Source organism: Schistocerca nitens, chromosome 10 (assembly GCF_023898315.1).
Source record: "Schistocerca nitens isolate TAMUIC-IGC-003100 chromosome 10, iqSchNite1.1, whole genome shotgun sequence".
In the NCBI taxonomy this organism is placed as follows: domain Eukaryota; kingdom Metazoa; phylum Arthropoda; class Insecta; order Orthoptera; family Acrididae; genus Schistocerca; species Schistocerca nitens.
Window position 1 is genome coordinate 140,657,274 of NC_064623.1, and position 72,089 is coordinate 140,729,362.

General features: G+C 45.4%; 1 pseudogene; it reads right to left on the bottom strand.

Annotated features, from left to right (window-relative positions):
* Positions 1-24,250: 24,250 nt before the first annotated feature.
* LOC126210753 (5S ribosomal RNA) lies at positions 24,251-24,368 on the bottom strand (annotated as a pseudogene).
* Between the last annotated feature and the right edge of the window lie 47,721 nt (positions 24,369-72,089).

Below are 72,089 nucleotides of genomic sequence, written 5' to 3' on the forward strand. Positions count from 1 at the left end.
TGGATGCACGCAGGTCTTTATACGGGAAGCTCCCGCATTGTTTGAGTTCAACCTCGCCTTTCTTCTTTCACGTTAGCATAAAGACACCATTTCTCGTCACCTGTAACGATACCAGATAGGAACGGTCGGTGTTGCTCACGAGCCAACTGACGACGAGCAAGGAGAGAGCCGGCCAGAGTGGTTCAAATGGTTCACATGGCTCTGAGCACTATGGGACTCAACTGCTGTGGTTATCAGTCCCCTAGAACTTAGAACTACTTAAACCTAACTAACCTAAGGACATCACACAACACCCAGCCATCACAAGGCAGAGAAAATCCCTGACCCCGCCGGGAATCGAACCCGGGAACCCGGGCGTGGGAAGCGAGAACGCTACCGCACGACCACGAGCTGCGGGCCATCTCGGGGAAGCAATTCGTTGTACACCATACCGTCGCTGTTGCACCAGATGCATAGCATTATCTTACGTGGATGCACGCAGGTCTTTATACGGGAAGCTCCCGCATTGTTTGAGTTCAACCTCGCCTTTCTTCTTTCACGTTAGCATAAAGACACCATTTCTCGTCACCTGTAACGATACCAGATAGGAACGGTCGGTGTTGCTCACGAGCCAACTGACGACGAGCAAGGAGAGAGCCGGCCAGAGTGGTTCAAATGGTTCACATGGCTCTGAGCACTATGGGACTCAACTGCTGTGGTTATCAGTCCCCTAGAACTTAGAACTACTTAAACCTAACTAACCTAAGGACATCACACAACACCCAGCCATCACAAGGCAGAGAAAATCCCTGACCCCGCCGGGAATCGAACCCGGGAACCCGGGCGTGGGAAGCGAGAACGCTACCGCACGACCACGAGCTGCGGGCCATCTCGGGGAAGCAATTCGTTGTACACCATACCGTCGCTGTTGCACCAGATGCATAGCATTATCTTACGTGGATGCACGCAGGTCTTTATACGGGAAGCTCCCGCATTGTTTGAGTTCAACCTCGCCTTTCTTCTTTCACGTTAGCATAAAGACACCATTTCTCGTCACCTGTAACGATACCAGATAGGAACGGTCGGTGTTGCTCACGAGCCAACTGACGACGAGCAAGGAGAGAGCCGGCCAGAGTGGTTCAAATGGTTCACATGGCTCTGAGCACTATGGGACTCAACTGCTGTGGTTATCAGTCCCCTAGAACTTAGAACTACTTAAACCTAACTAACCTAAGGACATCACACAACACCCAGCCATCACAAGGCAGAGAAAATCCCTGACCCCGCCGGGAATCGAACCCGGGAACCCGGGCGTGGGAAGCGAGAACGCTACCGCACGACCACGAGCTGCGGGCCATCTCGGGGAAGCAATTCGTTGTACACCATACCGTCGCTGTTGCACCAGATGCATAGCATTATCTTACGTGGATGCACGCAGGTCTTTATACGGGAAGCTCCCGCATTGTTTGAGTTCAACCTCGCCTTTCTTCTTTCACGTTAGCATAAAGACACCATTTCTCGTCACCTGTAACGATACCAGATAGGAACGGTCGGTGTTGCTCACGAGCCAACTGACGACGAGCAAGGAGAGAGCCGGCCAGAGTGGTTCAAATGGTTCACATGGCTCTGAGCACTATGGGACTCAACTGCTGTGGTTATCAGTCCCCTAGAACTTAGAACTACTTAAACCTAACTAACCTAAGGACATCACACAACACCCAGCCATCACGAGGCAGAGAAAATCCCTGACCCCGCCGGGAATCGAACCCGGGAACCCGGGCGTGGGAAGCGAGAACGCTACCGCACGACCACGAGCTGCGGGCCATCTCGGGGAAGCAATTCGTTGTACACCATACCGTCGCTGTTGCACCAGATGCATAGCATTATCTTACGTGGATGCACGCAGGTCTTTATACGGGGAGCTCCCGTATTGTTTGAGTTCAACCTCGCCTTTCTTCTTTCACGTTATCATAAAGACACCATTTCTCGTCACCTGTAACGATACCAGATAGGAACGGTCGGTGTTGCTCACGAGCCAACTGACGACGAGCAAGGAGAGAGCCGGCCAGAGTGGTTCAAATGGTTCACATGGCTCTGAGCACTATGGGACTCAACTGCTGTGGTTATCAGTCCCCTAGAACTTAGAACTACTTAAACCTAACTAACCTAAGGACATCACACAACACCCAGCCATCACAAGGCAGAGAAAATCCCTGACCCCGCCGGGAATCGAACCCGGGAACCCGGGCGTGGGAAGCGAGAACGCTACCGCACGACCACGAGCTGCGGGCCATCTCGGGGAAGCAATTCGTTGTACACCATACCGTCGCTGTTGCACCAGATGCATAGCATTATCTTACGTGGATGCACGCAGGTCTTTATACGGGAAGCTCCCGCATTGTTTGAGTTCAACCTCGCCTTTCTTCTTTCACGTTAGCATAAAGACACCATTTCTCGTCACCTGTAACGATACCAGATAGGAACGGTCGGTGTTGCTCACGAGCCAACTGACGACGAGCAAGGAGAGAGCCGGCCAGAGTGGTTCAAATGGTTCACATGGCTCTGAGCACTATGGGACTCAACTGCTGTGGTTATCAGTCCCCTAGAACTTAGAACTACTTAAACCTAACTAACCTAAGGACATCACACAACACCCAGCCATCACGAGGCAGAGAAAATCCCTGACCCCGCCGGGAATCGAACCCGGGAACCCGGGCGTGGGAAGCGAGAACGCTACCGCACGACCACGAGCTGCGGGCCATCTCGGGGAAGCAATTCGTTGTACACCATACCGTCGCTGTTGCACCAGATGCATAGCATTATCTTACGTGGATGCACGCAGGTCTTTATACGGGGAGCTCCCGTATTGTTTGAGTTCAACCTCGCCTTTCTTCTTTCACGTTATCATAAAGACACCATTTCTCGTCACCTGTAACGATACCAGATAGGAACGGTCGGTGTTGCTCACGAGCCAACTGACGACGAGCAAGGAGAGAGCCGGCCAGAGTGGTTCAAATGGTTCAAATGGCTCTGAGCACTATGAGACTCAACTGCTGTGGTTATCAGTCCCCTAGAACTTAGAACTACTTAAACCTAACTAACCTAAGGACATCACACACATCCATGCCCGAGGCAGGATTCGAACCAGCGACCGTAGCAGTCGCACGGTTCCGGACTGCGCGCCTAGAACCGCGAGACCACCGCCCGGACAGAGTGGCCGAGCGGTTCTAGGCGCTACAGTCTGGAACCGCGGGACCACAACGGTCTCAGGTTCGAATCCTGCCACGGGCATGGATGTGTGTGTTGTCCTTAGGTTAGTTAGGTTTAAGTAGTTCTAAGGTCTAGGGGACTGATGACCTCAGCAGTTCAGTCCCATAGTGCTCAGAGCCATTTGAACCATTTGAACGAAGCAGAGATGCGCATATGGCCAATAGCTGATTTTTGTATTTTGGCATAGAGCATGCAGAACACATACACCCGATATCTGAACCTTCCCCATTGCTTGCAAATGTCGAATGATGGTGGAATAATCACAATTCATATCATTTGCCAGTCTCGAGTACACTGACGTGGATCGTTGTGGGTTAATGCGATTAAACGATCTTCATCAAAACCCTAAGGGCTTCCTGAACGTGGAGTCACTAGTGTCAAAGCGATCCTCCTCAAACGAGAAAACCATTGCCTCGCCGTGTTCTGTCCAATGACATTATCCGCAAACACGGTGCAAATGTTTCTGGCTGCCCCCGCTCCCTCCCCCCCCCCCCCCCCCCCCCTACTGAACTGAAGCAGGAGGAAACGTCGGAAATGTTGCAATTCCTCTACTTTTTACGCAATTTTCAAGCGTCCACAGCTCCACTCACTATCTCTAATTGATAAAATGACAACATGTTAACTCAGATAGCAAGAGTGCACTGCAAATAAAAAAATTACAGTCGATAAATAAACCCAAAGCGACCGGAATACCAACATCCAAAACAAAAACGCTATGACCTTACGGACGAAGCTAACACAAAAGGCCACACTCGCAGGGGATCTTGTAAACTCGAACCTTACGAACCATCAATGCATCTTAGAAGGAACCCAAAAGTGCTACCGTCTTCGGTGGAGTGCGAAAAGTCACTTTGTGCTCCGTGAGGATCCGACCTGTTTTTGACGACTGGCTTCCCACACGTTGCAGGAAAGCCATTTACGAAGACGATCAGCACGAATGGTGACAGACTTGTCTGCCACGTGACAGACTGATAATGATGTTGAGTGATATCGAGCGGCTGGTAACACGTGAACAAAGTCGACTGACACTTCGCGAAATCGCAAACATGGCGACAGGCGTCGCTGACGTGACGCCTAGCCTGGTCGGCGTCACCCCGTCCCCTGGCGGATGGCGGGTCGTATCGATTAACGGGAACCCACCCCTCAGGGGCCGCCAGGGGGTGTGTTGTTGACGGCCCACCCCCGTGGTGGGTTGACCAATGGCGTGGTGTCGGAGCGACCGCGCACATGATGTGTGTGTGTGTGTGTGTGTGTGTGTGTGTGTGGTGTGGTGTGTCTGTGTTTTACAGAAAGAGAGAGATCGAGCATAGGGGTGACTGGACGCTGCTCATAGCGTCCACCCTGTATAACATGGCGTCACGATGTCAGCGGCGGGTAAATCACCTTTCCTTTAAGGGTATCAAGCGCCTCAATTTCATCTTTTGAACCATTATAAAGCACTAATGTATCATCTACATATCGCTTGTACTATATGATTTTGTTTGCGATATCAGGGGTATTTTTCAGGAATTGCATCTCAATGTGTTTCACGAAAATGTCTGCAACTGTCCCAGCCAAACAATTGCCCATTGCTAAGCCATCTTTCTGACAATAGATTTTAGTATTAAAAGAGAAATAATTATCTAAAGTGCATTCAAGCAGTTCTATAAGTTCGATTATTTTTTCATTAGTCATAGTTTTGTACTGTACTAAGTTATTCCTAATTTTACATCTTTGATTTAACTGACACTGTAATAGTATTAACGTTGCCCATAGAGGGCACAGCTATTACATATCGCAGTTTACTGTTTTTATCTAAAATATAAATAAGTTCTACACATACTATCTTTTAATCAGACAGTTTAAATGAATCAATTTTATGTTATTAGTGTATTTCGTATTTTATACTTTAACGATAGCGTCATATTATGAACGCTGATTGGCAGTTGTGAAGTAGTGTGAGAGGAAGTATGCGGAGCCTCTGCATATTTAAGCTCATGCTCAGCACTCATAACCATCAGTTCAAAAATGGTTCAAATGGCTCTGAGCACTATGGGACTCAACTACTGTGGTCATCAGTCCCCTAGAACTTAGAACTACTTAAACCTAACTAACCTAAGGACATCACACACATCCATGCCCGAGGCAGGATTCGAACCTGCGACCGTAGCGGTCGCACGTTTCCTGACTGCGCGCCTAGAATCGCGAGACCATAACCATCAGTTGACTTCGTAGCAGCTGAGGAGAGCTCCGCCTACCATCCTCCAAGGAAGCCATGGGTATAATAAGTTTTATTTTATCTTGTTAAAATTTTGTCGTCATTAGACTCTTTTCATTTTATTTTAAGATTGGTTTCTAGTATTTTCTGAAATTAATTCACCGGTCTGAAGATGGTTATATAAATATAACCGAAACCGGTCACCTATGTTATTGAGACATAAGTGTTGTGATCGAGACTGAACTTTAGTTTGAATATAAAGTACAACTACTCACCGAAGTCCGGTGTGGGCTGCAATTATCGTATGGCAGCGAACTTGGTACATCTGCTAATGCGTTAATAAGTTCCAATTTTGGCCACCAGGTGCAAATCTGGAGCTGTGCATTTTTTGAAAAGCGAAACGAGAGTGGACTATACGGCTAGCGAGTAGAGAGACAGTGCGCTGTTAGAGAAATTGTTTTATGTGAACGGTAGGAATTACAATGATAGTACCGCCGACTGAAAGCTCTGAGGAGAAGCCTGATGTCGTTAGATGGTTTCAAGAAGATGATAATGAAATTCGAAGACACGAGCGAGAGTCCAGGCTGAAACGTGTCTGAAGACGCCTCGGTGAGCGGTGGGACACCACCCCCACCTGTCGCACACCATACAGATCGACAACCACAAGTGATTGTCTGGGATGCCAATTCTTTTCATAGCAGGACCCCTTGGGCTGTCGGATGGTATCCTTACAGCACAGCGGTACGAAGACAATATCATACGCCCCGTTTTGTTGCCCTTCACGGCAAGCAATCCTGGGCTTACATTTCACCAAGATAATGCCCGCCCGCAAAATGCGAGAGTTTCTACTGCTTGTCTGCATGCTTGTAAAATGCTGCCTTGCCCAGCAAGATCATCGAATAAGAACACCTTTCTCTTATATGACAAAAATTTCACAGGTTTTCCGTTTCCCCACGAGTAGTCCATGAAGCTTTTGATGCTATTGATGTTCAGACACGGGGTTCAAACCGCAATGTGATGAATACTGCGTCGAATATGTTGCTCAAAATGTCGTCTGTTTACATCAGCGAACAGCCTCGAGAGTTTGATACGTTCATCCATGTGTTTCAGGAAGAAACCCAGCAGCTCCACCCAAAGGGCAACCAGCACCTACAGAGTGATTTTCGGTGTCTTGTAATGAAAACTTACCCTTCCTGGTAACTTACCCTTCCTGGCCCTCCATGAACCATGGACCTTGCCGTTGGTGGGGAGGCTTCCGTGCCTCAGCGATACAGATGGCCGTACCGTAGGTGCAACCACAACGGAGGGGTATCTGTTGAGAGGCCAGACAAACATGTGGTTCCTGAAGAGGGGCAGCAGCCTTTTCAGTAGTTGCAGGGGCAAAAGTGTGGATGATTGACTGATCTGGCCTTGTAACATTAACCAAAACGGCCTTGCTGTGCTGGTACTGCGAACGGCTGAAAGCAAGGGGAAACTACAGCCGTAATTTTTCCCGAGGACATGCAGCTTTACTGTATGATTAAATGATGATGGCGTCCTCTTGGGTAAAATATTCCGGAGGTAAAATAGTCCTCCATTCGGATCTCCGGGCGGGGACTACTCAAGAGGACGTCGTTATCAGGAGAAAGAAAACTGGCGTTCTACGGATCGGAGCGCGGAATGTCAGATCCCTTAATCGGGCAGGTAGGTTAAAAAATTTAAAAAGGGAAATGGATAGGTTAAAGTTAGATATAGTGGGAATTAGTGAAGTTCGGTGGCAGGAGGAACAAGACTTTTGGTCAGGTGAATACAGGGTTATAAATACAAAATCAAATAGGGGTAATGCAGGAGTAGGTTTAATAATGAATAAAAAAATAGTAGTGCGGGTTAGCTACTACATACAGCATAGTGAACGAATTATTGTGGCCAAGATAGACACAAAGCCCATGCCTACTACAGTAGTACAAGTTTATATGCCAACTAGCTCTGCAGATGATGAAGAAATAGATGAAATGTATGACGAGATAAAAGAAATTATTCAGGTAGTGAAGGGAGACGAAAATTTAATAGTCATGGGTGACTGGAATTCGTCAGTAGGAAAAGGGAGAGAAGGAAACATAGTAGGTGAATATGGATTGGGGGGAAGAAATGAAAGAGGAAGCCGCCTTGTAGAATTTTGCACAGAGCATGACTTAATCATAGCTAACACTTGGTTCAAGAATCATAAAAGAAGGTTGTATACCTGGAAGAATCCTGGAGATACTAAAAGGTATCAGATAGATTATATAAAGATAAGACAGAGATTTAGGAACCAGGTTTTAAATTGTAAGACATTTCCAGGGGCAGATGTGGACTCTGACCACAATCTATTGGTTATGAACTGCAGATTGAAACTGAAGAAACTGCAAAAAGGTGGGAATTTAAGGAGATGGGACCTGGATAAACTGAAAGAACCAGAGGTTGTACAGAGTTTCAGGGAGAGCATAAGGGAAGAATTGACAGGAATGGGGGAAAGAAATACAGTAGAAGAAGAATGGGTAGCTCTGAGGGATGAAGTAGTGAAGGCAGCAGACGATCAAGTAGGTAAAAAGACGAGGGCTCATAGAAATCCTTGGGTAACAGAAGAAATATTGAATTTAATTGATGAAAGGAGAAAATATAAAAATGCAGCAAATGAAGCAGGCAAAAAGGAATACAAACGTCTCAAAAATGAGATTGACAGGAAGTGCAAAATGGCTAAGCAGGGATGGCTAGAGGACAAATGTAAGGATGTAGAGGCTTGTCTCACTAAGGGTAAGATAGATACTGCCTACAGGAAAATTAAAGAGACCTTTGGAGAGAAGAGAACCACTTGTATGAATATCAAGAGCTCCGATGGCAACCCAGTTCTAAGCAAAGAAGGGAAGGCAGAAAGGTGGAAGGAGTATATAGAGGGTTTATACAAGGGCGATGTACTTAAGTACAGTATTATGGAAATGGAAGAGGATGTAGATGAAGACGAAATGGGAGATAAGATACTGCGTGAAGAGTTTGACAGAGCACTGAAAGACCTGAGTCGAAACAAGGCCCCGGGAGTAGACAACATTCCATTAGAACTACTGATGGCCTTGGGAGTGCCAGTCATGACAAAACTCTACCATCTGGTGAGCAAGATGTATGAGACAGGCGAAATACCCTCAGACTTCAAGAAGAATATAATAATTCCAATCCCAAAGAAAGCAGGTGTTGACAGATGTGAAAATTACCGAACTATCAGTTTAATAAGTCATGGCTCCAAAATACTAACGCGAATTCTTTACAGACGAATGGAAAAACTGGCAGAAGCGGACCTCGGGGAAGATCAGTTTGGATTCCGTAGAAATTTTGGAACACGTGAGGCAATACTAATCTTACGACTTATCTTAGAAGAAAGATTAAGAAAAGGCAAACCTACGTTTCTAGCATTTGTAGACTTAGAGAAAGCTTTTGACAATGTTAACTGGAATACTCTCTTTCAAATTCTGAAGGTGGCAGGGGTAAATACAGGGAGCGAAAGGCTATTTACAATTTGTACAGAAACCAGATGGCAGTTATAAGAGTCGAGGGGCATGAAAGGGAAGCAGTGGTTGGGAAAGGAGTGAGACAGGGTTGTAGCCTCTCCCCGATGTTATTCAATCTGTATATTGAGCAAGCAGTAAAGGAAACAAAAGAAAAATTTGGAGTAGGTATTAAAATTAATGGAGAAGAAGTAAAAACTTTGAGGTTCGCCGATGACGTTGTAATTCTGTCAGAGACAGCAAAGGACTTGGAAGAGCAGTTGAACGGAATGGACAGTGTCTTGAAAGGAGGATATAAGATGAACATCAACAAAAGCAAAACGAGGATAATGGAATGTAGTCAAATTAAATCGGGTGATGCTGAGGGAATTAAATTAGGAAATGAGACACTTAAAGTAGTAAAGGAGTTTTGCTATTTAGGGAGTAAAATAACTGATGATGGTCGAAGTAGAGAGGATATAAAATGTAGACTGGCAATGGCAAGGAAATCGTTTCTGAAGAAGAGAAATTTGTTAACGTCGAGTATAGATTTAAGTGTCAGGAAGTCGTTTCTGAAAGTATTTGTATGGAGTGTAGCCATGTATGGAAGTGAAACATGGACGATAACTAGTTTGGACAAGAAGAGAATAGAAGCTTTCGAAATGTGGTGCTAAAGAAGAATGCTGAAGATAAGGTTGGTAGATCACGTAACTAATGAGGAGGTATTGAATAGGATTGGGGAGAAGAGAAGTTTGTGGCACAACTGGACTAGAAGAAGGGATCGGTTGGTAGGACATGTTTTGAGGCATCAAGGGATCACAAATTTAGCATTGGAGGTCAGAGTGGAGGGTAAAAATCGTAGAGGGAGACCAAGAGATGAATACACTAAGCAGATTCAGAAGGATGTAGGTTGCAGTAGGTACTGGGAGATGAAGAAGCTTACACAGGATAGAGTAGCATGGAGAGCTGCATCAAACCAGTCTCAGGACTGAAGACCACAACAACAACAAACCCTTCCTGGCAGTAAGCATAATTGTGGTGCATATCAGATTCCTATTTCAATATGTTGCATACGAAGCAGTCAAACAACTGTGAACGTTGGCCTAAGGAAAGTCCAGCGTCAAACCATCCGTGGACCGCTTAGCTGGGAAATGGTGGAACTGTGACATTGTGTTACATAAAGAAGTACACATTTGAGTGACGTCTGTTCTGTAGAACATGTCCGACAGAACAGACGCCACTGAAGTGTTTACATTTCTCTACGAGCACGACGATTGGTTGACATTTGTTTCAGTGCAGATACACTAGCATCGTCGGAACTCCTACTTGAATCAATAATTTGCGTGAAGGATGTTAATGGGCATTGCAGTGCACGGTAAGCTGAGAATTTTGGTCGGACGGAAAGTGTGTCAGGAAGACCGAGGCGGTTAAGGCAACCGTTCTAGAGAAGCGGAGCGGCTGGGTTCCAGTCCCGGTCCAGCACAACTGTTCAAACTTTCGCCGTTGCCTTACCACGGTACCCTGTGTGGCTGGAAGTCACAGATTCCACAGATATCCTGCTCCTCTCCTTCCCCATTCTCTATCGCACATAAACATAAAACGTGTTGCTTTTTATCCCCTCTAACAATTCCAAAATTTGCATACGTAGTTCTTTTAGACTGTGTGTATCGTTTTTTTTAGACGGGCAGCATATGTTTTATTTGTCAATTCGTTTCTCCTTTTTTTCGTACTGGCAGTCTCTGGACCGCGCTGTTTCAGCTGGACTCTCTATTTTCCTTGGACATCAGCTTTAACTTTAGCCCATTATTCTCGCATTCGTTTACTATGCTCTTTCTTCCTTCCTCGTATTAGTCTACATCTTACCACGTTTTCAGTTTTACTTTTCTTATAATCTGACGCGCTCTTGGAGGTCATTCTTGAGCGGAATGCGTTTGTGAATATCCTACATTGGTACACTCACATCTTGCAAATCTTTTTCTACCTCTGAAAACGATGCCGCCTTGGTGAGGATGAACTAAACACTCCATCAATCAGCGTAGTAGGACTCACACGGGCAGTATGGTCATAGAAAATAATCCTCCTGCTGCGAATTGTATCTGAGATGTTTTCTACATGTGTGTAGAGTTCGTGGTTGTGCCGTCTTCTGAATTCACCATTTTCTTTGACTCGCCCTCGGACATTCGTCTGACTTCTCTATCAGATCGTTTCTATTCATAGCGAGACATTCTGGCGTATGTAGCTCCTCCGGCAATCACGCGGTAATGCCGTATTTTGCCATTAAGTATGCTGATCGCTTCTTGTAGACACTTTTGTTAAGCTGATATGCTTCTTAAATTTTTCTCATCCATGATATAAATGCTTGTCTCTCGGATATGTTTCGCTCTGTGCACTCTCACAGATATTTAAACTCTTCGCCCGTTTGCTATCTCCTTCCGCTGTCTCTGGGCAGTGACATGTCGTTTGTGAAGCATTCAGTTTTCACGAAGGGAGCTGGAGTCCTGTCGTTGCTGACTGTGGCTTTAGTTCATTGATTTGTCCTGCAGTTACTAACAACTCTACCACAACAAAGGTCAAAAATTAATTATGATAGTAGTGTTGCTCACGCTGCTAAATATTGCATTTTCGGGCAACAACAAAGTTATATTGCGTGGCTGGTGTCATTAGGGCACAGTTAATAAAGTCATTTCTTGAAATAATGGATAACTAGGCACTCATCTTTTCGTGTTTCCCAAGCTGGTCTCGTTGTGAACTCATGGCTCATCTGTCGAAAATCTAGGAAGTGATGATTCCAAGCTCAGATGCAAAGAGGCTTAGGTGTTATTCTGCGATATTCAAAAGTTTTATAGATGTGTTTCATAAACCGTTCTTGAAGATTAAACTTTTGCAAGTTAGAACAATGGTGATGTAAAAAAGTAATCAGCACTCCGAATTTAAGTTACACTTCTTTTTTATTACTTTTGTTGCAATATCACGTAACTCGTTACAAAACATCACTTCACAATATAAAACATACCTAAAAATATCTTCCTCACTGTTAAAGTTCACATTTCATAAACTGACTACAATTTGCGTCTTTTTAACATGACGACCAAAGCTTCACTCTCTAATAACCGCTTACGCGCCCAAAAAACAGAGTTACAAGTACGTCATAGGTCATAGTGACAAAAGAAAGAATACACATAAGAATAATATCATTGCAATATATACATATCGATGTATCGAAGTACCTCTACATTAATTAAATCAAATCTGAATGTTGTCACAGAAATATGTTAACTATTTTACAGAAACACAGTAGAATATTGCCGGTATCGAGAGGTTGAGATGAGGTGCCGTAATGGTTACGTAATTCAAGTACCATTACAAGTTGTATATATAGAATCAGGAAAAATTGCGAGATCAGGCAGTCTAACATTTATCATTTTACAATCAAGCCTGACTCCGTTTTCAGCAGCTTTGTCACTCATTCCCTTTCGTTACTCGCGGATTGGGACTCGCCATAGAGATAGCATCAAACTCAGGGCTTCAGATATCATATGAGAAGACTCGTTCGATGGAAAATTTACGTAAGAATGTCAGAGATCCCACAAAAAATGAAATACGGTACAATTTCACGGTGTCTTCTGTTATGTTCTGCCTACTCGTCGAACATGGGGTGACTAGGAAACCCGCTTTCTCGGATCGCTAGACAACAATTCGAGCAAATTGTATTAATGAATTTTTGTCACAGTAATACTTAACTTTGATAATTTACAATGATGAGTCGCAAGCAATTGGCGACAGACAAAATAAGAAATCTCATCATTATGGACAATGCCTAATACAAGTGAAATTATACAGTTCGTAAGTCGCTGCTGTAGAGCTCGTAGAACGTGCTGTCGGCTGACGTCTTCCTCACAGCCGTCTGTGCTCTGACGTTCCTGGCCGGCGTTCCGGCGCTTGACTTTACGGCAGAACACCTTCTTTTAAGTATCACGGAGAAATTAGAGTACCATCTGGACTGGAATCGGCAGTAAAGCCAATTCACAATGAGCAAACTCCAGAATACGGGCCGGACGGAGTGTTTCATAAACCGTTCTTGAAGATTAAACTTTTGCAAGTTAGAACAATCGTGATGTAAAACAGTAATCACCACTCCGAATTTAAGTTACACTTCTTTTTTATTACTTTTGTTGCAATATCACATAACTCGTTCCAAAACATCACTTCACAATATAAAACATACCTAAAAATATCTTCCTCACTGTTAAAGTTCACATTTCATAAACTGACTACAATTTGCGTCTTTTTAACATGACGACCAAAGCTTCACTCTCTAATAACAGCTTACGCGCCCAAAAAACAGAGTTACAAGTACGTCATAGGTCATAGTGACAAAAGAAAGAATACACATAAGAATAATATCATTGCAATATATACATATCGATGTATCGAAGTACCTCTACATTAATGAAATCAATTCTGAATGTTGTCCCATAGTGCTCAGAGCCATTTTGAACCAGAAAACGTAGAGAATAACACGGAATCACAACAGTGAACGAGTGATATCTTGTAATGCGAAATTTCGGCATGACAAGACAGTTGTCTTACCTGAAGCACTATATACATCACAAACTACATCTCTAGAAGATCATTCAGAAATGACGATACTGTAAAAGAAGAGCAAAAAATTCGAAGAAGATATGTGGTCCCAGTAATAGAAGTGGCATATGGGTTAAAAGAAAAACTGCAGACCTACATACGGCAATAGACAAGTTTACTGACGCAGTACGCAGAATACGCTTCAAGTTCTATGGTAACATCTGCCGAATGGAAAACACTAGCGTAACAAAAAAAATTCTTAATGATAAATTAAAAGGAGGTAAATTATTTTACTGGAAGAAGTTAAGCAAGAGTTATGAGAAATGAATCCCATATAAGATACCGTTAGGGGACGAAAATCTACATGAAAACACTGAAAAACAGTGGAGAGAGCGCAGCAAGAAGTAATACAGCGAGCTCGTGGAGAGATTTGGGGAAGAGCCGGCCGGAGTGGCCATGCGGTTCTAGGCGCTACAGTCTGGAGCCGAGCGACCGCTACGGTTGCAGGTTCGAATCCTGCCTCGGGCATGGATGTGTGCGATGTCCTTAGGTTAGTTAGGTTTAATTAGTTCTAATTCTAGGCGACTGATGACCTGAGAAGTTAAGTCGCATAGTGCTCAGAGCCATTTGAACCATTTTTAGATTTGGGGAAGAGAAGAAGAAAATAAAGCTGTCATACCAAGCTAACTAGTTTAACGCGCTCTGTAACTGGTCGTAACGAAGTAATAATAATAATAAATAGCGTGACGAATGTCGGTATCAGACGCACTGCGTACTTCTCCGTTTGTAGCGAAACAGGGGGGCTGGAGTGGTGGCGCATCGGCAGGCTGCGCGCCCCGCTGAAGAATTTCCCACGTCCGACGTCCGGGGCTGGTAATGCCCCAGGTGTGCGAGCAGCCAGAGGAGAGGGAAGTTTGCGGCCTGAGTGATGGCACGCCTGCTCTGGCGAGACGTAATGAAGAGCCTGTCCCCACCTGCTCCCCATGTGAGCGCCGCACGCAGACACACATCTCCCCCGGCCTCCCGCGCACTTTCTCTGCTATTATTTACACAACCTCTCGAGAGGCAATCATTTCATACCGTGCAGCCGCTACATCTGCAACCGCATCTGCACTACGAGGCCGAGGTGAAATCCCTCAACCACACAGATAAAGACTTGAGGCCCCTGTAAATGACGAAACTTGTATGTCAAATTTATTTTTTGCTTTCCACAGGCTCGTCAAACAAGCGGGAGGACATAAGGACTAAATTCATCAAACTTAATTTCACTTTTGAAGCAGGTTCTTGCGTTTATCGCGTTGAAAACCATCTGTTAGAAAGGTCTTTCATATTATACATCACTACCTAAACAGTCAGAGAGTTATCTTAGAAGCTAGATTAAGGAAAGGCAAACCTACGTTTCTAGCATTTGTAGACTTACAGAAAGCTTTTGACAATGTTGACTGGAATACTCTCTTTGAAATTCTGAAGGTGGCAGGGGTAAAATACAGGGAGCGAAAAGCTATGTACAATTTGCACAGAAACCAGTGGGCAGTTATAAGAGTCGAGGGGCATGAAAGGGAAGCAGTGGTTGGGAAGGGAGTGAGACAGGGTTGTACCCTATCCCCGATGTTATTCAATCTGTATATTGAGCAAGCAGTAAAGGAAACAAAAGAAACATTCGGAGTAGGTATTCAAATCCATGGAGAAGAAATAAAAATTTTGAGGTTAGCCGATGACATTGTAATTCTGTCAGAGACAGCAAAGGACTTGGAAGAGCAGTTGAACGGAATGGATAGTGTCTTGAAAGGAGGATATAAGATGAACATCAACAAAAGCAAAACGAGGATAGTGGAATGTAGTCGAATTAAGTCGGGTGATGCTGAGGGAATTAGATCAGGAAATGAGACACTTAAAGTGGTAAAGGAGTTTTGCTATTTGGGGAGCAAAATAACTAATGATGGTCGATGTAGAGAGGATATAAAATGTACACTGGCAGTGGCAAGGAAAGCGTTTCTGAAGAAGAGGAATTTGTTAACATCGAATATAGATTTAAGTGTCAGGAAGTCGTTTCTGAAAGTATTTGTATGGAGTGTAGCCATGTATGGAAGTGAAACGTGGACGATAAATAGTTTCGACAAGAAGAGAATAGAATAATTCTAAATGTGGTGCTACAGAAGAATGCTGAAGATTAGATGGGTAGATCACATAACTAATGAGGAAGTGTTGAATAGGATTGGGGAGCCGGCCGCGGTGGTCTCGCGGTTCTAGGCGCGCAGTCCGGAACCGTGCGACTGCTACGGTCGCAGGTTCGAATCCTGCCTCGGGCATGGATTTGTGTGATGTCCTTAGGTTAGTTACGTTTAAGTAGTTCTAAGTTCTAGGGGACGAATGACCACAGCAGTTGAGACCCATAGTGCTCAGAGCCATTTGAACCATTTATTTAGGATTGGGGAGAAGAGAAGTTTGTGGCACAACTCGACTAGAAGAAGGGATTGGTTGGTAGGGCATGTTCTGAGGCATCAATGGATCACCAGTTTAGTATTTGAGGGCATCGTGGAGGGTAAAAAACGTAGACTGAGACCAAGAGATGAATACACTAAGCAGATTCAGAAGGATGTAGGTTGCAGTAGGTACTGGGAGATGAAGAAGCTCGCACAGGATAGAGTAGCATGGAGAGCTGCATCAAACCAGTCTGAGGACTGAACACCACAACAACAACAACCTAAATAGTTAGCTATTAAAGTTAACTAATGTACTGATGTAACTTAACTTGAAAGAGAAGAAAAGGAGTTATTAGCATCCGAATTAGAAAATGAATTGACATCATTTAGCTCCATTATGATGGACGTAGAGGAATTGTGGGCAAAGTTTAAACGCATTGTAAATCCCGCTGTGGAGAAGTGTGTGGCGCTTAATGGATTAAGGAGGGGAAAGATCCATCTTGGTTGAATAATTAAATTCGGAGAACGATGAGGAAACAGTCAGTCATGCACACTATGTTCAAAAAACAACCCGCAAATGACGTGAGGCAAAAGAAGGAATTTCGTGCGTGCATAGAGAGATCGATGTGCGGAGCTTACAACTACCATCCTCATGCCTCAGCAAAAGGTCTTCCCGAGAAAATTCTGCTCCGACGTAAAATTATTAAACAGGCCTAATGCTTCGATCCAGTCACTCGTTGAACACACTTGCGTAGCACTAGAAAGCAACTAAAGGAAGGCCACAGTTTTAAATTTCGCCTTTAAGAAATCGTTCAAGCAGGGTAGTCGTACAAACACACCGTCATTTGCCCGTCGTACTGACTCCAATATGGAGGGCACAGTAATAGGCATCCGTGGGAAAGAGAAGCAACTGAAAGAGTTGAAAACAAATAACTTGCCAGCTCCGGATGGAATCTCAATTCGGTTTTACAAAGAGTACTCTACGGCACTGGCTACTTAATTAGCTTCTATTTATCGTGAATCTATTGCCCAGCGCAAAGTCCCAAGCGACTGGAAAACTCCCGTACATAATAAGGATGAAAGCGCGGACTCGTCTCTTTCCATATCCTTCTCCCCCTCTGTCTGTCCTCTTACCTCCTTCCTCTCTCTCTTCCCAGTTTCTCCTCTTCTGTCCATTTCCCTCCCCCTTTCTCTGTCCATCAATTCCTCCACCCCATCTGTATCCATCTCCTCCTTCTCCCTGTCCATTTTCTCCTATTCTGTCCATTTTCTTCTCCCTGTCTGTCCATCTATCCCTCCCCCTTCACTCTCCTATGTATCAACGTCACCCCAACAGGCGGTTTCTGGTTCTTAGCCCTACAATATTTCTTTGCAGACAGTAAATAATATGAGCACCAAGGTTGATTGAAATCGATACAGGGCTTTAGGAGGAGCATTCTAGCTGTGGCTTTGCCCTTGTATGCATGTGTCGTGTGTATACAACATACATTTAAAACATTTCACACATATTTATAAGCACATTTAAAATGCATCTCCTGCGAATTTCGCCATGTAGTTTCGTTTTCATGCATGTCAGTTATTATGACCGTAGATCTACTAAACTATGTGCCGCACCATGATACATTTTTGCAAGTACATTGCGTGGTATTTGTAAACAGTCCCTGCAAAATGTGCTGCAAAAAGAGTTACTGGTAAAGAAGTCATAAAGTAAAATGTCATGTGTGGTGACGCAGTTTTACTGCACGAACAACGAAACTGTAATAAGCGATAAACCTTTTTCCTTTCCATCATTTTTGGGGGGTGTAGCGAGAAAAGTTTCGTAAAGGTTTGAAACTATGTGTAATGTGTGTTGCAATACACGAGTGCTTTAAATGTCACATACTGGATGAATATAGCCTGGATGATTTGTGCGCCGCGAACTACACTCCTTTTTCACCTCCGCCCTTTTGAGAGGTATTTACTCCAACAGTGGTTGTTTACAGACAGTATGTGATACCTGTACCAAGTTCGGCTGAAATCGATCCAGTGGTTTAGAAGGAAATGTGGAATATGCATAGATACATACATGCACACATACGGTTTTATAATGTTTGTGGATTACATTAATAACAGTCACATCGCGTTGAAGTTCATTTATGGATCAAATATTTCTACAACAGGAGAAATATTGTCATAGCACTAGTAGGTGATACCAGCACTGTATTCAGGTTAACGTGAGACCGTAGTAAGCTGCCTCAGCACTAAAGAGAAATGGCTGCCAGCTCAGGCGACGCATCACTTGCATTTTCAGCGGTTTCGTGCCCGGGTTCCCGGGTTCGATTCCCGGCGGCGTCAGGGATTTTCTCTGCCTCGTGATGACTGGGTGCTGTGTGCTGTCCTTAGGTTAGTTAGGTTTAAGTAGTTCTAAGTTCTAGGGGACTGATGACCATATATGTTAAGTCCCGTAGTGCACAGAGCCATTTGAGCCTTTTTTTTTTCAGCGGTTTATGACAGTGTATTGCCCCCACCTGCGGCTCATCTCTTTCCTTCCAACGCCACCTGGCGACCTTCTGCTTTGCGCTGGGCAGTGCTTATAGCGATTCGGTTCACCAGTGTGTTGTGTGGCCACGTGCTGCCCGTGGACCCCGATCTGAATAACTGGTCCATACCACCACGCGCCACTGCTGACCTTGCTCTACATGCATACGTAATAGACAGTATGTTTGGGTTCCACCTGAGTGCAACCCCAATAACTGGTCCACTTAGTGAGGTGTGAGCTCATCTGCCTGCGACGCCAGTCGGATTGTGTAGCCCGCTCTTTGCTCCGACCTCTGACTCCAATCTGAATAACTGGTCCATCGAAACAGGTGCCACTCTGACAGCCTGTCCCTGCTCGCGCTCTTAACAGAATTGGGGATCCGCAAGCGAGCACAACGCCAGTAACTGGTCCAGCGAGCCGGGTGCCGACCCATCTCACTGCTTCGGCGCTCCAGTTGTGTGCCCGGACTTGCGGCCACCGACCTCTGACCCCGATCTGAAAAACAGGTCCACTCTCTCTCTGTCTCTCTCTATCTCTCTATCTCTCTGTCTGACCGCTTTGTGCTGCTCGCCTGGGTTTGGGTTCCTCCGACGGAAGCATTTTATTTTGCTGATGACAGAAAACACTGCGGGGCTGCGGAAAGACGCTCCTGACTGAGCACGAGAAACGAATATATTTCCCCCATTTTGTGCTGCGAAATGAGCATTTCTTAGGTCGTTCCTTTCTTGCCCCTGGTGCAGGGTGCCGTGTATCGCACATGAAATGAATTGTAGAGTGCTGCTTATATAAAACGAATTTTATAGGTTAATAAAGTTTTGACAATTTATTTCCATACTCCGACAAATTTAGAAACATCTTAAGATGTGATTAAAGTTTCAGAAAAATTGAATGATCTATTCAAGAAGAATAGCTTCACAAATTGAGCGAATCTATGGCGCTCTGGTCCACTTCTGGCCGTTGAACAAGCACCGTAAGAGGTATGCAGTAGCACTTTACAGGATCGTTTAGATACGTTTTCTTCTAACCTGCCGACGTATCTTAAACAATCACGTTCCTTTTTAAGAGCAAGAAATCCACAGCAAACACTTGAAGACATGATGAATTTCAGGAAGACATAATAACGAGAAGTTTTGTTCACTACACTTCGAAACAAACTAGTTTTTGAACGCGAAAAACAGTAAACCAGTGTGGAATACAATACATACATTATTTAACGTATCAAATAAGAAACATAATTGATCTTAAGAGAAAACTACGACACAGGAGTGCTAAAGGAAACGATAAAGCCGGCCGGGATGCCGAGTGGTTCTAGGCGCTACAGTCAGGAACCGCGCGACCGCTCCCGTCGCGGGTTCGAATCCTGCCTCGGGCATGGATGTGTGTGATCTCCTTAGGTTTAAGTAATTCTAAGGTCTAGGGGACTGATTGATGACCTCAGAAGTTAAGTCCCATAGTGCTCAGAGCCATTTGAAGCTTTTTTTATTTTTTTATTTTTATTTATTTATTTATTTATTTATTTTTTGAAACCGTAAAAACAATATAGCTGTTTCCCGACCAAGAAAAACTAATTCCACAGTTATTACAGAGGGACAGGTGTCAAAAGTTTTCAAAACAGTTGTCTTGCGAAGGAAAAGTAACCATATTACACAAATATTCGTGAATTGGAAAAGACTAGTGAAGTGCAAGAATGGGCTTCGTCAAAAATTTTTACTTATGAAAGGAAGTGCCAGTCCTAAAAACAGTCAGCAAAAGAAATGTATGCTTCTTCTGATGAAACGCTGTGTTTGCATTTATTGCTCTCAGTGAGATTATTTGCAGTAATATGCAATTTACGCAGCGGAAGACATTCTAGCTTATTTCACATCATTGAGATTTTTTACATGTATTTTACGATTACCCGTGTCTCTTGCCATCGTACTAACGCTTGGGGCGCAAAAATATAGCAATTGCTTCGTAAATTGAGTAGAAAAGGAATTAAAATCGCACAGTAAACTTACTGCACGCACACCATCTGATCAAAAGTATCCGGACACTCTAATGCAACGCGGAATTGATCACAAGACGTCAGAGAACTGGACCAGCCAGTATAAAAAGAGACCGGGAGTTTTGTTTCGTTTAAAAGATGGGGGAAGGGATCAAACTGCTAGGCCATCGGACCCTAGGCAGGGAGTATTAAGTTGTCAGTAGAATAGCAGTGACAGCAGAATGGTTCGGTGAGGACAGCCAAGTGACTGGTCATTGAATGTAACCTGTGTAAGAACACCATCGGCGAGATTTCAACCCTTCTAATGCTGCCCAAGTCGACTGTTGGTGATGAAATTGTGAAGCGTACACGGAAAGGAGCAACCATAGCTAAACAGAGACCAGCAACGCCTCACGTACGGTCGGGTGGAGACCGTCGAGAATGATTGTATAATATCTCATAAAATCAGCGGAAGGAATAACTCGTGATTTGCAAACTGCTACCAATAGTACAGCTGGCACAGTGACTGTGCGTAGGGAGTTATGAAGATTTGGCTACAATGGTCGATCACCTCCTCGTAAGCCATATACTTCTGTTGTCGGTGCTAATGAACGACTGTGATGAAGCTTTCTGGCAGATTAAAACTGTGTGCCCGACCGCGATTCGAACTCGGAACTTTTGCCTTTCGCGGGCAAGTGCTCTACCAACCGAGCTACCCAAGCACGACTCGGAGTCCGTCCTCACAGCTTTACTTCCGCCAATACCTCGTCTCCTGCCTTCCAGGCTGCACTGAAACGCTCCTGCGAAACTTGCAGAGCTAGCATTCCTGGAGCGCTCGCCCGCGAAAGGCAAGGTCCCGAGTTCGAGTCTCGGCCCGGCACGAATCTGCCAGGAAGTTTCATATCAGTGCACAGTCCGCTGCAAAGTGAGCACTGGAGATGGTGTAAAGAGCTGCGCGACTAGACAGTGGTTGACTGGAAACAAGTGGTCTGGAGTAATGAATCGCGCTCTTTCCTGCGGCAATACGATGAAAGGGTTTGAGTTTGGCGAATTCTTGGAGAATGTTACCTACCATTATGAGTAGTACCAATAGTGAAGAACGGAAAGTGCGTTTTTCGTGGTTGCGATGTGGTTCCCTTATTACGCTTAATGGAACGACAAACGCGAAATGCTGTTATTATACACTCCTGGAAATTGAAATAAGAACACCGTGAATTCACTGTCCCAGGAAGAGGAAACTTTATTGACACATTCCTGGGGTCAGATACATCACATGATCACACTGACAGAACCACAGGCACATAGACACAGGCAACAGAGCATGCACAATGTCGACACTAGTACAGTGTATATCCACCTTTCGCAGCAATGCAGGCTGCTGTTCTCCCATGGAGACGATCGTAGAGATGCTGGATGTAGTCCTGTGGAACGGCTTGCCATGCCATTTCCACCTGGCGCCTCAGTTGGACCAGCGTTCGTGCTGGACGTGCAGACCGCGTGAGACGACGCTTCATCCAGTCCCAAACATGCTCAATGGGGGACAGATCCGGAGATCTTGCTGGCCAGGGTAGTTGACTTACACCTTCTAGAGCACGTTGGGTGGCACGGGATACATGCGGACGTGCATTGTCCTGTTGGAACAGCAAGTTCCCCTGCCGGTCTAGGAATGGTAGAACGATGGGTTCGATGACGGTTTGGATGTACCGTGCACTATTCAGTGTCCCCTCGACGATCACCAGTGGTGTACGGCCAGTGTAGGAGATCGCTCCCCACACCATGATGCCGGGTGTTGGCCCTGTGTGCCTCGGTCGTATGCAGTCCTGATTGTGGCGCTCACCTGCACGGCGCCAAACACGCATACGACCATCATTGGCACCAAGGCAGAAGCGACTCTCATCGCTGAAGACGACACGTCTCCATTCGTCCCTCCATTCACGCCTGTCGCGACACCACTGGAGGCGGGCTGCACGATGTTGGGGCGTGAGCGGAAGACGGCCTAACGGTGTGCGGGACCGTAGCCCAGCTTCATGGAGACGGTTGCGAATGGTCCTCGCCGATACCCCAGGAGCAACAGTGTCCCTAATTTGCTGGGAAGTGGCGGTGCGGTCCCCTACGGCACTGCGTAGGATCCTACGGTCTTGGCGTGCATCCGTGCGTCGCTGCGGTCCGGTCCCAGGTCGACGGGCACGTGCACCTTCCGCCGACCACTGGCGACAACATCGATGTACTGTGGAGACCTCACGCCCCACGTGTTGAGCAATTCGGCGGTACGTCCACCCGGCCTCCCGCATGCCCACTATACGCCCTCGCTCAAAGTCCGTCAACTGCACATACGGTTCACGTCCACGCTGTCGCTTCATGCTACCAGTGTTAAAGACTGCGATGGAGCTCCGTATGCCACGGCAAACTGGCTGACACTGACGGCGGCAGTGCACAAATGCTGCGCAGCTAGCGCCATTCGACGGCCAACACCTCGGTTCCTGGTGTGTCCGCTGTGCCGTGCCTGTGATCATTGCTTGTACAGCCCTCTCGCAGTGTCCGGAGCAAGTATGGTGGGTCTGACACACCGGTGTCAATGTGTTCTTTTTTCCATTTCCAGGAGTGTATTTTACAGCACTTCCTACAGCGTGTAATGGAGGAACAGTTTGGAGACGACAACTGTATCGATACGACATCTCAACTGTCATAAAGTAGCATTTGTCGGGCCATTGTTTGTAGACACTAACGTTCGTGAAATGGACTGGCCTGCCCAGAGTTCCCAGATGAACACAATGGAACACTTTTGGAATGAGCTAGAATGTCGAATTCGGTCCAGATCACACAGATCGAACATTCCTACCTTCTCGGTTGTTGAGAACGAATACGCTGCCTCTCCTCTGCAGTTATTGACATTACCGCAAGTGTCCCCAACAGAGTTCAAGCCATCATAAAGGGGAAGGGTGGACAACCCCCATGGTGTGAATATCCACTAATAGGTGTAACATTAAGAGTGCTGTGGGAACTCCACTGTTAAATGCCTCAAAAAAAAAAAATGGTTCAAATGGCTCTGAGCACTATGGGACTGTGGTCATCAGTCCCCTAGAACTTAGAACTACTTAAACCTAACTAACCTAAGGACAGCACACACATCCATACCCGAAGCAGGATTCGAACCTGCGACCGTAGCAGTCGCGCGGTTCCGGACTGCGCGCCTAGAACCGCTAGACCACCGCGGCCGGCTAAATGCCTCCTCTATGAGGGGGAGTACTTGTCTGATGACGTGGTAGAAGAAGAAACAGGATCCGGTAGGGAATCCTCTATTAAAATTACAATTTAGAAGATCTTTGGAAGCCTTAAAATCAAATAAGGCGGAAGGGACAGCATTTCATCGGAACTTCTGAAATCATTGGGGGAAATGGCAACAATACGACTATTCACGGTGGTGTGTACAATTTACAAGTCTAGCGATGTTCCACACGACTTTTGGAAAAATATTATCCACGTAATTCCCAAGACTGCAAGAGCCGAAAAGCGCGTGAATTACCGAACAGCTCATGCATCGAAGTCGCTGTCAAGAAAAATATACAAAGGAATAGAAAAGAAAATTGAGGACTTGTTAGATGACGATCGGTTCGTCTTTAAAAGCACTCCGTCTTCAGGGCACAAGTGGCCCATCGGGACCATCCGACCGCCGTGTCAACCTCAATTGAGGATGCGGATAGGAGGCGCGTGTGGTCAGTACACCGCACTCCCGGTCGATATGATGGTTTTCTTTGACCGGAGCCGCTACTATTTGGTCGAGTAGCTCCTCAGTTGGCATCACGAGGCTGAGTGCACCCCGAAAAACGGCAACAGTGCATGGCGGCCCGGATGGTCACCCATCCAGGTACCGGCCATGCCCAACAGCGCTTAACTTCGGTGATCTGACGGGAACCGGTGTATCCACTGCCGCAAGGCCGTTGCCATTTCGGTTCGTCTTTAGGAAAGGTAAAGACACAAAGGACGGAGTTCTGTCCTTGCTGTTGATAATGGAAGCAAGACTAAAGAAAAATCAAGACACGTTCATAGGATTTGTCGATCTGAAAAAAGCGTTCGAGAACGTCAAATGGTTCAAGATGTTCGAAATTCTGAGAGAAATAGGTGTAAGCTATAGAGAAAGACGGGTAACACAAAATATGTACAAAAACCGAGAGAGAATGAGAAGACTAAGAGCGGGAATCAGAGAAAAGTGTAAGAGACGGATGTAATCTTTCGCCCCTACTGTTCAATCTATACATCCAAGAAGGAATGAAGGAAATAAAAGAAAGGTTCAAGAGTGGCATTAAAATTGAAGTTGAGAGGATAGCTGAGACAAGATTCGGTGATTATGTTGCTGTCCACAGTGGACGTGAAGAGGAATTACGGGATGTGCTTAAAGGAATGAACTGTCTAATGAGTACACAATATGGATTGAGAGTAAATCGAAGAAAGACGAAAGAAATGACAAGTTACAGGAACGAGAATAGCGAAAGTATTAACATCAGAATTGGTGACGAAGAGGTAGACGAAGTTAAAAGATTCTGCTGCCTAGGCTGGAAAATAGCCCATGATGGTCGGAGCAAAGAGGACGCCAAAAGCAGATTACTACTGGGAAACAGGGCATTCCTGGCCAAGAGAAGTCTACTAGTATCAAACATAGGCTTTACGTTGAGGAGGAAATTTCTCAGAATGTACGTTTGGAGTGGTGGTAAAACATGGGCTGTGGAAAAACCGGACATAAGAGAATCGAAGCATTTGAGATGTGGTGCTACTGGCGAATGTTGAAAATTAGGTGGACTGATAAGGTAAGGAATCAAGAGGTTCAGCGCAGAATAGTAGAAGAACGGAATATGTGGAAAACACTAACAAGAAGAAGGGTCAGGGTGGTATGACATCTGTTAAGACATCACGTGATAACTTCCATGGTGCCAGAGGGAGATGAAGAGGGGGGGGGGGGGGTTAAAACTGTAGAGGAAAACAGAGACTGGAATACATCCAGCAAATAACTAAGGACGCAGTTTCCAATTGCACAAGAGAGGAATTCGTAGCGGCCGCACCAAACCAGTCAGAAGACTGTACTCGAAAAACAATATGTGCCCAGAAACTTTTGATCAGACAGTGAGCCTGCAAGCAAACGAATCATGAATTTCATAACTTTAATTTTACCAGGTGCAAAGCTACAAATACAGAACAGAAGCAGTGTGGAGCTGCAACGAAAGCCTTCCGAAAGGAGACCACTTATTAAACACTAATACGACCTATTCTTGAATACTGCTCGAGCGTTTGGGATCCCTATCAGGTCGGATTGAGGGAGGACATAGAAGCAATTCAGAGGCGGGCTGTTAGATTTGTTACTGGTAGGTTTGATCATCACAGAAATGCTTCAGGAACTCGGGTGGGAGTCTCTAGAGGAAAGGAGGCGTTCTTTCCGTGAATCGCTACTGAGGAAATTTGGAGAACCAGCATTTGAGGCTGACTGCAGAACAATTTTACTGCCGCCAACTTACATTTCGCGGAAAGACCACAGAGATAAGAGAGATTAGGGCTCGTACAGAGGCATATAGGCAGTCATTTTCCCTCGTTCTATTTGGGAGTGGAACAGGGAGAGAAGATGCTAGTTGTGGTACCAGGTACCCTCCGCCACGCACCGTATGCTGGATGGCGGAGTATGTATGTACATGTAGAGTAACACCCAACCCGTCACTTATCTGGTTTTGGTGTGTGTTCACCCCAGGTAATTGACTAACAGATCAACAGAGAGTACCAAACTGCCGCAATGTCGGATAACGCAAAGAAAGTAATAAGGCCCTGTGACTCCTGATTGAACTGCAGTGGCAGTGTTGACATTAATTGGTTCAGAATTGATCCCTTTTAATTAAAAAGGGGTGCACGTTGATGTTATATTCAGCTGTTGAACACCAGATGCAAATGTTGAACATGAAATTAATTGAGAAAGTGACTTGGCATTTCAACTACTTGATTGAAAACAGATGCAGTCGATTAGCACAGATTTATTTTAACTCACAACCTTCAATCATCACATTACATGATTCTCCTTACAGGCAGTGGTAATAAATTGCGTTTGTGTGGTGTAAAGCATGATAACTCAAAAGTAATTCCTATCGACTGACCCAGGCGTAATGCGAAGTGCGAGAAGACTACAATACACAGCCCATGAAACCCTCATGGATTGCCAACATGATCCAACAAATTAATCAGTGGCCAGAGCGGGCGCAATATCACTGAATTCAGTGTGGCGGAGCGGTGTCCCTGTGCGGACGTTGGCCGACCTCGTCGTGCTGCAAGGCTGCGCTCGTCTATTCACTCCTAGCTATCTTGCTCAGTACATAGTTGAACTAAAACTTCCTATCTCCAAGCTCAATCGTTCTATTTGCTCAGTCCTAAACTGCAGAGATGCTCACTCTTTCTCATGCAAGCTGAGTAAAGAACACCACGTCAACACTCTGGGCAAGTTGGGAACAGAAGACCTCTACGGAGACTTCTCACAGTCCACTCTTCGCCTCAGTTTCCCCTCCAGCAAAATCACTCACGCCAATTGCAGTGCAAGTCGTGTTAATTATGCGTCACTTCCCAGCGCCGGCCAATGCCTGCTCTGGGAAGTGAACGAATTCCCACAAAATTTCCCTTCCTCTCAACTTCTGTTATTTATGAGTAGCTCCTCCCAGGCCACCCATCAAGGTTAGCATCTGCACAAACACCAATTTTTCCGGAATTCTGACTCCCAGGAGAGTACTTCAAATTCCTTGGTCCTACGTTCCCATTGGAGGCTGGCGTATTTCATTCTGTCGCTCTTCACCTGATTTACTTCAGAGTCTGCAGATCGTGAATTCAGCGTGAAGTTGCTATAGTCACAAACACGCATATTTTGACCTCTGTTGACCGCTCCACCATAGCTTTACGCGGCTTTCTCGCATGCTTCCCTGAAAACGGGACGACGGACATTTATGAACAGGCGTACAAGTTCTCCGTCTCTTTCCCAGTACACCAGCATGGGGTTGGGGTCAACCACGCATGCTGTCACTCATCTTAAGGCGGATGGAGGCCGCACCGTGTTACCGCTTTCTCAGAGCTTGAGCCACCCTAAACTGCCTATTGTCGCTTCCCTTCACCGTTCCCCAGCCGGCCACGGTCAACTCTAAATACTTCCCTGGGGTAAACTAGCGTCCAGTAAATCGACTCGTTTCCACAAAGTTTTCATGTCATGTGAATTACTTTAAAACCATCACCCGACATTAATTATTCCAATAACTCCATACTATACCCACTACAAGATGGATTGTGCCTTGTCAGTCATTTTGTTCAGCCCTACTGTTTGCTCAACGTGAGTTAGGTGATCTTTAATGACTTCATCTTACATCTTACAGTAGATATAGAAAGGCAAAAGCCACGCTATCAATTCAGACGCCGCTGTCTACAGCCTTCCGCGTCTGCGGGGACGTCAGCACCGATGGAGCAGCGCCACTTGCTAGAACGGCAAACGGTTCTAATTTCTGTTGACGTTTCGAGGACGTGTACTCCCTGCCACAGTGAACCAGCGGCTGTAGTCGGGGCAGCGACCGCGTCTGGCGAAAGCGAAGGCCTCCCGCGGCGCCGAAGCCTTTATCGACGGATTACCACCCATCGGGCGCTGCAGCCGTAGGCAGGGAGGAAAAAAAATGAGACAGTGTTCGCAGAAATAATGGCCGCGACCTGCGTGACAAAAAAGAACTGCTCTGTGCTGTGTGGTGTGCGCCGGGTGCTGCGTGAGCAATTGGAGCGCGGCAGGGGGCGGGCAGTTTATACAGAGCGCTCTGCCGGAAGGGTGGAGCGCGCTTTTCAGGCCAAAACGTGTTACACCAACAGCGGCCGTAATCCCCGCCGATACACGGATTACGCGGCCGCGGCGGCCGGCAGCCAACCTCTCAACAGCGTCCACACTGTGCGCTCGTCTGTAGCCGAGTTCAGCCGTTCCGTCCACTTGTGTCTAGGAACAGCAAATCTGTGCCGATCGAGTGAGCCGACTAGTTTCGATCGACTGGCCTCAAGTTTGAAGATCGTAGCCATTTTTGGTGTCAGACAGCAAAGCTTTCTCTTTACAGTGGTCTTCTGTGAACAGTTCGCGTGTTTTGTTTATGTGCTTTTATTTATACTGAGTGATTTTTCCCACTCTAGGGTTGTTCAATGAGAGGATACGGAACGAAAAATGTCTAATGAACTTACGTCCGGAAATGCATGGTTTCCCAGCCAGACACCATTTATTCAAACATACATTGTCATAGTCACGAAGCCCACGCCTACTACAGTAGTACAAGATTATATGCTAACTAGCTCTGCAGATGACGAAGAAATTGAAGAAATGTATGAGGAGATAAAAGAAATTATTCAGATAGTGAAGAGAGACGAAACTTTAATAGTCATGGGTGACTGGAATACGATAGTAGGAAAAGGAAGAGAAGGAAACGTAGTAGGTGAATTTGAATTGGGGGGCAGGAATGAAAGAGGAAGCCGCCTGATAGAATTTTACAGAGAATAACTTAATCATAGCTAAGACGTGGTTCAAGAATCATAAAAAAAGGTTGTATACATGGAAGAACCCCGGAGATACTGACAGGTTTCACATAGATTATATAATGGTAAGGCAGACATTTAGGAGCCGGGTTTTAAATTGTATGACATTTCCAGGGGCAGATGTGGACTCTGATCACAATCTATTGGTTATGATCTGTAGATTAAAACTGAAGAAACTGCAAAGAGGTGGGAATTTAAGGAGATGGGACCTGAATAAACTGACTAAACCAGAGGTTGTACAGAGTTTCAGAGAGAGTATAAGGGAAAAATTGACAGGAATGGGGTAAAGAAATACAGCAGAAGAAGAATGGGTAGCTTTGAGGGATGAAATAGTGAAGGCAGCAGAGGATCAAGTAGGTAAAAAGACGAAGGCTAGTAGAAATCCTTGGGTAACAGAAGAAATATTGAATTTAATTGATGAAAGGAGAAAATATAAAAACGCAATAAACGAATCACGCAAAAAGGAATACAAACGTCTCAAAAATGAGATCGACAGGAAGTGCAAAATGGCTAAGCGGGGATGGCTAGAGGACAAATGTAAGGATGTAGAGGCTTATCTCACTAGGGGCAAAATAGATACTGCCTACAGGAAAATTAAAGACACCTTTGGAGAAAAGAGAGCCACTTGTATGAATATCAAGAGCTCAGATGGGAACCCAGTTCTAAGCAAAGAAGGGAAAGCAGGAAAGTGGAAGGAGTATATATAGGGTATATACAAGGGCGATGTACTTGAGGACAATATTATGGAAATGGAAGAGGATGTAGATGCAGATGAAATGGGAGATACGATATTGCGTGAAGAGTTTGACAGAGCACTGAAAGACATGAGTCGAAACAAGGCCTCGGGAGTAGACAACATTCCATTAGAATTACTGACAGCCTTGGGAGAGCCATTCATGACAAAACTCTACCATCTGGTGAGCAAGATGTATGAGACAGGCGAAATACCTCAGACTTCAAGAAGAATATAATAATTCCAATCGCAAAGAAAGCACGTGTTGACAGTTGTGTAAATTATCGAACTATCTGTTTAATAAGCCACGGCTGCAAAATACTAACACGAATTCTTTGCAGACGAATGGAAAAACTGGTAGAAGCCGACCTCGGAGAAGATCAGTTTGTATTCCGTAGAAATGTTGGAACACGTGAGGCAATACTGACCCTAGGACTTATCTTAGAAAATAGATTAAGGAAAGGCAAAGCTACGAGATTAAGGAAAGGGAAAGCTACGTTTCTGGCATTTGTAGACTTAGAGAAAACTTTTGACAATATTGACTGGAATACTCTCTTTCAAATTCTGATGGTGGCAGCGATGTGATAAAATACAGGGAGCGAAAGGGTATTTACAATTTGTACAGAAACCAGATGGCAGTTATAAGAGTCGAGGGACATGAAAGGGAAGCAGTGGTTGGGAAGGGAGTGAGGCAGGGTTGTAGCCTCTCCCCGATGTTATTCAATCTCTATATTGAGCAAGCAGTGAAGGAAACAAAAGAAAAATTCGGAGGAGGTATTAAAATCCATAGAGAAGAAATAAAAACTTTGAGGTTCGCCGATGACACTGTAATTCTGTCAGAGACAACAAAGGACCTGGAAGAGCAGCTGAAGGGAATGTATAATGTCTTGAAAGGAGGATATAATATGAACATCAACAAAAGCAAAACGAGGATAATGGAATGTAGTCGAATTAAGTCGGGTGATGCTGAGGGAATTAGATCAGGAAATGAGACACTTAAAGTGGTAAAGGAGTTTTGCTATTTGGGGAGCAAAATAACTAATGATGGTCGATGTTAAGAGGATATAAAATGTAGACTGGCAGTGGCAAGGAAAGCGTTTCTAAAGAAGTGGAATTTGTTAACATCGAGTATAGATTTAAGTGTCAGGAAGTCGTTTCTGAAAGTATTTGTATGGAGTGTAGCCATGTATGGAAGTGAAACATGGACGATAAATAGTTTGGACAGAAAGAGAATAGAAGCTTTCGAAATGTGGTGCTACAGAAGAATGCTGAAGATTAGATGGGTAGATCACATAACTAATGAGGAGGTATTGAATAGGACTGGGGAGAAGAGAAGTTTGTGGCACAACTTGACTAGAAGAAGGGATCGGTTGGTAGGACATGTTCTGAGGCATCTAGGGATCACCAATTTAGTACTGGAGGGCAGCGTGGAGGGTAAAAATCGTAGAGGGAGACCAAGAGATGAATACACTAAGCAGATTCAGAAGGATGTAGGTTGCAGTAGGCACTGGGAGATGAGGAAGGTTGCACAGGATAGAGTAGCATGAGGAGGTGCATCAAACCAGTCTGAGGACTGAAGATCACAACAACAACAACAACACATTGTCACAGAGACTGCGGTGTAATACGCGCTGTAGCATGCAGCCACAGTTACAGAATGCATTCTTTCCTCTTAGAGGGTTGTACTGTTCCTTAAAGGTCACGCCCTAGAGTCCTCTCCTGCCCTAATAATTGGTAATTTTGTGTCCGATTCACTTCTCTTGCTCAGTCACTTTGCAGTGGATATTATACAGCATTGTACATAATGGTTCAGTATTCGAATGGAGATTTTGCCGACATGGTGTTTACCTACGGAAAGGCAAATGGCAACGAGCGGTTGACAGCAATGCATCAGGACAACAACCATGAAATTGAATGTTTGGAACAATGTTTCGCAGTTTGTGTGAGAAAGGGTCTTTTCAGGAATCTGGAATCATGAAGGACGTACCCGAAATGTTCGGACACCAGACTTGGAGGAAAATGTGATTAACGTGCCGCCGTGTCAGCACCAGGCAGTTGGCCCGGCAGTACAGGGTAAGCCAGACGACAACCGTCTGGAACATTCTCCATGGCGATTGTCACTACCCTTATCACTTACAGCGTGTGCAGGGCTTACTAGCGACAGACTTTAAAAACCGGGAGCAATTTTGTCACTGGTTTCTTCACCAGGCAACCACGATTCCGGGATTTGTGTAATCCATCCTATTCACAGAAGTGGCCACCTTTATGTGGAGTAGTACCTTCATCTTTCGTAACAGTCATATGTGAGATAGTATGCAGCACCCATATAGTATGGTGAAAGCGAATCATCAGCATCGATGCAGCCGGAATGTGCGGGCTGTACTACAGATTGCATTTGAAGCTCATTCTTCTCTGATCTTGAATGTCTGAAACATTGCTGTCCCAGAAAATTATGGAAAGAACGATGTTGCCTCAACGTTACTCTCGTGTATTAGGCTGCCCATGTGCGTTATTTATACCAAATTTCATCAAAATCGGAATTGACGAATATAAAGGTACATACTTTTTCAGTTGTAGGATACATTTTCGAGGCATTTTTTGTAAAGTCCTTCAGTACCGTAAATCGTAAGTCCTAAAAACTGCATAAGCGGCCAACGCAGATCGACACATTGTGTAGACGGTGACAACATACACGAGGTTAAAAACTTCGGTAATTAACATCCACTTTTGAATTTCGCGCGGAATGAATCAAACAGCTCCTTCTTCTAAACTTGAGCTATCACTCTCTGGCACCAGGAAACGCTACGAGCTGTAGACCCGAGGTCATCCGAGTGCAGCCGATCGCTCATTCGATCGGAATCAAGACTCGCCGTTCCTAGAGGCAACTTCCGCCCCACCTGTCGCCACGGAGGAGTCTGTGACACTTGCACGTAGGCACATCTGTACGGAGAGGGAATGTGTTGACATTTGCACGGAGCCTAGGGGACTGCAGGTCGTGGACAGGGTGAACCAAAGGAGGGTACAACGGCCTCGCCGCCGCTACGTGAGACGTATTCTGCAGAAGGCCAAAGTTCCCTGTCCCCGGAACGGTTCAGAACTGCAGTTGACCTCTGACTGACCAGTCGTGCTGAGATAATGGAGCTCACCGAGACCACCAAGGGAAACCTTACAACAGGCATCAATATACAGTGCTCTATACAGACAAACAACAACTGTCTTACTGCCGCTGTGTAAAATAAAAAATAAATAAATAAATAAATGCAAAGGAAGACTATCCATAGAAAAATAACATAGTTTTAGGGGAAGGTAGTCATCTGTGTATTCCAGATGAGGCTGCAAATTAAGTGTGAAAACATTTTGTCAGCGCCAGGAAGTGGGAAAAAGAAATAGACGCTACAGTTTCATCAGTTTACGTTGAAGAGGTAGGGCAGATCTTCACTCGAGGCTACGAATTAGTAACATCGTTGCCATCACACAGAAGTGTGAAACAGTCGTTACATCACATTAGGAACAAATATGTGGGAACTATACAAAATCACACCAATTCTAGAGAAATATTCTTCCAAAAAATAATTTGCTGATGAATAATGGTAGCAATTTTTTACTTGCAGATGATAACGGAGGATCGAATGACAGATTACCGGTATTTACCAGCGAAAAGGGAAAAGCATGTTTATCAAATTAGGAATCGTGTTTCGTGGATGGACGTTCAAGATATCGAGCAGGCAGTTTGGACAGTTGTTTGTATTCCACGCTGACCTTAATAGTTCTTGGGAGGAATCTTACACAATTCCAGTTGTTTACGCATCGTTACCAAATAAAAAGCGAGAAACATGTGAACTTCTTTTTTAACTTTAAAGTTAACGTCCCTGGATGTAACGCCGCATCTCTGATGATGGACTTCGAAACTGCCATAGTCCAAGCATCTAACAGTCTTTTTTACTAAAACAGAGATTACTTGTTACAATTGTCATTGTAATAAATGTCTGTGGAAACAAGTTCAGTGTTGTGGCCTCGTTCCAGCCTACAAATACATTATATATATATATATATATATATATATATATATATATATATATATATATATATATGAAGATGGTATCTGTTCTTTCGGACATGTCCGAAAGAAGATACGATCGGTGACCATGCAGATCGTTGGAATGAAATTACAATGAAATGAATACCCCAAGCTGCATACAGGCGTTGATATAACGGGGACAGTCGAAAATGTGTGCCCCGACCGGGACTCAAAAGCTGGTCTCTCCTGCTTACATGGCAGACGCTCTATCCATCTAAGCCACCGAGGACACATAGGATAGTGCGACTGCGGAGACTTGTCTCTGGCACGCCTCCCGTGAGACCCACATTCGCAACTTATTGTCCCGCACTATATTCATAGTGCCCCTGTCCATTATACTCATTACTCGCGGCTTTATTGCCGATTCCCGTAAGAGTTCAGGCACGGTTTGTGCATCTGCACAGAAGAAGATGGTCAAATGGCCGGTGAGGGCCTTATATATATGAAGATGGTATCTGTTCTATGAAGTCTGGGACTCAATTATTAACAGGCCGGCCGGAGTGGCAGAGCGGTTCTAAGCGCTACAGTCTGTAACCGCGCGACCGCTGCGGTCGCAGGTTCGAATCCTGCCTCGGGCATGGATGTGTGTGATGTCCTTAGGTTAGTTAGGTTTAAGTAGTTCTAAGTTTTCGGGGACTGATGACCTCAGATGTTAAGTCCCATAGTGCCCAGAGCCTTTGACAATGGAAGGTTCAAAAATGGTTCAAACGGCTCTGAGCACTTTGGGACTTAACTTCTGAGGTCATCAGTCCCCTAGAACTTAGAATTACTAAAACCTAACTAACCTAAGGACATCACACACACCCATGCCCGAGCTAGGATTCGAACCTGCGACTGTAGCGGTCGCGCGGTTCCAGACTTTAGCGCCTAGAACCGCTCGGCCACCCCGGCCGGCGATAATGGAAGGGAAACACTCAGAAAAAGAGGGGGAGATGAAATGAAATTTCAGGCATGATATTTCAGTGATTGCAGTGTTTGACAAAGCACTTAGCAGTATAAGCCCAGTTATCAGTATGATGTTACATCCCCTCTAACCTGGATGCATGCGCTGAGACAATCTGGCTCACAACTTTTGCGGGTGGTCATTGATATCTTGGATACCGGCACAGGGACGTTGATCTCCAAGCAGGTCCCACACATATCCCATTTGGGACAGATCTGATGATCTTGCTGGCGATCGGAGTACCTCAGCATCACACACAATTCCTAGATAAATGTGACATTTGCAGTGAGCACTGTCATGTTGAAAAAAGGCGCCACGATACTGTCGCACGAGAGGCGACACGTGACGTACTGTTGTGCCGTCACAGTTCCTTCAGTCACTACGAACCGTGACCTCAAGTCACACCCGGTGCTCCCCACACAGTGACTCCAGGAATAACACCGCCGTGACTCTCCAAAACATTGGAAGGGTGGGACCTTCCCCAGGTAGCCGCCATACTCGTCGACGATGTTCATCGAGGGTAGTGAAGAGTTCATCACTGATCGTAATACGTCGCCATTCACCAGCAATCCAAGCTTCCCGGTATACTATACAGACGGCGGTGGTATCGTGTACACAGGGTATAAAAGGCCTGCGTAACTGTTATTTGTACTCAGATGATTCACGTGAAAAGATTTCCGACGTGATTATGATCGCACGACGGGAATTAGCGGACTTTCAACGCGGAATGGTAGTTGGACTGGAGACATGAGTCCCGATTTTAGTTGGTAAGAGCTGATGGTAGGGTTTCAGTGTGGCACAGATACCACGAAGCTCTGGATCCAAGTTGTCAACAAGGATATGTCCAAGCTGGTGGTGTCACAGTGGTGTACGCCGTGTTTACGTGGAATGTACTGGGTCCTCTGGTCCAACAGAAGCTATCGTTGACAGGAAATATTCGGCTACTCGGAGACCAATTGATTCATGGACTTTGTGTTCCCAAACAACGATGCCACCAAGCCAAAAATGTTCACGACTGGTTTAAAGGAGTTTCTAGACAATTCGAGCGAATGATTCAGTCACCCAGATCACCCGACATGAACTGGTAACACTTCCGCAACAGTGAACAGCTATAGAGGCAGCATGGCTCTATATTTCTGCAGGGCACTTCCAACGACATATTGAGTCCATGTCACGTTGAGTTGCTGCACTACATCGGGCAAAAGGAGACCCGACACGATATTAGGAGGTATCCTATGACTTTTGTCACCTCAGTATATGGGGAGGTGGTTGCTTGCTTGCGCTGGCTTTGTGTGTATACGGTTGTGTTGAGATGTTAATGACAGCTTATACATGGGACGGTAGTTCCCTAGTCCGACTGAGGCTAATCTCCAGCGAGTGGTGCAGGATGACAAACAGTGTGTTGCAGCCAGTCCATTGATGTTTCTGGGATTGCAGGCGCAGATATCAAGGGCTTAGGATGTGCTTGGTGCACAGTATTGCGAGTCTCTCTTGTGGTGATCATGCGTGGTCGACCGCGGCCTACCGTTCCCATGCTGCCTGACATCAGGCCATTCTCAACATGACTGCTTGACAAATCTGGATATTGCACGATCGACCAGCCAGCCAAACAGAGCCTCTTGATGCGGCTCCATTCAACCTGCATCAGATGCTGATGACATGTCTCCCACGAGTGTGAAACATCTGGGAGTCCTTCGCAGTCATCACTCAACATCTGACCCTGTTCAAGGTCCTCATATCCTCTATCAGCCGTGGTAACATTATTGAACCTGACCTGACGTTCGATTTTACACAGAGTACGCGAAGGAACTTGCCCCCATTCTTGCAGAGGTGTACCGTAGGTCTCTAGAAGAGCGTAGCGTTCCAAAGGATTGGAAAAGAGCACAGGTCATCCCCGTTTTCAAGACGGGGCGTCGAACAGATGTGCACAACTATAGACCTATATCTCTAACGTCGATCAGTTGTAGAATTTTGGAACACGTATTATGTTCGAGTATAATGACTTTTCTGGAGACTAGAAATCTACTCTGTAGGAATCAGCATAGGTTTCGAAAAAGACGATCGCGTGAAACCCAGCTCGCGCTATTCGTCCACGAGACTCAGAGGGCCATAGACACGGGATGCCAGGTAGATGCCGTGTTTCTTGACTTCCGCAAGGTGTTCGATACAGTTCCCCACAGTCGTTTAATGAACAAAGTAAGAGCATATGGACTATCAGACCAATTGTGTGATTGGATTGAAAGTTCCTAGATAACAGAATGCTGCATGTCATTCTCAATAGAGAGAAGTCTTCCGAAGTAAGATGATTTCATGTGTGCCGCAGGGGAGTGTCGTAGTACCGTTGCTATTCACAATATACGTAAATAAACTTGTGGATAACATCGGAAGTTCACTGCGACTTTTTGCGGATGATGCTGTGGTATATCGAGAGGTTGTAACAAACGGAAATTGTGCTGAAATGCAGGAGAATCTGCAGCGAATTGACGCATGGTGCATGGAATGGCAATTGTATCTCAATGTAGACAAGTGTATTGTGCTGCGAACACATAGAAAGAAAGATCCCTTATCATTTACCTACAATATAGCAGGTCAGCAACTGGAAGCAGTTAATTCCACAAAATATCTGGGAGTACGCATTAGGAGTGATTTAAAATGGAATGATCATATAAAGTTGATCGTCGGTAAAGCAGATGCCAGACTGAGATTCATTGGAAGAATCCTAAGGAAATGCAATCCGAAATCAAAGTAAGTAGGTTATGGTACGCTTGTTCGCCCACTGCTTGAATACTGCTCAGCGGTGTGGGATCCGTACCAGATAAGGTTGACAGAAGAGATAAAGAAGATCCAACGGAGAGCAGCGCGCATCGTTTCAGGATCATTTAATAATCGCGAAAGCGTTACGGAGATGATAGATAAACTCCAGTGGAAGACTGCAGGAGAGACACTCAGTAGCTCGGTACGGGCTTTTGTTAAACTTTCGAGAACATACCTTCACCGAAGAGTCCAGCAGTATATTGCTCTCTCCTACGCATATCTCGCGAAGAGACCATGAGGATAAAATCAGAGAGATTAGAGCCCACACAGAAGCATACAGACAATCCTTCTTTCCACGAACAATACGAGACTGGAATAGAAGGGAGAACCGATAGAGGTACTCAGGGTACCCTCCGCCACACACCGTCAGGTGGCTTGCGGAGTATGGATGTAGATGTAGATGTAGATGTAGATGTAGATGTAGATCCTTCTTTCCACGAACTATACGAGACTGGAATAGAAGGGGGAACAGACAGAGGTACTCAAGGTACCCTCTGCCACACACCGTCAGGTTGCTTGCGGAGTATGGATGTAGATTTAGACGTAGAACAGGTACAACACTAATCCACTCTAGTGGCATTCTACCTGTCACTGGAAACTGTAGCTCTAATCATTTTCACGCCCACTGAGGACGTGTGTGAGTACAAAATGACATTGAAATCCGACCATAGTTTGTTCACTTTTTTGTCAGGTATTGATAGAGAGATACTTTAGTGTAGTGACCCCACGTGAGCTTATGTGCTTTTTGTAATTTTGTGATTCTTTCTGCATCTGCATCTATATCCTCACTCCGCAAGTCGACTTACGGTGGCGGAGGGTACTTTGTGTGGCAGTGTCAGATCGACTGCTGGTAAGCCTCCGCGTGAGGTCGAATCTCTATAACTTAATCTTGGCTGTCTTTTTGTGAGACATCGTAGCCCGCCGTACTACACTGAAGTGTCAAATAAACTGGTATAAGCAAGCGCATTCAAGTGCAGAGATATGTAAACAGGCATAATACGGTACTGCTGTCGGCAACGCATATATAAGACAACAAGTGTTTGGCGCAGTTGTTAGAACGGTTACTGAAACTTCCTGGCAGATTAAAACTGTGTGCCCGACCGAGACTCGAACTCGGGACCTTTGCCTTTCGCGGGCAAGTGCTCTACCATCTGAGCTACCCAAGTACGACTCACGCCCGGTCCTCACAGCTCTACTTCTGCCAGTATCTCGTCTCCTACCTTCCAAACTTTACAGAAGCTCTCCTGCGAACCTTGCAGAACTAGCACTCCTGAAAGAAAGGATATTGCGAAGACATGGCTTAGCCACAGCCTGGGGGATGTTTCCAGAATGAGATTTTCACTCTGCAGCGGAGTGTGCGCTGATATGAAACTTCCTGGCAGATTAAAACTGTGTGCTCGACCGAGACTCGAACTCGGGACCTTTGCCTTTCGCGGGCAAGTGCTCTACCAACTGAGCTACCGAAGCACGACTCACGCCCAGTCCTCACAGCTTTACTTCTGTCAGTATCTCGTCTCCTACCTTCCAAACTTTACAGCCCTCCTGCGAACCTTGCACAACTAGCACTCCTGAAAGAAAGGATATTGCGGAGACATGGCTTGGCCACAGCCTGGGGGATGTTTCCAGAATGAGAATGTTTCTCATTCTTAGAACGGTTACTACTGCTACACTGGAAGATTATCAAGTTTTAAGTGGTTTTGAATGTGATGTTGTAGTCAGCGCACGAGCCATGCGACACAGCTTCTCAGAGGTAGCAAGAAAGTGGGGATTTTCCCTTACGACCATTTTACGAAAGTACCGTGAGCATCAGGAATCGGGTAAAACATCAAATCTCTGACATCGCTGCGGTCGGAAAAAGACCCTGCAAGCACGGGACCAACACGACTGAAGAGAAGCGTTCAATGTGACAGAAGTGCAACCTTTCTGCAAATTGCTGCAGATTTCGGCGATGGGCCATCAGCAAGTGTCTGCGTGCGAACCATTCAACGAAACATCATCGATGTAGGGTTTCGTAGCCGAAAGTGTACTCGTATCCCGTTGATGACTGCGCGACACAGAGCTCGACTCCTCGGCTGGGGCCGTCAACACCGACATTGGACTGTTGTTGAGTGGAAACATGTTGCCTGGTGGGACGAGTCTCGTTTCAAATTGTATCGCGGAGATGATCGCGTACGGGTATGGAGACAACCTCACGAATCCATGCGTCCCGCATGTCAGCAGGAGTCGGTTGCTGGAGGCTCTGTAATCATCCTGTCTGGTCACCTGCATCTGTTCATGTCCATTGTGCATTCCGACGGAGTTGGGTAATTCCAGCAGGACAAAGCGACATCCACACGTCCAGAATTGGTATAGAGTCACTCCAGAAACACTCTTCTTAGTTTAAAGACTGCCGATGGCCACCAAACTCCCCAGACATGAACATTATTGAGCATATCTGGGATGCCTTGCAACGTACTCTTCAGAATAGATCTTCAGCCTCTCGTACTCTCATGGATTTATGGACAGTCCTGTCGGATTCGTGGTGTCAATTCCCTCCAGCTCTGCTTCAGACATTAGTCGAGTCCATGTCACGTCGTGTTACGGCACTTCAGCGTGCTCGCGGGGCCCTACACGATATTAGGGAGGTGTACCAGTTTCTTTGGCTCTTCAGTGTATATTGGACGACTCTCGTAGCTTTAACAGTAGATTATAACGTGACGTAGAACGCCTCTGATACAACAGCTGTCAATGTAGTTGGCTGAGCATCCCTGTGACTCTTTGGTGCTTACTAATTGAACCTGTAACGAAATGTGCTGCTCTTCTTTGGATCTTCTCTGTTCCCTCTATCAGTCCTGTCTGGTACGGATCCCATACTGACGAGCACTGGTCGAACGACTGTTTTGTAAGCTACTTCCTTTGTGTACAGACTACACTTTCTGAGCATTCTTCCAGTGAATTCCAATTCGTCATCTGCCTTACTGACGATTAATTTTATGTGGCCGTTACACTGAATATTGTTCTCTATGCAGAATCCTAGATATTTTGTGGAAGTAAGTGCTTCCAGTGATTGTTCTGCAATTTTTAATCATACAAGAAACGTCTTTCTATGTATTCGCAATACGTTACAATTATTTACGTTGAGGGTCAGTTGCCGCTGCCTACATCAGGCGATGATCCTGTGCAGGTCTTCCTGTATTTTTCTAGTTTCCTAGCGTTGTGACTCCTCTGTATTCAATAGCACCATCCACGAAAGGCTTCACGTTATCTGCTATGTCATTTATGTATATCGTGAAAAGTAATGGTCCTTTACCACTTCCCTGGGCCAAGCTTCGTGTTACTTTTACGGCTGATACCTTTCTCCGTCCAGAACGATACGCTGTGTTCTGTTTGCCAGTCACACAGTTGGTACGATATTCCATACTCTTGTTTTTTGTTCATTAGGTGGCCTTGCGCAACTGTATCGAATGCTTTTAGCAAGTCAAGGAACACGGCATCTACCTAGGCGCCTGAGTCTACCGCTATGTGTGTGTCGTGGACGAATAGTGTTAACTGGGTTTTACACGAACGTTGTTTCTGAATCCATGTTGCTTCCTACAGAGCAGATATGCGGTATCCAGAAATGTCATAATACGCCGGCATAAAACATGTTCCAAAATTCTACAAGAGAGCGACATCAGAGATATGGACCTATAGTTTCTCTCCTGTTGGGCGACCGTTCTTGAAAACGGGAATGACCTGTGCTTTTTCCAATCATTGGGAACGCTTCGCTCCCCAAGAGACCTGCGCTGCACTGCTGCTAGAATATCGCCAAGTTCTTTCGTAAACTCCTTGTAGAATCGAACTAGTATGCCATCAGGTCCAACGGTCTTCCCCCTGTTGAACAGTTCGGTTGCATGACCTCTCGTAGATATTTAAAATGCGTAACTTGTGACACTTTCCTGTACCGGGTTATAACTGGGTGCCTCGCAGGCATCCTTTCCAGGTATTGCGTTTGCTCATAGGAGACCTAGGTGGCAGTTTTCTGTGATATTTATGGATACATAAAATCGTGGCAGGAAAATTCCGTCACAGTATGTCTGCAGGCAGGCACGTTAAAGGTCGGTGTTGTCGTTGTTGTGGTCTTCAGTCCGGAGACTGGTTTGATGCAGCTCTCCATGCTGCTCCATCCTGTCCAAACTTCTTCATCCCCCAGTACTCACTGCCACCTACATCCTTCTGAATCTGCTTAGTGTATTCATCTCTTGGTCTCCCTCTACGATTTTTACCCTCCACGCTGCCCTCAATTACTAAACTGGTGATCCATTGATGCCTCAGAACATGCCCTACCAACCGATCCCTTATTCTAGTCAAGTTGTGCCACAAACTTCTCTTCTCCCCAATCCTATTCAATACTTCCTCATTAGTTACGTGATCTACCCATCTAATCTTCAGCATTCTTCTGTAGCACCACATGTCGAAAGATTCTATTCTCTTCTTGTCCAAAATATTTATCGTCCACGTTTCACTTCCATAGATGGCTACACTCCATACAAATACTTTCAGAAACGACTTCCTGACACTTAAATCTATACCCGATGTTAACAAATTTCTCCTCTTCAGAAACGCTTTCCTTGCCATTGCCAGTGTACATTTTATATCCTCTCTACTTCGACCATCATCAGTTATTTTGCTCCCCAAATAACAGACCTCCTTTACTGCTTTAAGTGTCTCATTTCCAAATCTAATTCCCTCAGCATCACCCGACTTAATTCGACTACATTCCATTACTCTCGTTTTGCTTTTGTTGATGTTCATCTTATATCCTCCTTTCAGACAATCTCCATTCCGTTCAACTGCTCTTCGAAGTCCTTTGCTGTCTCTGACAGAATTACGTCATCGGCGAACCTCAAAGTTTTTATTTCTTCTCTATGGATTGTAATACCTACTCCGAATTTTTCTTTTGTTTCCTTTACTGCTTGCTCAATATACAGATTGAATAACATCGGGGAGAGGCTACAGCCCTGTCTCACTCCCTTCCCAACCACTGCTTTCCTTTCGTGTCCCTCGACTCTTAAAACTGTCATCTGGTTTCTGTACAAATTGTAAATAGCCTTTCGCTCCCTGTATTTTACTCCTGCCACCTTCAGAATTTGAAAGAGAGTATTCAAGTCAACATTGTCAAAAGCTTTCTCTAAGTCTACAAATGCTAGAAATGTAGGTTTGCCTTTCCTCAATCTAGCTTCTAAAATAAGTTGTAGTGTCAGTATTGCCTCACGTGTCTCCATATTTCTACGGAATCGAAACTGATCTTCCCCAAGGTCGACTTCTATCAGTTTTTCCATTCGTCTGTAAAAATTCGCGTTAGTATTTTGCATCCGTGACTTATTAAACTGATTGTTCGGTAATTTTCACATCTGTCAACGCCTGCTTTCTTTGGGATTGGAATTATTATATTCTTCTTGAAGTCTGAGGGTATTTCGCCTGTCTCATACATTTTGCTCACCAGATGGTAGAGTTTTGTCAGGACTGGCCCTCCAAAGGCTGTCAGTAGTTCTAATGGAATGTTCTTTACTCCCGGGGCCTTGTTTCAACTGAGGTCTTTTAGTGCTCTGTCAAACTCTTCACGCAGTATCGTATCTCCCATTTCATCTTCATCTACATCCTCTTCCATTTCCATAATATTGTCCTCAAGTACATCGCCCTTGTATAGACCCTCTATATACTCTGTCAACCTTTCTGCTTTCCCTTCTTTGCTTAGAACTGGGTTTCCATCTGAGCTCTTGATATTCATACAAGTCGTTCTCTTTTCCCCAAAGGTCTCTTTAATTTTCCTGTAGGCAGGTCGGTAAAACACAAAAACATACGAATCGCTAATGTTGTGGCTTAGGCCACTGTCGCTCTGAATGGCTCACGTGCTCCTTGCTGCTTAATGTGTCTTTGCATGCATCCGTACTCTTATGTCCACATAGCGCAATAGGAGCAGTGCGAGGACGATGACCCCTGCTATTATAACCGTAGCCCGGGATGCGCCTACACGCATAGTTTGCTGCGCGGCGTGAGTGGAGTAGGCAGACCCTTCCCCCACCCCCCCTCCCTCCCCCGCCCCCTCGCCCACCGTATTAAGGATTCTCCATCTCCAGACGGTGCTGGGGTCGGCTCACCAGGAAACACATCAAACAGAGAATCTGTTTTCGCCAGTCTGAATACAAATATCTGAATTTTATATCGCACGCCCCCTTAAAGTCGCTCTCCCCGCACGAACTCTCGGCCACCCCCAGCGTCGGCCATCAGTCTGATCTCCACCCCCGCCCCCCACCCGCCGCCCGTTCTGCTTCCCTGGCCTGTCTCGTGAGATATGAGTCAGATGCCACAGAAAGTCACTTCCCTCTGCTCGGAGCTTCTCTCTCGTCATTTTCGTCCACGCGTCTCTGTGGTGTATGCCACTGTTTTGAAGCCATTCACAACCTTTACAGAGACAGGAAACATGAAGTGGAAATCATAATAAAAAATCTGAATACCAAAACAAGTCGCGCGTGTTGTTGCCAGCATTGCTGCGAAACGCAGTATACAGAAATTTGTAACTCGCCCTTGCTTATTCTCGTATGGAGTACCTTTATAGTATAAAAATCCATGGATTGAGCATTACAATGCGCAGGACGAGGATTCTGCCCGCAAAATCTCCCGCAGATCAAGTCACTTGATTCTGCGACGGCGTATTTCAGCCCGTACAGCAGTTAGCATATTCTGCGTTATTACTTCGCTGGTACAGGTAGTTCACCTTCAGAAGTAATGTGTACGTGTTTTACTGACATCTTAATAGTTTGATACCTAGAAGCCGGCCGTGGTGGTTTAGCGGTTCTAGGCGCTCAGTCCGGAACCGCGCGACTGCTACGGTCGCAGGTTCGAATCCTGCCTCGGGCATGGATGTGTGTGATGTCCTTAGGTTAGTTAGGTTTAAGTAGTTCTAAGTTCTAGGGGACTGATGACCACAGATGTTGAGTCCCATGGTGCTCAGAGCCATTTGAACCATTTTTTTGATACCTAGAACTGAAGTTCGCTTAAAGATGTGAGTAGCAAGAGCATTGTGCTTTTTCGTCATAGCTAAGTCTCCCCTTTATTTATATTTACGCTTTCGAATATCTTGTAGAGACGATTTTCTCCCTCTTTATTTTGTGAAGCCATATCTTGAATCTTTGCTCAGCTGCCGGGAATGCAGGATACAAAAATCATATAATGTTGAAATATGTTTCATGCAGAAGTACTTATATAAACACGACGGTGTGAGAACGTGCATAAATAGGAGGAAATTAATCAGACTGTCTCGTATAAATTTTATATCGTAAGAACATAGCACGAATACGTATACACTGACTGGCAGTTTACTGTGACAGATTTGAAAATTTATCTAGCTCTTGTCTTGTGAGAACATGACCAAAAAATCGCAGAAGTGATCTCTATAGTACAAGACTTTATAGAAATGTGTCTCGACATATTTCCAACCTATAAAGTGCTTGATATCAATATGATATTTAAAAATTATGCATTTGTTGTGCATATCTGTCAAAAGTAACTGGTCCTCTTTTCACACACTTTTCTTTGCATCCGTAGCAGCAACAATACTGCACCACAGCTGATACTTAAACGCGCAAATAGTATATAAAACAAGGCGAAGACGTGTCACATTCAAGTTTCGCCGTAGCCGCAAAATGTAGACAAGCAGCGTCGTCCCCAAAATCAAGTCACTAGCCCCGTTAATGTTGAGAATATGTTCAGTGAGCTATGCTCACTCCATAGATATATGTGCTGTATGAGAGTAAATTTGTTTTGTCACGCCGTTAGTTGTAATAATACTAATTTGGTGAGGCTCGATAGCCTGGTGCAAGTCTTTCAGTTGGACACGACTGCCCCAGTCATCCAGCTGGGGAAAGGGGAGCTGCAGTTTAATGTCAAGTCCGAAGCACGGGTCGTTTCTGGTGACTCCTCGCATCGTAGAGAGGTGAAGGCTCGATTAAAACGCAGACTGAAAATATCGTGGTCGGCCCGAATTTAATGCCGCAACCTCTCGGTTTACACGAGCCTCACCTCTGGACCACCACACCCGACATTGATGTTTGTTGTGATTCACCATACATGCTTCTCTGTGGCAGATGTACTGATCCACTTACCATAATATGTATGGCATTTGTAAAAGGTTATCAATGCTACCCTGAAGGATGAAATTAAGATACAATGAAGAGCCAAAGAAACTGGGGCCCCTGCCTAATATCGTGTAGGGTCCCCGTGAGAATGCAGAAGTGCTGCAACACGACGTGTCATAGACTCGACTAATGTCTGGAGTAGTGCTGGAAGGAATTGACACCGTGAATTCTGCTCAAGTGGCTCTGAGCACTATGAGACTTAACTTCTGAGGTCATCAATCCCCTAGAACTTAGAACTACTTAAACCTAACTAACCTAAGGACATCACACACATCCATTCCCGAGGTAGGATTCGAACCTGCTACCGTAGCGGTCGCGCGGTTCCAGACTAAAGCGCCTAGAACCGCTCGGCCACCCCGGCCGGCTATCAAAGCAAAACCGATTTGCATCCTCATAGTGGCGCCACTAACGCCACACGAGTGGTGCGAAATTTAAACAAACGTCATCTCTGAAATGTAGAAACACGCCTACCAACTTTCCTTCATGTCACACAACTCCATCTTGGTACTGCAATTTTTTCCCTTCAGTGTATGTAAACTATTTTTCGTCTACAAGCAGAATTAATTCTTTTTGTATCAGTGCAAACATACTGCGACAGTGTAAATAATGTTGTTAAAAGTACTGCCGAGTATTTTTCCTCAAATTGTATCAAGGTCAGTTTCAAAAAAAAAAAAACATATTCAGTTCAGTACATCTTGAGGTACTTCACCTATCATAAATGTAACACATGGTACGGTGGAAATTAAAACAAAATTCTCCATACTGATGACAATGTATCTCGCAGAAACAGGTTTCTTAACTCTTAAAATAACTTAGTTCAGCCTTATTTGCACTTTGAATCATTTGCAAACCTTGGTGAGAGGCAGATCAGTAATTTGACATATTTTTATACCGTCAGTCGCGTCAAGCGAGATCTCACTCGAGGGCAGGCTGGAGATTTGTTGCGTTTTCTGATGAAAACTGGTTCTGCCTCAGTAGCAGTGATGGCCGCGTGTACCACTTGAAGACCTGCAACCGACCTGTCCGAGCGCTAGACACGGTGGAACTACACCTGCAGTTATGGTCTGGGGTGCGATTTCGTGTGACAGCAGGACCACTCTCATGGTTATTCTACGCACCCTGACTGCAAATCTGTACGTCAGTCTGGTGATTCGACCTGTTGTGACGCCATTCAGGAAGAACATTACAGCGGCTGTTTTCCAATCGGTTTTAATCCAACATCTTGGCTTGGCCTGCTCGATCACCGGATCTCTCTCCAGTCGAACTGTTGTGGATTGGCAGGAGAGCCAACCCAGGAAGCCGAAAGGCACGCGTTTTAGCTCACGCAGGCTGGCGTGAGGTCTGGAACAGGACAAGGAATTTAGACTAGAAAAAAAAGGATGTAGCTCGTGGAATACTTAACTTTAATCCATTAATGTTGAACGTAGCTCTTGTCTGTACGTTATTTACAATATCAATAGTAACTGAACTTGGCGCCTTGCTAGGTCGTAGCAAATGACGTAGCTGAAGGCTATCGTCTCGGCAAATGAGAGCGTATTTTGTCAGTTATACAACTGGGCGAGTGCTAGGAAGTCTCTCTAGACCTGCCGTGTGGCGGCGCTCGGTCTGCAATCACTGGCAGCGGCGACACGCGGGTCCGACGTATACTAACGGACCGCGGCCGATTTAAAGGCTACCACCTAGCAAGTGTGGTGTCTGGCGGTGACACCACATTCCTCCCCCGCAAATCGGCGCACGGTTGTGGCATAAGGCTTCCGCCCGCCGTGGGGAGGACCCCATGTTGACGTATGCAACGAGGTGGGGAGCTTAACAACAGGCGAGGCTGTGCCACCCGCACCCTGCCATTAGGACCGCGGGGAGCTAGGAAACGCCTGAAAACCTGCTCCAGGGTGCACGCCAACATGCGGTGTATGCGCCCGTAGAGACACAGGAGGGGCCGAAGGGTCGACCGCCATCGGGCCGGGGCACCCGACGGGCGAAGACGACATATGGTCCGAAGCGGGCAAGAGTTCCATGTCGGAGGACAACCGGTCACGGGAAGCGATCGGCGGCGCGTGACCCAGGGAGGCGCTTGGAGGCTGCAGCGAAGCGTCCATTGCGGGCGTCGTCGGCGGGAGAACAGGCGGCGGCGGCGCGGCGGCGCGTCGCCATGGGGCAAAGTGGAAGGCAGCGTCGGTAACACCTGGGGCTGAGGCGAGCCAGTAGATGGGTCCCCAGGGCGCTGACCGGACGGCACCATCGCTGAAAGCAGACGGGGAGCGGCAGATCCCGTGCGACGACAGAGACGCAGCTGATTGAGATGCCGACGCACCTCACCAGAGGCCCCCAAAACCAGATACATAGCGCGGCCGAGGCAGCGAAGAATGCGCCCTTCAAGCCAACGCCGTGAACCTCGATAGAGGCGGTAGTAGACAATGTCGCCTGGGGCAAAAGCCGGTGTCTGCCGCTGCACAGGAACCTGATGCGGCGAATGTAGCAAAGACATCAAGGTTCGATGATGAAGACCGTGGAGCAACTCAGCTGGCGAGCGACCATCTCGGGGCTGAGAGCGATACGAGGACAAAAAGAGCAATAACGCTTCCTCCCGAGAATGCGACCCTTTCAACTTCAACATCTGTGACTTGAAAGTCCTGACCAATCGTTCAGCGGCACCGTTTGACTGTCGCGAAAACGGCGCGGACGTCAGATGTTGAATACCATTGGCCTTGCAGAATGACTGAAATTCAGCAGACATGAATTGTGGGCCATTGTCGGAAACAATAGTCTGTGGCAGACCTTCAATGCAAAAGATTGCAGATAACGCTTGGATGGTGGCAGATGACGTCGTGGAAGACATCTGGACAACAAAAGGAAAATTACTGAACGAATCTACCACAAACAAGCATCGAGCATTCCAGAATGGACCAGCAAAATCGATGTGTAAGCGTTGCCAAGGGGAAGTGGCTTTTGGCCATGCAAAGAATTTCCGCGGTGGTGCGGATTGTTGTTCGGCACACGCCATGCAAGACGAGCACATATTCGTAATCGCAGCATCGATTCCGAACCAAGTACAGTGCTGACGAGCAAGTTGTTTCGTTCTCACTATACCCCAATGTCCTCGGTGGAGAAGCTGTAAGACAGGACTGTAATGAACGTGGTACCACGACCCTGGACTGATCATTATCTGAACGCAACAGCAAAACACCACGTCGTACAAAAAGTCTCTCCTTGTGAGCAAAAAATCGGCGAACCAACGGATCCCCGATCCGTGACTTTGACAAGGGCCATTGCGTAGCAACAAAACGCAGAACGGTAGCAAGGACAGGGTCAGCAGCGGTGGCTGTAGCTACACGACGAAAATCAATCGGAAACGATTCTACCACGTCATCGGTTTCCGCATCAATGAACATGCAAGCAAATTCGGAGGAATCGAATGCTCTATCCTCAGCAACAGGCAAACGGGACAACGCATCGGCGTTTCCGTGCTTAGCAGTGGACCGATACAAGGTATCTTAGCGGTACTGCGAGAGGAAAACAGACCAGCGAATGAATTTCTGCGCTGTACGTGGAGGTACAGGCTTGTTCGGATGAAAAAGCAATGTCAAAGGTTTGTGGTCTGTGATGATGGTAAAGTGATGACCATACAAGAAATCATGAAACTTTGTAAGACCAAAGACGAGAGCCAATGCTTCTTTCTCGATCTGTGAATAATTTCTTTGCGCCGACGAGAGCAAGTTGGACGCAAAGGCAATAGGGCGATCGTGCGATCCATCTTTGTGCGCAAGCACAGCACCGATCCCGAAATCCGATGGATCCACCATCAACAAAAGGGATTTTTGGGGATCGAATGGCGTAAGGCAAGTATTGGAAAGCAACGCCGATTTCAACTGGCGAAAGGCGCGTTCGAATTCCGTCGTCCATACGAACGGAACACCTTTACGGCGTAAGCGATGAAGCGGAGCTGAAATCGAAGAGGCATGTGGCACATATCTGTTATAGTAATTGATTTTTCCCAGCACACTCTGTAGCTGCTTCAAATTCTGCGGCGAAGGCAAGTCTTGTATGGCACGGAGGTGCTCGGGACTGGGATGTATGCCTTGGGCATTGATTACATGTCCCAGATAGGGTAAGTCACGAGCAAAAAACACACATTTGTGCTTCCGCAAGCGAAGACCATTTTGTCGCAAGACCTGAAATAATGTTCTGAGATTGGCTAAATGTTCTTCTTCCGTCTTTCCGGAGATCACGATATCGTCCAGATAGTTTGCTGCAGTAGGGACCGAGGCACAAACAGTTTGCAGATATTGCTGAAACAATGCAGGGGCGGATGCACACCCGAATGGCAGTCGTTTGAATCGATACAAACCAAGATGCGTGTTAACCACCAAAACGCGCTGGGAGTCTTCGTCCACCGGTATTTGCAAGTACGCATCTGCTAGGTCCAACTTCGAAAAATATTTACCCGGGCACAGTTTGTCAAAAAGATCTTCCGGGCAGGGTAAAGGAAAAGTTGCCACCACTAGTTGTGGATTCACCGTTGCCTTGAAGTCCACACAAAATCTCAATTTTCCGGAAGGTTTTGGCAAAATGACTAAGGGTGATGCCCAGAGAGAATCCTGCACACGGTCAATCACACCTTGTGATTCCAAATCGTGTAATGTTCTTGCGACCTCATCACGCAATGCGTGGGGAACATTGCGCGCTCTGAGAAATTTCGGTTGCGCGTTTACTTTCAGTTCCAAATGTGCTTTATAGTTCTTAGCGAAACCAAGGCCTGGTGCAAAAATGTCTGCAAATTCTTCACATAGACGAGAAACACTGTCTGAAGGCACAGTCTGGTTCACTGATAGGACCTGATTTACTATAAACAAGTTAAACAACTGAAATAAATCTAAACCAAACAAGTTCACTGCACAAGAAGAACGAAGGACGTAAAATGACACAAGATTTGTTTGTCCTTTGTATGTTGCAAGAAGGCTGCACTGTCCTAACACAGGGATATGCTGACCGGAATAGCTACTGAGCTTAACATTTGCGGCACACAACAGAGGTGTGCCCAGCTGTTTGTACGTGTCTTGATTGATCAGTGAAACTGCAGCTCTGGTATCGAGCTGGAATCGTATCACTTTGGCGTTAATGCCCAAGTCCACAAAAAGTTTATTGTCCTGCTGACGACAAGAGTGACTGTCTCGTGCAACGTGAACTGACACTGGTACAAAATCACTTGCGACTTGACGGGATTTCCGGCGATGTCGACGCACACTATTTGTGGGACGAACACAGCCACTGTTAGAGAGAGTGGCACTGGGTGGAGTGGAATTAACTACATGAATTTCCATGGGCGAAGTTTCACGAGCCAGAGTATCCTTGGTTCGATTCCGGCGCGAAGCAAAGAGCCTGGAATGGATGTGAGTGTCCGATCTGAGCTTTTTCTGGCAAACCCTTTGAACATGTCCTTTTGTATTACAGAAAAAGCAAATAGGCTGGCGTTACGGGCAATTCTCACGCGAATGTCTAGTACCACACCGCGGGCATGATTTTAGCACTGCATTTGCTTGCCTGTGCGGCACACGTGGCTGAGAGCCTGGTGGCAGGGCTGCGATGGCCGTGCGGTTCTAGGCGCTGCAGTCCGGAACCGCGGGACTGCTACGGTCGCAGGTTCGAATCCTGCCTCGGGCATGGATGTGTGTGATGTCCTTAGGTTAGTTAGGTTTAAGTAGTTCTAAGTTCTAGGGGACTGATGACCTAAGATGTTAAGTCCCGTAGTGCTCAGAGCCATTTGAGCCAACCTGGTGGCAGCTGCGCGGCTGGGCACGAGGGCTGTTTACCGCTCCGAGCAGCTCGCCCGGCGGACCGGTTAGCGTGACACACGGCTGGTGAAGTTTCAAATGATTCCTGAGCAAAGTCAAGTGTGTCCTGCCGATCCAATATATCCATCACTTGTTGAAGGGAGGGATTGACGAGTTTCAAAATCTGTTCCCTTATACGAACATCAGAAACGTTCTGTACAATTGCATCACGTACCATAGTATCTGAATAAGGGAGTCCACATTGACACTCAAAAGCACAATCCCTAGTAAGGCCTTGCAAGGTTGCAACCCACTCCCTATTAGCCTGACCTGCCGTACGTTTTGTACGAAAGAAGGTATACCTTTTTGCCACTACATTGACTGAGTCTTTGAAATGTGCATCTAATGCAGACAAAATTTCGTCGTAGGACGGAGTTGCAACGTCGCGTCGGGGAAATAATTTGACTATCACACGGTACGTTTGTACCCCGACAGAGGAAAGGAGAAAAGGCTGCCGCTCATTACCTTGAATTCTGTAGGCGGCGAGATGGAATCTAAATTGGCGTGACCACTCCGTCCAGCTTTCCAGTGCAGCATCAAAAGGACGAAAAGTTGGTGCAACTGCATGTTGTGGGTGCGTTAGCGGTGGAGCGGCGGCTGCCGCATCGTTTTTCATCGCACGTTGACCCTGGACGAGCTGTCCAAGGGCATCCAGTAAGGCCTGCGTCTACTGATTCTGTAAGCGATAAAATTCGGACAGTACATCTGGAGATGGTGGCGAAGCCATTACACAAGTAAATCAGGACAGTATAGGTACGAATACGGTTTGGACTCGTCCCCAAAATGTTGTGGATTGGCAGGAGAGCCAATTCAGGAATTTTAGAGGAAGCCGAAAGGCACGCGTTTTAGTTCACGCAGGCTGGCGTGAGGTCTGGAACAGGACAAGGAATTTAGACTAGAAAATAAAAGGATGTACCTGGTGGAATACTTAACTTAAATCCATTAATGTTGAACGTATCTCTTGTCTGTACATTATTTACAATATCAATAGTAACTGAACATGGCGCCTTGCTAGGTCGTAGCAAATGACGTAGCTGAAGGCTATGCTAACTATCGTCTCGGCAAATGAGAGCGTATTTTGTCAGTGAACCATCGCTAGCAAAGTCGGCGAGTGCTAGGAAGTCTCTCTAGACCTGCCGTGTGGCGGCGCTCGGTCTGTAATCACTGATAGTGGCGACACGCGGGTCCGACGTATACTAACGGACCGCGGCCGATTTAAAGGCTACCACCTAGCAAGTGTGGTGTCTGGCGGTGACACCACACGAACACATATGGGACATAATCGGACGACAACACCAACGTCATACACAAACAGCATTAATCGTCCCTGTATTGAACGACCAAGTGCAACAGGCATAGATCTCCATCCTAATCCGCCACCTATACAACACAATGAACGCACGTTTACTTGCTTGCTTTCAATATTCTGGCGGTACACCGGTAATTAATGTACCGACATTTCATATTTTCAATGGCTTAACCCTCACTTACATTAATTTGTGGTCTAGTAATGTTAATCAGGTAAATATGCTACCTAGCTAATGTAGAGGGACCTAAGAATGAGCATTGTGAACCCCACAAGTGATTTCTCCCCAGTCAGAAGAATCTCGTCTTGGTTACATTACGGGAATTGTGTGTGTGTGTGTGTGTGTGTGTGTGTGTGTGTGTGTGTGTGTGTGTGTGTGTGTCAGTCTTCTGACCGCTTTGCTGCGGGCCGCCACCAATTACTCTCCTGTGCCAACCTTTTCAACTCAAAATAGCACTTGCAACCTACGTCCTCTATTATTTGCTGCTCGTATCCCAGTCTCTGTCTTCCTGTACAGTCGCTAGCCTCTATAGCTCCCTCTAGGCCCATGGAAGTTATTCCCTCATGTCTTAACAGATGTCCTATCATCTAGCCCCTTTTTCCTGTCAGTGTTTCCCATATATCCCTTTCTCACCGATTCTGCAGAGAATCACCTCAAATGGTTCAAATGGCTCTGAGCACTATGGGACTTAACTTCTGAGGTCATCAGTCCCCTAGAACAACTTAAACCTAACTAACCTAAGGACATCACAAACACCCATGTCCGAGGCAGGATTCGAATCTGCGACCATAGCGGTCGCGCGGTTCCAGACTGTAGAATCACCTCATTTTTTACCTTATCAGTCTACCTAATTTTCAACATTCTTCTTCAGCACCACGTCTCAAAGGTTTCGATTCTCTTCTTTTACGGTTTTCACACAGTCCATATCTCACTGCCATACAATACTGCTCTCCAAACGTACATTCTCAGTAATTTCTTCCTCAAATTAAGGTCTTTTCCCCTGTACTTGTCCGCTTTTTATATCCCCCTTGCTCCGTCCATCATGGGTTATTTTGCTACCTAGGTAGCATAATTCCTTAACTTCACCTACTTCATTATCACCAGTTATAACGTTAAGTTTCTCGTTGTTATCATTTTTGCCACTTCTCATAAATTACGTATTTCTTTGATTTACTCTCGATCCATATTCTGTACTCATTACACTGTTCATTCCATTCAACAGGTCCTGTAATTCTTTTTCACATTCACTGAGGATAGCAATGGCATCGGTGAATCTTAAGATCTATATCCTTTCAGAATCTTTCTCTTAGTTCCATCATTGCTTTTTTGACGTATCGATTGAAGACTACATCCCTGCCTTATGCCCTTATTAATCCGTGCACTTCGTTCTTGGTGTCCCTCTCTTACTGTTTTCCCTCTTGGTTCTTGTACATGTTGTATATTGCTCGTCTTTCCCTATAGCTTGCCGCGTTTTTCTGAGGATTTCGAACATCTTGCACCATTTTACGTTGACGAACCCTTTTTCCAGGTCGACAAATGCTGTGAACTGTTTCTTCAGTGTTCTTCAGTCTTGCTTCCATTATCAACGCCAAAATTGCCTGTTTGGTGCCTTTAACACTTCTAAAGCCAAGCTGATCGTCATCTAACAGATCCTCAGTTCTCTTCTCCTTTCCTTTGTATGTTATTCTGTTCAGCAGCTTCGATGCATGAGCTGTTACTGGGGGTAGGACGTCAAACGGGCCGACTTGGAGCAGGAGAGGCGCCACAGAACATTTTTATTTCCACTGTCTCTACTTTTACAAATAAATTCATAAAACTTTGTCAGCATGTCCAGGAAGGATTCGGGATTCACACTCATAGCAATGGAAGTTCAAAAACATAACAAAATAAATTTTTTACATGTGAAATTTCATCGTGTTTTCGCTTACTATTGGCTGCATTTGTTGCTATAGGTACATTTTTCTTCACGAGTAAGAGAGATTCATTGGTGAATTTTGCACAGCATACAAACCATACATACAGGTGTATGAAACTCTAGAATTTTCCAAATCTATTAAAAACTGTCGTAAAAATTGAGACAATTAACTACAAAATTGGATTTTTTTTCTAAACATGAAGTTTAAAACGTAACAGCTCATTCATTTTTTCATAAATTAAATAGATTCTAGGGTTTCAGACACCTGTAAGTATGGTTTGTATGCTACGCAAAATTCATCGAACAGTTTCTCTTACTTATGAACAAAAGTGTACCTATAGCAGTAAATGCAGCGAATAGTAAGTGAAAAAATGATGAAATTTCATATGTAAAAAAAATATTTTTTGATGTTTTTGAACTTCCGCCGCTACGAGTGTGAATCCTAAATCCTTCCTGGTCATGCTGACAAAGTTTTATGAATTTACTTGTAAAAGTATAGACAGTGGAAATCAAAATGTCCTGTGGTGCCTCTCCTACTCCAAGTCGGCCCGTTTGACGTCCTACCCCCCTTAAGCTGTTTGTGCGATAATGCTTACTCTTTTCCGGTTTTGCAATCTTGAAATAGTGTGGATCACGTTTCCCGAAAATCAGATATGTATCGCCAGACTCACACACTGTACACACCAACGTGAATAAACATTTTGTTGCCCCTTTTACAGATTCCGACCAAATCTTATCAACCCCTTCTGCCTTATTTGATTTTAAGCCCTCTAAATTCTGATTCTAATAGTGTATACCCTATCTCTTCGCTGTCGACTCCTGTTTCTTCTTCTATCACGTCACCAGGTAAGTCCTCCCCTTCATAGAGGTATTCAGTGTACTCTTCCCCCCTATGAGATCCCTCCTCTGCATTAAACAGTGGAATCCCCACTGCAAATTAGAGAGCCTGTATACAGAGAGAGTGGCCATAGGTGAAATTGCCCGTGATTGGTTGATTAGCTTTGGCGCCATTTTTCTGCCAAACGTCTCTCGCGCTTCCTATGTTCGCCGTGCTTTGAGTTGAATTGAAGTTCAGAGGACTTTTGGAAACGATTAAAAGGTATTTGAATTATTGAGAGACTTGTTATGCGTTGTGCATGCATGTTCGATTTAGCTGTATATCGTTTTTAGTATGTAATTAGCGTTTGCGATCTTAAATACGAGTTGAAATAATGAAGCGTTTTGTGATTTCTTTAACAATTCGTGCATACTGGTAGCATCACAAGCTTTTCTGAAGCCAATATCTCACAATCCTTGCTGAAAACGGAAAGGTCCTGTAATTGTTGTGCATTCTCATTCGACTTTATAGCGTCAAACTTCATTTCGTTCCGAATCAGAACACTAGGCATTATTTTGGTTTCAGCATTATTGCCTGACAGCTGACGCTGGCAAGTCGTAAGCACGTTTTCCGCAGTTGTCGTGGTTGCTGAAACATTATTCGTAGTAAATAATTGTAGGTACTCTTGAAGACAGTTTTTAATAGGTCACCTTACTGTGGGGTAGAAGGGATACGGTAGTTTTCTTGTTATATTTGGTAGTTATTACAGTAGCCTACATTTAATATTACCTGATTTTTGTAATCTTTTTCGTTTGTTATCTACAAAAGGTATTCAGTATAAGTCGCAAGCAGTTGTTTACTTGTGACATGCAAAAAGTTTGAAGACGTGACAAGAAGTACTAATACCTCTCACACTTTTTGCATGTCACAAGTAAACAACTGCTTACGACTTTCATTCATCTGACGTAATACAGGTACGTTAAATCTTCAGCGTTATGCACTTCCGATACAAAACAAATGCTATACACTATATTTTTTTAATTTACATTACTTTCATTGCAATATGTCTAGTAAACGAACTTTAAAGGAGATAAATGCAAGTAACGAATAATTTTTACAACCAGTGTATCAAATTTTCCTGTGCTATACGTAGTAGGTTACTGTGAGTATATTATAGCAGTGAAGAAAGGCATTTAACGAATGATTTCGCCATATTGTCTTGTGCTTTCGATTCGGTGAGTGTGTACACCACTTTTCCACTACTGGCCATTCAAAAGTCCCGCCCGCAGTTTGTCAGAAAAATGGCCGCCGTATCGTCCTGTTGGCCACTCTCTCCCTATACAGGCTCTCTACTGCAAACTTAATGTTAGCGCCATTGCTTTTAACTTCACTGAAGGCTGTCTTCTCTGTATGCTGAGTCCGACAGTCATTTCCTCTTCAATTTGTTCACATTTTTCATGTAGCGCCGGCCGCTGGTGGCCGAGCGGTTCTGGCGCTACAGTCTGGAACCGCGCGACCGCTACGGTCGCAGGTTCGAATCCTGCCTCGGGCATGGATGTGTGTGTTGCCCTTAGGTTAGGTTTAAGTAGTTCTAAGTTCTAGGGGACTTATGACCTCAGCAGTTGAGTCCCATAGTGCTCAGAGCCATTTGAACCATTTTTTCATGTAGCAATTTCGTCTTAGCTTCCATGCATTTTTTACTTATTTCTTTCCTTGCATTTAATCATCGTTCATTATAGCGTGTGGAGATTCGTCCGAGTTTTGCTGAGATGTCTTATAATCGTCTGACTTAGTAAGAAGCTAACTGCTGTAGGCGCTACGCAGCCGGCAGCGGTGGGGAAGGGCAGATGCCTTGCGGGTAGTTTGGCCAGCGACCCGCCAGAACTTGTACTGCTGCCCTGGTAACAGTCTGTCCGGATACATGGCCGGTAGCGGCGACTTCCAAACTCCAGTCTCCGCAGATGGCGCGTCCGCCACAGCCAAGCCACAGCTGCCGTCCCTCACACACGCACACACACACACACACACACACACACACACACACACACACTGCTACTCATGCAATGTCCTACTCCTACTGTTTGCAACGAATACATCAGACGTTCGTAAGGTACTCACGTGGGAGCTGGCAGAGGTACCTGTATAGTTACACTATTCGTCAAACCACCCTTCGGTGGGTGGCGAAGCGTACTTGTGCAATTGTGCTGTCGCACTCTCAACAAATGATCGCCACATCAGAACTATGTTAATTAGAGATTTAAAAGCTTTTAACGATAGCTCAATGGTTGTTGTCGTTGTCGTCTTCACTCCTGAGACTGGTTTGATGCAGCTCTCCATATTACTCTATCCTGTGAAAGCTTCTTCATCTCCCAGTACGTACTGCAGCCTACATCCTTCTGAATCTGCTTAGTGTATTCATCTCTTGGTCTCCCTCTACGATTTTTACCCTCCACGCTGCCCTCCAATACAAATTGGTGATCCCTTGATGCCTCAGAACATGTCCTACCAACCGATCCCTTCTTCTAGTCATGTTCTGCAACAAACTCCTCTTCTCCCCAAACCTATTCAATACCTCCTCATTAGTTGTGTGATCTACCCATCTAATCTTCAGCATTCTTCTGTAGCACCACATTTCGAAAGCTTCTATTCTCTTCTTGTCCAAACTAGTTATCGTCCATGTTTCACTTCCATACATGGCTACACTCCATACAAATACTTTCAGAAACGACTTCCTGACACTTAAATCTATATTCGATGTTAACAAATTTCTCTTCTACAGAAATGCTTTCCTTGCCATTGCCACTCTACATTTTATATCCTCTCTACTTCGACCATCATCACTTATTTTGCTCCCCAAGAAGCAAAACTCCTTTACTACTTTAAGTGTCTCATTTCCTAATCTAATTCCCTCCGCATCACCCGACTAAATCTGACTACATTCCATTATCCTCGTTTTGCTTTTGTTGATGTTCATCTTATATCCTCCCTTCACGACACTGTCCATTCCGTTCAGCTGCTCTTCCAAGTCCTTTGCTGTCTCTGACAGAATTATAATGTCATCGGCGAACCTTAAAGTTTTTATTTCTTCTCCATGGATTTTAAAACCTACTCCGAATTTTTGTTTTGTTTCTTTAACTGTTTGCTCAATATACAGATTAAATGACATCGGGGACACGCTACAACCCTGTCTCACTCCCTTCCCAACCACTGCTTCCCTTCCATGTCCGTCGACTCTTATAACTGCCATCTGGTTTCTGTACAAATTGTAAATAGCCTTTCGCTCCCTGTATTTTACCCCTTCCACCTTCAGAATTTGAAAGAGAGTATTCCAGTCAACATTGTCAAAAGCTTTCTCCAAGTCTACAAATGCTATAAACGTAGGTTTGCCTTTTCTTAATCTATTTTCTAAGATAGGTCGTAGGGTCAGTATTGCCTCACGTGTTCCAACATTTCTACGGAATCCAAACTGATCTTCCCCGAGGTCGGCTCCTACCAGTTTTTCCATACGTATGGAAAGAATTCGCGTTAGTATTTTGCAGCTGCGACTTATTAAACTGATAGTTCGGTAATTTTCACATCTGTCAACACCTGCTATCTTTGGGATTGGAATTATTATATTCTTCTTGAAGTCTGAGGGTATTTCGCCTGTCTCATACATCTTGCTCACCAGATGGTAGACTTTTGTCAGGACTGGCTCTCCCAAGGCCGTCAGTAGTCCCAATGGAGTATTGTCTAGTTCCGGGGCCTTGTTTCGACTTAGGTCTTTCAGTGCTCTATCAAACTCTTCACGCAGTATCGTATCTCCCATTTCATCTTTATCTACATCCTTTCCCGTTTCCATAATATTGTCCTCAAGTACATCGCCCTTGTATAGACCCTCTATATACTCCTTCCACCTTTCTACTTTCCCCTCTTTGCTTAGAACTGGGTTTCCATCTGAGCCCTTGATATTCATACAAGTGGTTCTCTTTTCTCCAAAGGTCTCTTTACTTTTCTTGTAGGCAGTATCTATCTTACCCCTAGTGACGTATGCCTCTACATCCTTACATTTGTCCTCTAGCCATCCCCGCTTAGCCATTTTGCACTTCCTGTCGATCTCATTTTTGAGATGTTTGTAGTCCTTTTAGTCTGCTTCATGTATTGCATTTTTATATTTTCTCTTTTCATCAATTAAATTCAGTATCTCTTCTGTCACCCAAGGATTTCTAGTAGCCCTCGTCTTTTTACCTTCTTGATCCTCTGCTGCCTTCACTACTTCATGCCTCAAAGCTACCCATTCTTCTTCTACTGTATTTCTTTCCCTTGTTCTTGTCAATTTTTCCATTACACTCTCCCTCAAACTCTGTACAACCTCTGGTTCTTTCAGTTTATCCAGGTCCCATCTCCTTAAATTCCCACCTTTTTGCAGTTTCTTCAGTTTTAATCTACAGTTCATAACCAATAGATTGTGGTCAGAGGCCACGTCTGACCCTGGAAATATCTTACAATTTAAAACCTGGTTCCTAAATCTCTGTCTTACCATTATATAATCTATCTGAAACCTGTCATCTCAATGGTATTCCTGTACAAATTAATTACATCTACATACATATTCCGCAAGGCACCGTACCGTGCTTGGAGGAGGGTACTTTACACCATTATCAGTCACTTCCCTTCCTGCCCACTCGCAAACAGAGGAAGGGAAAAACGACTTTCCATATGCCTCCGTACGAAGCATAATTTCTCTTATATTCGTGGCCCTTATGCAGAATGTTTGCTAGCGGCACTTGGATCGTTCTTCACTCTGTCGCAAATTCCGGTTCTCTAAATTTTCTTAATAGAGTTTGTAATGGTACTAATGGTACTTGAATTACGTAACCATTACGGCACCTCACCTCAACCTCTCGATACCAGCGATATTCTACTGTGTTTCTGTAAAGCAGTTAACATATTTCTGAGGCAACATTCAGATTTGATTTCATTAATGTAGAGGTACTTTGATACATCGATATATTTATATTGCAATGATATTATTCTTATGTGTATTCTTTCTTTTGTCACTATGATCTTTGACGTACTTGTAACTCTGATTTATGGGTGCGTAAGTAGTAACCCGTGGTCTAGAGCAGTCTGCTTTCGGCTGCGGTGGGGCGAGGACGTCCGCTGCGCCCCGCCGTGCGCGACCGTGAGCGCTTGCTTGTGTTTACCTTCTCGCGCCGCAAGTTGTATTTGTTCCAAGTTCAGTGCGATTATGGCACACTCATGGCGCCACGATACGATCAAAGTTACTTTCCAACCAGATCACGCGCGTCCTCGAGCCTATGAAATAGAACAGTTCATTCGCGACGATCTACGTTTAGATCCGGCGACCGTCGTCGGAATACATTTTTCTATAACAGCGAGCGTGGTTTATGTTAAAATGACCAGTGCAGAGGTCTGCGCGACAGTGGTTTCTAAATACTCGAACTCTCTCCGATTCAAACATTCTGACGGGTATATCGGTGCAGTGACGGTGGATCATGCAGGCATGGGCCTAAGGACTAAGAGTTTTTGAGCTCCCTTTCGAAGTCCCAGAGGAAGTTGTCAAGGACGCCTTCCGACCATATGGCAATGTTATCAGCCACGTTGCAGAAAAGTGGCAAACTTTCTCGACGTATAAGGTCTACAACGGTGTGCGCCAAATTAAACTTGAGCTCAAGAAACATGTGCCGTCCTATTTGAACATCGGTGGCTGTCGTGCAATCATCATGTACGACGGTCAACCGCGTACCTGTTCCGGATGTGGGCAGGAAGGCCATGTTCGATCGAGCTGCTTACAACGTAGAATTACGCAGATACCAGTGGGAGGCTCCGTTTCCCCGACGGGGACGACAATCCTGCCCCTCACGTACGCTCAGACGACGATGCGCACCATAGTTGAGGACGAAACGGGCGATCAGACACATCCATCGACGCCAGAAGTACCAAGGGAGGAAGAGGAAGGACCCTCGATGCCAACCCATCTGTCGCCCCCTCCACAGCAACAACAGCTGCAACAGTCCCACGGACTCCAGACGCAACATAACATTCAGAACGCGATGGACGTGGACGCGAACATTGTCCCGACCGCGGCTTTCCTAGCGGAAGGTGATACGACGCTGGATTGCCTCCCACATTCGGATACGGATGTCCACGTTCGACAGCAACGTTCGCCCCGACGACGCAAGCGACGTCGGCGGACCCCTTCTGACGATTGCCTCCTACACACGGCCGGTCAAGAAGGTGACATCTCATCAGACAGCATGGATGCTGCGCCTGCTGAGGCTCTAAGTGGTGTAGACGGTTCACTTGCCCATACTACGAGTGCCCAGTTACTTCTTGCACCACAAACGCGGCAGGCCGCGTCGATGGATGGCGCTCCGTCTACCTCTACCAAAGACGACGTACGTGAGAGAGATTTATGTGCCGATCAGCTACACAGCATCGTGTTGCACCCACTGTGGTCGGACGATGTTGAGGAACTTCCTGAAGAGGGCACGGGTGACAGGGGAGGGGGCGGCATTGGGGATGCCACTACTAGCGTGAAAGACTCATAATTTGTAACGGGTTTGGTGGGTCCGGCATCTCTTGCGGTTAGCTTTTATTGCCATGGCGTCTACCCTAGGTGAAGAGGCTAGGCAGCACACCTTTCGCCTTGCCACAATCAACATCAACGCGATAAGGGCACCACACAAACTGACAATGCTCCAACGCATGCTTGATGCGGCGGACATCGACGTGGCCCTCTTACAGGAGGTATGTGTCGCTAGTTTCCCTGACTTCTACGGATATACCGCCCACATCTCCCACGCCTCTTCTACCGATTGTGGTGTGGCCGTTCTGCTACGGGACGGCTTGGCGGCTACGGACGTACTGTACTTACCGAGTGCAAGAGCCACGGCAGTAACTGTCAACGGTGTACGACTCATCAATGTATATGCCCCTTCAGGATCAGGGAGACGGAGAGATCGGGCCCGCTTTTTTTCGGAAGATATTACGCGTCTATTTATGGGCCACATAGACGATATGGTGATCGGAGGAGATTTTAACTGTACATTACCTCCATCTGATCAGCAGCCACATCACGTCCCGTGTGCGGAATTGGAAATGATAGTGCGTGACCTCCACCTGATTGACACGTGGCGCCACATCCATGGCCCAGTTCCTGGTTACACCCATTATACAAGCCATTCATCAAGTCGGTTGGACAGGTTTTACGTCACAAGCACCCTTTCGACGGCGACGAGAGGAGCAGAGCTCTGGCCCACTGCATTCACCGACCACAGAGCCTATATTTGCACCATTGCCCTCCAACCTGCACGTGTGTGGCGCAGTAGGTCCCCCTGGAAACTGAACGTCGCCCATCTGGACGAGCCAGCATGTAAAGGTGCTGTCGAAAAGTCATGGAACGCGTCCTTACGGCGTCGTGGTCGTTACCGATCGACCCTCAGTTGGTGGATTGAATGTGCGAAGCCTGCTCTTAGACGCACCTTCATGGCTTACGGCCGGGAAGCAGCGGCATGGAGGAGAAGCACGGAAAACTTTTATTACACCGTCCTACGGGAATGTCTTGCTATGGAGCCCTCACCTGACAGGCAGATCACAGTCAATCACGCGAAAGCGCAGCTCGTCTCCTTAGCACGCCATCATTTACAAGGCGCTGTTATACGGTCGCGTGCTCCAGACATGATACAATCAGAAAGGCCATCTATGCACCACGTGCTCATAGAACGCAGGAGGCGCCGTAGGGCACTGGTAACCGACATGATAACCGACGACGGTCGACATGTGGTAGAACAAGCAGATATAGCAGAAGCCTTCTATGGGCATTACGCTCAACTTTATTCAGCAGTGCTCCCTGATATGGCGACGGTAGACACCGTTTCAGCACATGTCCACGGTACAGTTCCACCATACATGGTACAGACTTTACTGGGAGAAGTGACAGAAGAGGAAGTGCTCGACGCCATTGGTAAAGGTGCGCCCCATAAATCACCAGGAATCGATGGGTTACCATTAGAGTTCTATCGAGCCTTTAAACAACTGTTGCTACCGTGTTTGATTGAAATTTGCCAGGAATTGATGTCCCCGGGTATAACATTGCCTGCACCATTCTTAGAAGGTATGATTGTCCCCATCTATAAGCCGAAGGGACGGAATCATGTCCGCGACTTTCGTCCCTTAACGTTATTGAACAGCGACTTCAAGATCTTTTCGAGGCTGCTATCGGAACGTATTCGCGGCACACTATTGCACGTCTTGTCCGGCGATCAGACGTCCTTGGGGGGACCCACCAACATCAGAACTGCGTTATGTCGTTACAGAGATCTCATCTCCCTTGCACGGGTGAGACGTTTGCCGGCAGCCCTCGCGTCTATCGACTTTAGCCAGGCTTTTGACCGTGTGGGCCACACTTTCCTCACGGCCGTTCTACGGCGCATGGAATACCCCGACCCCTTTATCACAGTGTTGACACGCCTACTACATGGTGCAACTTCTCGAGTTCTTGTCAATGGAAGACTGACGGCACCCATGCCGATCCGCCGATCAGTACGACAGGGATGTCCATAATCAACATTGTTATTTGCATTGGCCTTAGAACCCTTGTTGTGTGGTCTCCGAGACAGGCTCACTGGGATACAGTTCGGCGGCTCCATCTATCGCTGCACCGCATATGCGGATGATTTGGTGATCGTCATACGAGAAGCTGACGATATGGCCGCGGCTTTGGACTGGATTGAAACCTACGGTACAGCTTCTGGTAGCCAAATCAACGTTGACAAGTCCGTCGCCTTGAGCATCGGGATTGGGCTACCGCAGGAACACATTGCCCCCTTACGATTCAGTGATACTGTACGCTGCTTGCCGGCCGGAGTGGCCGTGCGGTTCTGGGCGCTACAGTCTGGAGCCGAGCGACCGCTACGGTCGCAGGTTCGAATCCTGCCTCGGGCATGGATGTGTGTGATGTCCTTAGGTTAGTTAGGTTTAATTAGTTCTAAGTTCTAGGCGACTGATGACCTAAGAAGTTAAGTCGCATAGTGCTCAGAGCCATTTGAACCATTTGTACGCTGCTTGGACTTAGATTTCATGAACGACATGCGACGCGCGACGACGCTCAATTATCGACGCCTTCTTAACCAAATTAGGGCCGGAATTGCAAATCAGCGCTTGCGATCCCTCAACATCGTTCAGCGGGCGTATTATGCCAATGTATACCTTGCGTACCGCATACCGCATGTCGCCCAAACGCTACCCATTCCGAAGCCCTTGGCTTGTAGCATTATGGCAGCGCTGCGATACTTCATCACCGCTGGTATGTTACTGAAGATCAGATACGTATCTCTTACCCTCCCCAAGGAAAAAGGTGGTCTCGGCCTAGTTGACGTCCATGATAGGGCCATTGCCCTCTATGTTAGCTCACATTTATGTCTGCTGCGCCGTTGTCCTACGGGCCTCACGAGTCTGCTTCTGACGGCGCTACGCCCTGCTTCACTAAGAGCGCTGGTGCCACTACAGGACATCCCAGCGCCCCTCTTTTATATAGGACGTTTCTATTTAGTACAAAGTTATTGCAGTGTCGCGCTCACGACACCACAAATGGCTACAACTCGACGCCTATATCATGACATGCTGCAACGTCGCCCCCTAAATGTAGTCGAACTAAAATATCCTGACGTACGGTGGCGCGTGGTGTGGAAGACTGCACACGATGCCATGCTTGATTCCGATGTTGTTTCTCAATGGTACGTCGTCGTTAATGGGAAGCTCGTGACGCAAGAACGTCTCTACAATATTCATATGGCAGAATCTCCCAATTGTGTGGGTTGTAATACAGTAGATTCTGACGAGCACCGCCTCAGCTGTGGAGAGGCGGAACCGGTTTGGCACCTAGTGCGGCAGATGCTGGCTTATCTCTTGCGAGTTAGGCCGGAGCATATATCTGCACGCACGTTATTGTTTCCGGATGAGACATTTTACCCCAAGACTCGAACCAACTCTGTCACCTGGATACGTGGACATGCAGTCCATTACCTCTGTCGTGACGGACACAAGGATTTCCTTGACTTCGGGCTCTATTTGCAAGAAAGGCATCATGCTATTTCCGGGCATACCAGATATCGACAGTGGTTCGCAAACTGCCTATGGAGTGCCTTTCATAGGCCGCCGTGTAGCTGGAATGTTCCAGGCAGTGGCAGATGAGGTCAGAACGAACTGCAAACGACCATATATTGAACAATCTTATCAGTGGGCGCAGTCGCTGGGAAGCCTCACTACGACGTGGTAGATTTCTTTTCATGCTATTTATGTTTCATATCTTCGATGGCGACTTCATTCTGTTTTAGTTTTCCAGGCTTAGTTAACTGTGACTGTTCGCACATTGATATAAAAAAAATATAAAAAATAAAACAAAAATAAAACAAAAATATTAAGACGTGGGCAGGAGACCTGCGTTCGAATCCAAATAAATACACAAGAACAAAAAAAGAACAAAATGAACAACAAATAAAATTTAATAAAGTATTATACCCTTTCCTTTCTCCTAAAAAAAAGAAAAGAAAAGAGGTCTTTGGTTCAAGTAAAAAAAAAAGGGTGTAGCGTCTTTGATTCATAATCAAAACGTCTTCGGTCCCGGGTTCGATCCCCGCCACTGCCTAAATTTTGATAAATAATCAGCATTGGCGGCCGAAGACTTCCGGAATAAGAAGTCAGCATCATTCTGGCAACGGCCTTGTCAAAGAGGGCGGAGGAGCGGATAGAGGTTCAGGGCACTCTCTTGTCCTGGGGGTGGGAATTTGCCCCTAAAGGCGGAAAAATCAACAACGATCAACGACATGAGGATGCAGAAGGCAATGGAAACCACTGCATTAAAGACACGTAACGTGTATCCACAGGACATGTGGCCTGTATTTGAAGAAGTGTCATGATGATCTCTCCATTGGCAAAAGATTCCGGAATAGTCCCCCATTCGGATCTCCGGGAGGGGACTGCCAAGGGGGAGGTTACCATGAGAAAAAGATTGAATAATCAACGAAAGGATAACGTTCTACGAGTCGGGGCGTGGAATATCAGAAGCTTGAACGTGGTAGGGAAACTAGAAAATCTGAAAAGGGAAATGCAAAGGCTAAATCTAGATATAGTAGGGGTCAGTGAAGTGAAGTGGAAGGAAGACAAGGATTTCTGGTCAGGTGAGTATCGGGTAATATCAACAGCAGCAGAAAATGGTATAACAGGTGTAGGATTCGTTATGAATAGGAAGGTAGGGCAGAGGGTGTGTTACTGTGAACAGTTCAGTGACCGCGTTGTTCTAATCAGAATCGACGGCAGACCAACACCGACAACGATAGTTCAGGTATACATGCCGACGTCGCAAGCTGAAGGTGAACAGATAGAGAAAGTGTATGAGGATATTGAAAGGGAAATGCAGTATGTAAAGGGGGACGAGAATCTAATAGTCATGAGCGACTGGAATGCAGTTGTAGGGGAAGGAGTAGAAGAAAAGGTTACAGGAGAATATGGGCTTGGGACAAGGAATGAAAGAGGAGAAACACTAATTGAGTTCTGTAACAAGTTTCAGCTAGTAATAGCGAATACCCTGTTCAAGAATCACAAGAGGAAGAGGTATACTTGGAAAAGGCCGGGAGATACGGGAAGATTTCAATTAGATTACATCATGGTCAGACAGAGATTCCGAAATCAGATACTGGATTGTAAGGCGTACCCAGGAGCAGGTATAGACTCAGATCACAATATAGTAGTGATGAAGAGTAGGCTGAAGTTCAAGACGTCAGGAAGAATCAATACGCAAAGAAGTGGGATACGGAAGTACTAAGGAATGACGAGATACGTTTGAAGTTCTCTAACGCTATAGATACAGCAATAAGGAATAGCACAGTAGGCAGTACAGTTGAAGAGGAATGGACATCTCTAAAAAGGGCCATCACAGAAGTTGGGAAGGAAAACATAGGTACAAAGAAGGTATCGGCGAGAAAACCATGGGTAACAGAAGAAATACTTCAGTTGATTGATGAAAGGAGGAAGTACATACATGTTCCGGGAAAATCAGGAATACAGAAATACAAGTCGCTGAGGAATGAATTAATTAGGAAGTGCAGGGTAGCTAAGACGAAATGGCTGCACGAAAAATGTGAAGACATCGAAAAAGATATGATTGTCGGAAGGACAGACTCAGCATACAGGAAAGTCAAAACAACCTTTGGTGACATTAAAAGCAACGGTGGTAACATTAAGAGTGCAACGGGAATTCCACTGTTAAATGCAGAGGAGAGAGCAGATAGGTGGAAAGAATACATTGAAAGCCTCTATGAGGGTGAAGATTTGTCTGATGTGATAGAAGAAGAAACAGGAGTCGATTTAGAAGACATAGGGGATCCAGTATTAGAATCGGAATTTAAAAGAGCTTTGGAGGACTTACGGTCAAATATGGCAGAAGGGATAGATAACATTCCATCAGAATTTCTAAAATCATTGGGGGAAGTGGCAACAAAACGACTATTCACGTTGGTGTGTAGAATATATGAGTCTGGCGATATACCATCTGACTTTCGGAAAAGCATCATCCACACAACTCCGAAGACGGCAAGAGCTGACAAGTGCGAGAATTATCGCACAATCAGCTTAACAGCTGCTTACAAGAATAATATACAGAAGAATGGAAAAGAAAATGGAGAATGCGCTAGGTGACGATCAGTTTGGCTTTAGGAAAAGTAAAGGGACGAGAGAGGCAATTCTGACGTTACGGCTAATAATGGAAGCAAGGCTAAAGAAAAATCAAGACACTTTCATAGGATTTGTCGACCTGGAAAAAGCGTTCGACAATATAAAATGGTGTAAGCTGTTCGAGATTCTGAAAAAAGTAGGGGTAAGCTATAGGGAGAGACGGGTCATATACAATATACACCAACCAAGAGGGAATAATAAGAGTGGACGATCAAGAACGAAGTACTCGTATTAAGAAGGGTGTAAGACAAGGCTGTAGCCTTTCGCCCCTACTCTTCAATCTGTACATCGAGGAAGCAATGATGGAAATAAAAGAAAGGTTCAGGAGTGGAATTAAAATACAAGGTGAAAGGATATCAATGATACGATTCGCTGATGACATTGCTATCCTGAGTGAAAGTGAAGAAGAATTAAATGATCTGCTGAACGGAATGAACAGTCTAATGAGTACACAGTATGGTTTAAATCGGAGAAAGACGAAGGTAATGAGAAGTAGTAGAAATGAGAACAGCGAGAAACTTAACATCAGGATTGATGGTCACGAAGTCAATGAAGTTTAGGAATTCTGCTACCTAGGCAGTAAAATAACCAATGACGGACGGAGCAAGGAGGACATAAAAAGCAGACTCGCTATGGCAAAAAAGGCATTTCTGGCCAAGAGAAGTCTACTAATATCAAATACCGGCCTTAATTTGAGGAAGAAATTTCTGAGGATGTACGTCTGGAGTACAGCATTGTATGGTAGTGAAACATGGACTGTGGGAAAACCGGAACAGAAGAGAATCGAAGCATTTGAGATGTGGTGCTATAGACGAATGTTGAAAATTAGGTGGACTGATAAGGTAAGGAATGAGGAAGTTCTACGCAGAATCGGAGAGGAAAGGAATATGTGGAAAACACTGATAAGGAGAAGGGACAGGATGATAGGACATCTGCTAAGACATGAGGGAATGACTTCCATGGTACTAGAAGGAGCTGTAGAGGGCAAAAACTGTAGAGGAAGACAGAGATTGAAATACGTCAAGCAAATAATTGAGGACGTAGGTTGCAAGTGCTACTCTGAGATGAGGAGGTTAGCACAGGAAAGGAATTCGTGGCGGGCCGCATCAAACCAGTCAGTAGACTGATGATAAAAAAAAAAAGCGGTTATTAGAGAGTCAAATCTTGGTCGTCATGTTGAAAAGATGCAAACTGTTGTCAGTTTATAAAATGTGAAATTTAACAGTGAGGAAGATATTTTCAAGTATGTTTTATATTGTGAAGAGATGTTTTGTGAGTTACGTGATATTGCAACAAAAGTAATAAAAAAGAAGTGTAACTTAAATTAAATGAAACACATGAAGATGAAATGGGAGATAAGATACTGCGTGAAGAGTTTGACAGAGCACTGAAAGACCTGAGTCGAAACAAGGCCCCGGGAGTAGACAACATTCCATTAGAACTACTGATGGCCTTGGGAGAGCCAGTCATGACAAAACTCTACCATCTGGTGAGCAAGATGTATGAGACAGGCGAAATACCCACAGACTTCAAGAAGAATATAATAATCCCAATACCAAAGAAAGCAGGTGTTGACAGATGTGAAAATTACCGAACTATCAGTTTAATAAGTCACAGCTGCAAAATACTAACGCGAATTCTTTACAGACGAATGGAAAAACTGGTAGAAGCGGACCTCGGGGAAGATCAGTTTGGATTCCGTAGAAATGTTGGAACACGTGAGGCAATACTAACCTTACGACTTATCTTAGAAGAAAGATTAAGAAAAGGCAAACCTACGTTTCTAGCATTTGTAGACTTAGAGAAAGCTTTTGACAACGTTGACTGGAATACTCTCTTTCAAATTCTGAAGGTGGAAGGGGTAAAATACAGGGAGCGAAAGGCTATTTACAATTTGTACAGAAACCAGATGGCAGTTATAAGAGTCGAGGGGCATGAAAGGGAAGCAGGGGTTGGGAAAGGAGTGAGACAGGGTTGTAGCCTCTCCCCGATGTTATTCAATCTGTATATTGAGCAAGCAGTAAAGGAAACAAAAGAAAAATTCGGTGTAGGTATTAAAATTCATGGAGAAGAAGTAAAAACTTTGAGGTTCGCCGATGACATTGTAATTCTGTCAGAGACAGCAAAGGACTTGGAAGAGCAGTTGAACGGAATGGACAGTGTCTTGAAAGGAGGATATAAGATGAACATCAACAAAAGCAAAACGAGGATAATGGAATGTAGTCAAATTAAATCAGGTGATGCTGAGGGGATTAGATTAGGAAATGAGGCACTTAAAGTAGTAAAGGAGTTTTGCTATTTAGGGAGTAAAATAACTGATGATGGTCGAAGTAGAGAGGATATAAAATTTAGACTGGCAATGGCAAGGAAATCATTTCTGAAGAAGAGAAATTTGTTAACATCGAGTATAGATTTAAGTGTCAGGAAGTCGTTTCTGAAAGTATTTGTATGGAGTGTAGCCATGTATGGAAGTGAAACATGGACGATAACCAGTTTGGACAAGAAGAGAATAGAAGCTTTCGAAATGTGGTGCTACAGAAGAATGCTGAAGATAAGGTGGGTAGATCACGTAACTAATGAGGAGGTATTGAATAGGATTGGGGAGAAGAGAAGTTTGTGGCACAACTTGACAAGAAGAAGGGATCGGTTGGTAGGACATGTTTTGAGGCATCAAGGGATCACAAATTTAGCATTGGAGTGCAGCGTGGAGGGTAAAAATCGTAGAGGGAGACGAAGAGATGAATACACTAAGCAGATTCAGAAGGATGTAGGTTGCAGTAGGTACTGGGAGATGAAGAAGCTTGCACAGGATAGAGTAGCATGGAGAGCTGCATCAAACCAGTCTCAGGACTGAAGACCACAACAACAACAACTTAAATTCGGAGTGCTAATTACTTTTTTACGTCACCATTGTGCTAACTTGCAAAAGTTGAATCTTCAAGAATGGATATGAAACACATCTATAAAACTTTTGAATATCGCAGAATAACACCCAGGCCTTTTTGGATCCTAGCTTGGAATCGTCACCACCAAGATTTTCGACGATTGAGCCATGAGTTCACAACGAGACCAGCGTGGGAAACACGAAAAGATGAGTGCCTAGTTTATGCATTATTTCATGAAAAGATTTTATTAACTATGCTCTAATGACACCTGCCACATAACGTAACGTTGTTGTTGCCCGAAAATGCAATATTTAGTAGCGTGAGCAACACCACAATCATAATTAATTTTTGACCTTTGTCGTGGTAGGGTTGTTAGAAGTTCCTGGAAAAGAACGTCGTCTTCCCTCCAGGGATCCCCATTTGCGTTCCCAAAGCATCTGCATAATATTTGCATGTTGATCGCACCTACGGGTAACAAATTTACAAACCCGTCTATGAATTCCTATGATGTATTCTTTTAATCCGACCAGATGGGAAACCCGAATAGTTCTCGCACTAGTGTTCTATATGCGGTCTCCTTCCAGATGAACCACTTTCCTTAAACTCTCTCAATAAACGAAAGTAATCCATTCACCTTCCACAATACAGTCCTTACTTGCTCGTTCCATTTTATATCGCTTTGCGACGTTACGCCTAGGTATTTAATCGACCTGCCTGCGTCCAGGAGCGCACTACTACTGCCGTATGCGAACATTACATGTGTTTTTTTCCCACTCATCCGCATTAACTTAGATTTTTCTACATTTAGGGCTAGCTGCCATTCATCACACCAACTAGAAATGTAGTCTAAGTCATCTTGTATCCTCCTACGGTCACTCAACGACGACA